Source organism: Gymnoscopelus microlampas (genome assembly GCF_963454915.1).
Source record: "Gymnoscopelus microlampas genome assembly, chromosome: 15".
NCBI lineage: Eukaryota > Metazoa > Chordata > Actinopteri > Myctophiformes > Myctophidae > Gymnoscopelus > Gymnoscopelus microlampas.
In genome coordinates, this window is record NC_139952.1 from 38,918,424 (window position 1) to 38,990,512 (window position 72,089).

At 42.2% G+C, this 72,089-nt stretch overlaps 4 protein-coding genes and 1 pseudogene across 5 annotated transcripts in view; 2 read left to right on the top strand and 3 right to left on the bottom strand.

Annotated features, from left to right (window-relative positions):
- LOC311062131 (class I histocompatibility antigen, F10 alpha chain-like) overlaps window positions 1–2,042 on the top strand; it is a 5,444-nt pseudogene extending 3,402 nt beyond the window's left edge. Inside the window, exons 4-5 of the transcript XR_014602921.1 lie at window positions 1–290; window positions 862–2,042. The exon at window positions 1–290 is cut by the window's left edge and continues 10 nt beyond it. The product of XR_014602921.1 is annotated as a class I histocompatibility antigen, F10 alpha chain-like (transcript). The remainder of the gene's footprint in view (window positions 291–861) is intronic.
- A 4,373-nt stretch (window positions 2,043–6,415) lies between these two features.
- Window positions 6,416–12,802, bottom strand: LOC311061784 (germ cell-specific gene 1-like protein; the record flags this gene model as incomplete). Its single annotated transcript, XM_084080481.1, has 6 exons — window positions 6,416–7,061; window positions 7,474–7,585; window positions 8,351–8,509; window positions 8,904–8,963; window positions 10,095–10,289; window positions 12,607–12,802. 6 exons carry the CDS (start codon window positions 12,800–12,802, stop codon window positions 6,416–6,418), a joined length of 1,368 nt encoding a protein of 455 aa, XP_083936607.1.
- Window positions 12,803–19,473: 6,671 nt separating this feature from the next.
- On the bottom strand, window positions 19,474–35,330 carry LOC311062148 (uncharacterized protein). The gene is made up of 10 exons (XM_084080981.1): window positions 35,302–35,330; window positions 33,682–33,790; window positions 32,434–32,589; window positions 32,059–32,187; window positions 31,018–31,138; window positions 27,705–27,880; window positions 25,985–27,335; window positions 24,696–24,845; window positions 23,612–23,779; window positions 19,474–22,828 (listed from the first exon to the last, which is right to left on the bottom strand). The coding sequence occupies exons 2-10, from the start codon at window positions 33,748–33,750 to the stop codon at window positions 22,224–22,226; spliced, it is 2,925 nt and encodes a 974-aa protein (XP_083937107.1). The 5' UTR covers window positions 33,751–33,790; window positions 35,302–35,330; the 3' UTR covers window positions 19,474–22,223.
- A 2,212-nt stretch (window positions 35,331–37,542) lies between these two features.
- Window positions 37,543–49,760, top strand: necap1 (NECAP endocytosis associated 1). The gene is made up of 8 exons (XM_084079698.1): window positions 37,543–37,655; window positions 38,770–38,870; window positions 41,358–41,462; window positions 42,475–42,556; window positions 43,420–43,528; window positions 46,415–46,562; window positions 46,869–46,965; window positions 47,514–49,760. Exons 1-8 carry the CDS (start codon window positions 37,561–37,563, stop codon window positions 47,566–47,568), a joined length of 792 nt encoding a protein of 263 aa, XP_083935824.1. The 5' UTR covers window positions 37,543–37,560; the 3' UTR covers window positions 47,569–49,760.
- Window positions 49,761–68,699: 18,939 nt separating this feature from the next.
- Window positions 68,700–72,089, bottom strand: part of LOC311061940 (serine/threonine-protein kinase SBK1-like) — a 10,971-nt gene continuing 7,581 nt past the window's right edge. Inside the window, exons 3-5 of the mRNA XM_084080654.1 lie at window positions 71,842–72,044; window positions 71,384–71,545; window positions 68,700–71,106 (exon numbers count right to left, since the gene is read on the bottom strand). Of these exons, the coding sequence (XP_083936780.1) occupies window positions 70,468–71,106; window positions 71,384–71,545; window positions 71,842–72,044 (1,004 nt within the window). The 3' untranslated portion in view covers window positions 68,700–70,467. The remainder of the gene's footprint in view (window positions 71,107–71,383; window positions 71,546–71,841; window positions 72,045–72,089) is intronic.

Sequence of the window (72,089 nt, forward strand, 5' to 3'; positions counted from 1 at the left end):
TGTATCTTTCCTCCAGAAGACTCCATCCTCTCCAGTGAGGTGTCACGCTACAGGTTTCTACCCAGGCAGAGTCATAATGTTCTGGGCTAAAGATGGAGAGGAGCTCCAGGATAACGGTGACCATGGAGAGCTCCCCAACCATGATGGAACCTTCCAGATGAGCGTTGACCTGAACCTGACCTCAGTCAAACATGAAGACTGGAAGCAGTACGACTGTGTGTTTGAGCTCTATGGGGTCAAAGAGGTCTTCAAGTACACACTGGACCGAGAGCTGATCAAGACCAACTGGGGTAAGACTTAGGGGTTATTATAGGACTAAAGGAGGAATAGATGTGCTGCCAAAGAAGTTAGATCAAATTAATTCACTAGGAATTCATTATTAACCTGAGACTGACTTAGATGATCATATTATGCACTCTGAATTGTGGGTAAAACAAGACGATGGTTGGCTGGCTCACATGATCATAGTATTAAAACTAAATACATTTATGTAATCGTAATGTCCAGTATCAGAAAAAAAAAACTGAACTGAATATAGACTACATTAGAGTGAGTTCACTGTACTGAACACAGTGATCTGGTCCATAATAACTAGGGATGGGTATCGTTACCGATGCTGCTTATCCATACCGGTACTTATCAATACTCGTCGCCATAATAATGGTGGTGGGTTACTTTATTATTATTTAGATGAGTAGAGGACAATTGTCCGGTAGTGTTGCTGCTTCAATATTACACATAAAATGTACATTAAGAAGTTCAGATACCTGTTTTGAGATAATTCCTCACTACGGTATTTAATCTCTGCTCTTTGCATCACTACGGTATTTAATCTCTGCTCTTTGCATTTCATTGCTGCAGTTGAACCCAAAGACAACCTGACCATCCCCAACATCCCCATCGCTGTGGGGGTTCTCGCTGTCATCATCATCTTCCTCGTTGCCATGGGATTCTACCACCGTCAAGTTCTCCTACGACACTGTGGTGGTAGGCTTGATGACCAACAACAACAACAACCAGAAGAACTACCCATGCGCGTGCACACATAGACATGAAAGGGGCCTTGAGCCCTCTCCAGACTGGAAAAAGAAAAATTCAACTGCCCCTATAGCGGCCTTACGGTAAGGCCGACGGAAATGGCCAAAACTCAATCGAAAATCGGCGATCGGAAATTGTCGAAAGTGGCCGTTTTCAAGATGTTTTGACCATTATCTCTGGAACAGAAGTTCCAATCTGCTCAGTTCAAAGCGTGTTGGGTGCGTGACTTTGAGGACATTAAACACGCAATGATTCCTTTTCGGATTTTCGGGCCTAAAAGTATGGTAGTTCGTAAAAAAAAGAAATCCAATAGGTGCCCTTTTGAAATTCCAGCCCCTGCCTCTCCAAATCCTTCTGCAGATCCGGAAGGAGAAGGTTATGGATCTGAGTACACAATGCCAAAGGACCTACATCCCCCTCATGATGATGACAAAACCTGAACAATATTCACACAAAAAAATATATTTACAAAATATGTGTGGATTGAGTTCCTTGGCCTGCTGCCAGCATGGAAAACAGTGTTAAGTGGTTTGCGAGATTAGCTGTGGACACGCACGCACGCACGCACCCACCCATGCACACACGCATGCGCGCGCGCGCACGCACACACACACACACACACACACACACACACACACACACACACACACACACACACACACACACACACACACACACACACACACACACACACACACACACACACACACACACACTCTGTGCCAGGACCATGACTCATAATACAGTCGTGCAGACATTCTATTGCTTTATACTTGCATACTCTTTCTTCCACTTAATGTCTGGAGGGGTGATTCCTAGCTTCACCTACAGTATACAGTTTCATAACTGGGAGTATTTGTCAACACACTTATTAGTGAGTTTCTGGTAGTAGAATAGAATATCACCTTTTGTTAAGTTTAACTTAGGTACAGGCATTAAGGACATTCCATGTTTTATTTTTTATAAAATGTCTGCTAAGTTTAAGTGTGGATGTTATACCAAGTATGCAGGGATAATCAGAAGATAATCTGAAGCTGTTCAGTACAGTATGTAGGATTTTACTCATTCATTTAAAGTCATTGTGGAGAATGCTTGTAGCATTTGTCCACCATTGTTAAGAATAATGTGGGTGAATTACATGGAATGTTCTAACAGCCCAAATTGTTCTGTTGGTTGACATTTCATACTGAAAGGAGGATAAAGAGTTTTGTAAAAAATATCATAACATTTAGTTAAATTAACACAGAGCATTTTTATACTCTGAATTAAACAACCAATCCAGATTTTGTTTATTGCGGTTTTCCAAGAGACAAAATGATTGACATTTTGATACGTCCTAACCAAACTTAAACTAACTAGGCTGCCGGGCCGCTGTTCAGCTTACCGGACTGAACAAAGTTTTAGCTCAAGGCTGTCTCCCCACAAACAGCTCTTCTTTCTCCAGCTGCCACACACACACACACACACACACACACACACACACACACACACACACACACACACACACACACACACACACACACACACACACACACACACACACACACACACACACACACACACACACACACACACACACACACACACACACACACACACACACACACACACACACTGAGGGTAGCTCTGAGATCTTGAGAAGATGGCCTAATGAGATGAATGGAAGGCAGCTGAGTAGATGTGGAGCTGTCCATGGAGCCAACGAGCTGGAATGGAGCAGCCTTCAATCACCATCCTCCTCAGACCCTCACACCTCAACCCTTCACAATACAAGGACTTGGACTGTTTTCATACTTTAGTAAAAGTTGGTTGTTTTTTAGATGAACAGGGGAAATAAAGCCTTTTTCTCCCATGTGGTTTTGTGGTCTCTGTTTTCACGCCTGATACAGCACCCTTGTAGACCTGGTGAAATTACTTTTTTTTTGCACATTTTAATCACTCAGGTGGATGAAATCAAGATTCATATTTATTCATACGGGTCTGTCTATGTCATCACGCAGTACGTTTGCGTTTGACAGGAAGTAATTAAAATTAGCCTTTTAGGGACTTTTGATTTAAGAATACACAAAAAAATGGCATCTACTGTTAGGTATGTCTATATTCGGTTCTTAAGTCTGACGTAATTTTGTAGTCCGATGTCACGTCCGGGTCCAAAAGGCACCAGCGCCGTCCACTCTTCATTGTAAACAACATGTTGGAACCCGTAAATCTTTTTACAATAACCTCCTTTTTCAGAAATGAACCATTGAGGGTTAATAAGGGTCTTAATGCTAATATCATAGAAGTACAAAGTATTTATTTATTATTATGATTTAACATTATTATTATTAACATTAAAACACTTGGACCCGGAAGTTATTCTAGCGGGGCGCAACGTCACGTCTTAACAATCGAATTATGACCACCAAAAATAGACACGCTGTGCTTGTAGATAGTTTTTGGCACAATATACCATCATATTACTTTTCAAGCAGGGAGAAAATGTGTCTCCCTTTCCCTCACTTTCTCTTGCTCCCCTCCCCCTATGTCTTTTACTCTGTCTCTCTGTTGTTCCCTGGTTGTAGAGACAGATTATTGACATAATATTCTGTCCAACACTTGAAGCATCTGTCCTCATGTTCTTATACCATAACGTACTTCTAAGATGTAGGGAAACTAAACTATAGGATACCATATAGCAAACCAGGTAAACAATGAACCCAGCATGTCTAAATAACAGTGTCACCCGCCATCATACAGTACCTACAGTATGTCTGGTGTTATACAGTATACTCTATATATATATCTACCTATCTATCTATCAAACTATAGTTTTAGGTTAACAAGTGACGTTGAAGAAAGGTCTAAATGCAGCTCTGGTTTTGTTCATTATTCCACCCTAGCCCCATCTATAAACACAGTGGTAGCAATGACACTTTATATGGTACAAACAAAATAAGTACACATTAAGTTCATATTATAGTTCATAGCAATTCAGTCATTTTACATTAATAGATTTATCCAACCAGCTTCAGTATAAATAGAACAATTATTGGCTATTCTCATACAGTTGATTTGATTGTCACACAATTTCATACATTTCTAAATCGGCATGATGGCAATATTCATTTGAAACATATGGTTAGTTTTGGTGTAGATATTTAGAAACACCATAACATTGATGGTTGATAGGATAAGGATATTGGAATACATGTGTTCACCAAGAACAGGAGATGCACAGGAATGTGTCTTTGTAACATTGTTGTTAAAAAAATCACACCCAGTGTGAAGTGGGCGGTGTGTGGTCATCACACCATGACTCACTTAAAAAAAAGGATAAATTACTTATTTTTAAGTCCATACTGCTATTCATAGGGCTGCACATGTGTCATGTGTTTCGCTAGCCAATCACAGTCCTGAATTTGCAAAGTCAGCCAATCACATTACAGTTAGTGGTGATGACACTAGCTGTAATGTGATTGGCTGACTTTACAAAAGTATAGATTTGCATTAACAATGGAAGGGTTAGGGGTGTAGACTGCGTTGTAGACTATTGGCCAATCACGGTGCAGGATTGGTCAGTGTCCAAAACTCACCTATAGGGGGCGGTTACACCGCCCCAAAAACGTATCAAAATCGCAGTGACAAAACCATCCATACACTGAAGCAACCAGTTGCACAGGAAAAACGTATCAAATCTATCTTAACCACTGCATTTTACACCGCATTTTATGAGTCTCTGTCAACCTCAGGATCTTCAATCTTCCAGAACTTACTGGATGTCTCCATCCAGTGTCTCCAAAGCAGTATGTGGTAGATACTACTTACAGTGTATCTCCATAGTATCTCTCATGGTCTTTCTAGTAATCTAGTAGTACAGTACAGTAGTTATACTTACGGTGTAGCTCCAGCTCCATGGTATCTCTCATGGTCTTTCTAGTAGTACAGTACAGTATTTATACTTATAGTGTAGCTCCATGGTATCTCTCATGGTGTTTCTAGTAGTAGAGTACAGTATTTATACTTACAGTGTAGCTCCATAGTATCTCTCATGGTGTTTCTAGTAGTACAGTACAGTATTTTGTTCTGGTGTTGATTAGTGAGGTCAGCTCAGGTCACCGACTAGTGGATTAATCCTTCCCTGTTTTTTAACCCCATGCCATCAGGATTTGATTATGGGACTGCCGGCTAAACATGGAAAAACAACCGATCGTCTTCACATACAGATGTTTCTTTTTTTTTCTCTCTTTTTTTTTTATTATCCTAGAGCCAGATTAGCATCCCTGGGGGCCCCTGGGCACTGAAGTTCCAGAGGGCCCCCCGTGCGCGCTCCCACACACATGCACGCACCACATCCATGCCATAATTAAAACCAAACTTAATAATTTTAAGCTTGCACACCAGTGTATCAAATCCTGTCCATCATACACCTATTGCTCAAAGGCTGCAGTCCACCTGAGCAGATATGCCTATACAACACAGTCTATACAGTCCTATACAGTTTCATAGACCAACAACTGCAATTCACTCGCAATATAAACAATGGCTTAAATCACAAGCAATTATATGACTGCAAATATAATTATGTAACACAGTAAAGGGGCTTACAACTAAAGTTACAGTAATACCGTATGTATCCACTGGCTGGCGTTCATTAGAAATTGAGTTTTAATCATTTGACTGACCTTCATGAAAGTGATTTTTGTGTCAGTGCAATGGTGTACAGTACACTTTATGGGTGGTTTAAGCGATGCAAAACACATATGGATATTGATTGGAGTAGGTCAGAAAACTTTTACTTTTCCTTCCTCACTCATTAATTGTATTTAGAACATTAAAGTCTTCCTGCTTGTTGATTTTTACCGCTCTGATAACACGGAACCCTACCTGCTCTCTCTCTCCACCTCCTATGCTCCATTGATTGATTGATTGAATATTTTATTAGGCAAAAAAATGTAAAACAGCACAGTTACATTTAAAATACTTTGTCTAAAAGGTCAGTTCAAAAAAGTCTTTGTGGTCTTGTTTCCATTGAGGTCCTTGGTATTCAATTCATAGTCATATATGGTCGCACCAACAGTTCACAGACACAGAACAGCCAAGCTAGCACATTGGGTACATCCACACATGAGCGCACGCTAGAGTGCAATTGTACGCCCGGAAGTCGGAAGTCCCGTCCACTCCCATGTTATAGGAAAAAAACGCTAGCGTGTGGATGTACCCATTGTCACTCGCTCATAACCAGTCATCACTTCCCCAGCCTTCACAATAAAACAATCAATCATGAGACTATTATTTGTTTTTCTGGAAACATTTATTTAATTCCGAATGGATAATTATATCATGATCAAGAGAATGGGCACATTTTGTTTTCTTCCCAAACACGGAGGGCCCTCCCTCAGCACATGGAGCCCTCCCTCTCCTCCTCCTGCAGGTGGTATTCTACCTCGTCCATCTCTCTCTCACAGTCCTCACATCCCTCCAGCCCGCAGCCCTCCACCACCACCACCCCGTTGTGAGGCTGCTCCACCAGCCTCCCTCCTCCTCCTATTATCATTCCTCCTGGTCCTGCTAATCCTACGCCCATTACTCCTGCTCCTGCAACGGCACTTCCTATCCTCACTCCTGTCATCCCTGGCCCTCCTACCACCATTCCTCCCCCCGTTCCCACCCCGATCCCTCCCCCGCCGACCATCAGGGCCCCCCCGGCTCCGTACGCCAGAGGCCCCACGGCGGGGCCCATTCCTCGGGGCCACAGCGGGTCCAGGAGCGCCCCCTGTTGGGCCAGTTGCATCAGCTGGCTGACCGAGTAGATTCCGACTCCTCCGACTCCAGGTCCCAACACCATGCCTCCTCCTGCTCCTCCTCCTCCTCCTCCTGCTCCTCCCATCACCACCTCGTCGTAGGAGGGGGCGTGGGAGGCGGCCTGCGCCTCCTCCAACCGCATGCGGGCGCGGGTCCGCATCTCGATGAGGGTCTTGGTGTAGGAGTTGAGCGTGGCGACGGCCGCCGCCATGCAGCAGCTGAACGACAGCCACGCCATGCTGGGAGGGGGTGGGGGGGGGGGGGGTAAGAGGGAGGGGGGGGGTAAGGGAGACACAGAGGTTGTTTGTTTTAAACAGCTCATCATGGCTCGTTTTGACTACAAGAACTATGCGGACCAACCTTACCGTGATGTGAAACGTATTTCACAGGTGGATTTGTTTCTATATTGTCCATGCCTAACAGAAACAAACTTTTCAGTATTACCCGTATAACTCTGAAAATGTGACCAAATTACAGCCAACTAGTTCAATTTGATCTATTTTTTTTAAAGGAAATAACTGGAGACATTATTGATTAATTTTATTATAATTTGGTATTACTCTCTAGAACGTTCAATGAAGAATGGTCTCCAGTCGTGTCTTTCGCAATGACCCCATCACTGTGTGAATGTGGTCAGATGAGGTGACTTACGCAAAGGACCAGCCATAGTCCCAGGTCTGTGGCCTCCAGTCTTTAGGGCCTATGGTGACGGTCATCTGGAACACTGTGGAGTACATCATATGAGCCACCATCCCCATCAGCCCTGAGGAGAGATAATGCATGTCCCTATACTTTATTTATTCTATTTTTATTTGTATTCCTGGTTTAGGTGCTGGGTTAGAAAGTAACATGAAGAAAAAGAATAAACCGGCACACTCATCTGCTCCAATGTAATTATTGACAACGTTTTAAGCAAAGGCTCTTCATTGGGTCAAACTCTATTTACATTTTTTCTATAACCTTTATATTTTTATATAACTTTGAATGTTCCAAGTACATGCCATTCGTTTGTCAGAACCTTCCCTAAAACATCCAGGACAACGCTCCACACGTCCCAGACACTTCTCCCTTCTGGCTCCCAAACTGTGGAACAAACTCCCCATTGCAGTTAAACACACTCCCAATTTTTCGTCGTAATCTGAAGACTTCAGACTTCGCAGCACTTGCCCTAGCCTTGACGACCATGCAGTCGTATGCAAAGATTAAATGTATTTATAGCATATTATTTAGACAGATGCCAGGTTCATTTGTTGACCTGGCATCCTATAATATTATAATGTTTAGACTGATGGTTCTTGGTTTACCTATCCTAGATTACTACACTGTCTCTATGCATTTGATGAATTACCTATTAATATTTAATGTTTACCTTGCAAATTGTCTCCTTCGACTAAATTCAGCAACTTAAAAACTGTCTAGGGTGCTCACAAAAGCCTGAGTAGACGTTAAAATGACCCCAAACATGTTTGAAAGTGAAAGGTCCCTTTGACTTATCGATTAGTTGAGATTACTCATCTCATCTTCTGACCTGAGAGGACGGTGCACATGGCGGCGAAGGCGTTGATCTTGAGGGCGTTCATCTCCCTCTTGGCACAGAGACACAGCACCTCCACCCACATCAGCAGGAAGCCCATGGCCAGCAGACCAATGTACGTGCATTCACTATACACTGAGAGCCACAGCACCCCTGCAGGACAGAGCACAGAGAAGAGGTGGAGAGACATTACACACACGCACGCACGCACGCACGCACGCACGCACGCACGCACGCACGCACACACACACACACACACACACACACACACACACACACACACACACACACACACACACACACACACACACACACACACACACACACACACACACACACACACACACACACACACAGACAGAGAGAGAGAGCGAGAGAGAGAGAGAGAGAGTCTAAAATCGGTCTAAAAAACATGCTTTCTAAATAACATACTATACATTGAAACTATAGAACACCAGGTAAACAGTGAACCTAGCATCTGTCCCCCGCCATCATACCTACGCGTTCTGTATGTCTGGTGTCATACAGTACAGTAAACAGTACAAACCTTGGGTCTCTCCTGGTGTCAGCTCAAGGAAGCTTCGACATTTCTCCACCTGGTCATTACCTGAAAAAATCAATAAACCAGACAGATAGTCACTGTTTTGTTTTTGTTCCTTTTGTACGGTATGTACAGTATCTTGTGCGTAGTTCATTCATGTATAAGCTCAATCACCTAATGTAACTTTACTAAATGAACAAGGGCTCCGATTAAAACACACACACACACACACACACACACACACACACACACACACACACACACACACACACACACACACACACACACACACACACACACACACACACACACACACACACACACACAAAGTTTCCTTGTCCACACAATAAAGCAGCAGCTTTCTCCGGAGTAAATAAAAAAAGCCAATGGTGATCAGTTCTTTAGAACCAAAAAGGGCTAGCAGTTACAGTCCATGCAGCATAATTCAGGTTTTCAGAAGCTAAATGACATTAGACAAGAACACAGAGGTCTATGATACAGACATTCATAGCGTTCTTGTGTAGACGCCAACTGGGGCCTTTTCCTGCTGCGATGTGAGTGTCCATGTCTCAGGCCCGTAAAGCAGTACGGACTCCGCAGTAGCCATTAACAGCCGCCTCTTGAGGTCATCCCCCATCTCAGATTTACACTCTTTCCTCATCCCATTCAAGAGATTCCAGGCAAGTGCCCCCCAGACCTTCAGATCCTGTTCCGTCGAGGCAATAGACGGCAGTCGAAGACAGTGTGCTTCAGAAGACTTGGATTAAAGGCCTGGTCACTGGTTGACTTCAACTGTTCTTTAGAAAGCTGGGAACTCCTTGTGTGTTGTGTGGGCAAAGAAACTTACGTGTTTCAACTGACATGAGGGCAAGTAGATTTCACATTTCTGGTTGAACTGTTCCTTTATAATGAATGCCATGTGGCCCATAGAGAAGGAGCCTGTTTCTCTCCCGTTTCTGTAGCGTGAGGCGGCTTGATGTAGTACATCTCCCAGCCATGATGTACAGCACAAGTACACCCCCCTGGACTTGATGCAACTAAGCGATAATGATTTATTATCATAAACATGCTCTGAAAATGCACGCGGCGCACCCATCTGACCACTTAACATCAAGTGGGCCCTGGCTCTAATTCTACCTTTATGGTACGATACATGTACATGTTGTCATGAATCCTCAAACGTGAACACCAACTAACCTTCGTTGTGTTTCTCACAGGACTGCCAGAAGCCGGTGTGGAAGTATCGCAGCATGTATTTGTCCTCTCCAGTCTCCCAGATGTACTGGACGGCGTTGGCCATCTGTCTCCTTCTGATCCTGGCCAGCTCCTCCCTCTGCTGTGGGGACATGGTGATGTTGGACGGCGGGCTCTTAGGGTCCGGGGTCGGGGCCTCTGGAGGGGGGGGGGGGTCGGACAGAAGGAAGGGTGAGAAAGACAGACATTGAAGGAGAGATAAGATAAGATGAAAAGATGTTGTCACTGTATGGAACATACCTACAACAAATGTTTGTTTAGTGCGTCCACATAAACAAATAGCAACATCAACAAAGAAAGAAATACTGATGGAGCAACATTATGCCATTATTTCATCACATACTGTACCCCTACTACAGTCTTACAGTACAGTATGTAGTCGCAAAAACAACGAGAACATAGTATTTGATCAGTACTGCAGCAACCATGGTGGCCATGTTTGATGTGCTGAGCCTGAGTTCCTAGTCCTAGGATAGGGATTAAGTGGTTATTGAGACTAATCAATTTAGCTGATTTAAAAAAACTCAATTTGAATGTTTTCGAGTCGATTCATGGATAAAATAAAATCTTGCAAATGATTTAAAAAAATAATGTCTTGATTTTTTGATTAATAGAAAAAGTAATCAATAGAATAATCGATAACAAAATAATTGATAGTTGCAGCCGTCCTACATTAAATCATTCCCCTGCCTGCGGGTCACAGCGGACATGTCCCACAGTCACAGAAATCCTCCATAAAACCGCTGTTCAGTATGTAATCTGCCAGTTTTATGTGTAGTGAGGAAATTGAATATGACACGAGGACTAAAATGGGCTTAACCTCTGCAGAGGATAAGATGGGGCATGGAAGTTGTTGTTGGAATCCAGATAACATGCAGTCACAGTCAGATACAAATAGATAGGGAAGAGATTAGAAACAAAGCTTGGATTACACAGCCACTGTATAACGACTTGTGAAATGCTTAAATGCAGGTCTGGGAAGAAAACACTTTGGAGAAAAAAAAAAAAAAATGAGGTTGCTATACGATTATACTGTGTAAATGTACAGCATTAACAAAAACGAAAACGGCTAAAGTGGGCACTCTTGCTCCATTAGCATCTTTACTAATAGATGAGATGTTTCAGTCCAGTTGGCCTCCATCATAACTTACATGATAAGAGTATTCTGTCTGTCTATCTATCTATCTATCTATCTATCTATCTATATCTATCTATCTATCTATCTATCTATCTCTCTCCACCTACATGAAAATAGTATTCTATCTATCTATCTCTATCCAACCATCTATCTATCCATCTGTCTGTCTATACAGTATACTATATTTGTTGCCAGACCCAGGGGGTCGGCCTACATGAGGCTTTGTCGGTCGGTCGGTCGGTCTGTCCCTCTTTTCCTCTGCACACATGTCATGCGAAGTCCGGCCATTCAGATTTCAACCACTAGGGGTCTGGCAGTGCTCCGAGGAGCACTTTTTCTAGTTTATATATCACAGGAGATATGTGGCCGGTACGACATACAGTACTGTATATGGGAACCAAAAAAACACTTCCAATGTGCTCTTGAGCAAGGTACTGAACCATAATTTGCTCTGTTGCAGCCTGGCCTTGTTTCTCAGACATGAAACCCCTTCCCCATCAACACTTGGGCAAAGTGTTTACTGACATTCGGGACCCTCAGATTGTATCCACAAGTTTCCAGAGGAGAGTGGGCGTCAGTTCCGGTTGTAGGCTATACATATATGCGGTACCTCCGCCGGATATGTCCCCCTCCAGGCCTGTGCATAGGGCCTGTGGATACATATACACAATGGAACAGTGCAGGGCTACACAGCACAGCTCAACTCTAATACACTGTCAGGCAATAACCTTGTATCTCCATATTTCAACTTTTTATGTTTCTTTCATAAATGTGTTGTACAGGAGTGTCGTGCAAAAGTAGCAAAAATGATCTACATCTGCTATTTTCGTTAATTTGAAAGTGGTTCAGTGTATCTGTGGGTTTTAAATAAATACAAGAGCTTAAATAAATACAGGTTCTTTTTTCCATTTCCTGAAAAGTAACAGTTTTGGACATACAAGGTTACCATCTGACAGCGACGATAAACACTATCGTCTCTGTCGGGTGGAAACCTCATACTATACTGTATGTCCAAAACTGTTACTTTTCACGATTCAAATTCAAAACTATCAAAAATAGCAGATCTAAGCTCAAAGCGCATCGCTTCATGCTGCGTTTCGAGCTTGTACATCTGCTACTTTTGATGCTTTTGTGTGACACTGTAGCATGATCATAGGGCATTCATTTACGAAAAAAACACAAATAGTTAGAATATGGAGATAAGAGGTTTCTACCCGACAACGATATACAATACGTGTGTCAAGTACTGGTGTTGAGCACTTTGTCCACTACTGTTTATAAAGTATACAATAGAATAATGTGGCTTCCCTCCCTTACCTGTAGTGAAGGCCTGACTGTTGTTCTGTCCACAGTTCTTCATCTTGACCGGAGACAGACAGAGAGGCTTGACCACCTTGTGGGTGCCCTCGATCCAGTAGGAGGTGCAGAAGGCCAGGACAGACAGGGTGAGGGCCAGCGAGGTCAGGGACAGGGACAGCAGGGAGCGGTTGCTTCTGGACATATTCTCCAACATCTTGGCAGCTGGTTGAACCTTGGAGGGTGATGAACTAACGTGAACAGGAAGATAGAGAACAGAAGATACAATTGATAGTTGCAGCCCTCCTTGGACAGAAAGATTAGTGAGAGAGAGAGAGGGAGAAAGGACTAGAAGAGATATATAGATGCAATGGTTCACAAATAGGGAAATAATAAACCTTAATCTTGCCCTAATTGTGAACCATTGCATCCATGTCTCAAAATCTAAATTGTCCCGATGCGCCTCCCTCTCCTCTCCTTCACCTCTCTAACCATTAAGGAGTTAAAGGAGAGGAGAAGGAGGCGTATCGGGCCAATTTTGATCGATCCCGATTGGAAAACAAGGATGGGAGATCACTGACACATTGTGCTGGCCAGGCGAGAGTAGACACAGAAAAGAGAAAAAACAGAGAGACAGGGAGATGCGGGGGATTAAGTGTGTTTGAGTGGGTGGAGAGGTCAGGGAAGAAGATGAGATGGGACAGGTCAAGAGGTGGTGCATTAGATGGACTGATGAATGAATAGATGGATGGATGGAAAGAAGTATAGGACACTGAGGGGGGGTGACAAAGGGCAACAGAGTCATGGATGATGAGGCTATGGCATTTAATCACCACCAGAGCTTGAGAGACAGAGATGAGAGAGAGACAGATGGGTAAAACTCAAGATATATGTGAGGAGGAGGAGGGCTTGTCTCTCTTCATGTCCACTACTGAGAGAGAGTGACAACGCAGTAACAGAGACAGAGAGAGAGGGAGAGGCAAAAGACAGTAAGAGATGGATAGGGTTTGCCTTCACTCTTATTGGCTCACTTTCAGTGTGATCCTGCTTCAGAAGCAGCAGCAAACCCTTGGGTTCCGAGAAGAATATAACAGATTTGGATACACAATCTATACTTATAATAAAAAATAACTAAATGGAAATGGAGTTGGTCTCCCGGAATACTTTATCAAAATACAATCCAAGAATGTGTATCAAGGTACATTCCAAGAGTGGTCGGTCAGGGTAAGACCTCATCATGTCTGGCAAAAGATTGGTATTGCGAGCCACAAGGAGCTAAACATGAGCGAAAGACACTGTATGACACGCAGAAGGCACAAGAAACGTGGATGAATCGATTCCACATTATATTATGGCGTTTACGGTTTGCGGTCAACAGAAAACGCTCACCCCCCTCTCTCTGCCCAGATGCCCCACTCATGTGAACAGGTGAATGTCATCACTAATTATTAGCGGCCCCAGCTCCGGTGATCAAGCCCACCACCTAATGCCAGTGCAGTACCCAATCTGCCAATTAATGTGAATACCTTTACGTCAATAAAAACACAAGACTTTATATTTAAAGTCACATAATGGCTCCTACAATTGGCATCTGTCTATTGTGTTGATGTCATGAAGTAACACATCTATGTTTTAACATGGACAGTCAGTGAACAAACAAATCTTACTGCTAGAATCCAGGGATTTCTGATCAGCCCCAAGGTGCCTCCATTATATTCTTAGGATGCATCTTTAGATGTCCGCCTTTATTATTCTTCCCCCCACTCTCTGTTCCTTCAATCCTCTGAGAGGGGGGAGCGGGGGAGGAGGAGGTTGTAACAGAGTGATTAGTCCAATATCTCAGTCCACCCCTGGATTTGGCGATCCGTGTTAATCTGACAGAGTTAGGTGCGTGTAGTTAATCCCCCTTAATCTCAGTCTCTCTGTGTTTGCTGGGTCCGGCCTGTGGTCACCTGAGGGGGGAAGAACACAAGAGGAAAACATATCAAATCTGGATTAAGTCTCTAAGGAACTTGCTTTCATTATTATTACGAGGAAAAAATACTTCAAATTCCACAACTCAGTATCATCAGGGAACCTTGATTAGACCTTGTTTGTGGGGGGGAAATGACAACTATTGTCAGTGTGGGAGAGCGAGTGTAGTTATTGTGATGATGATGATCATCATCATCATCATCATCATAGCAGCAACTAAACAGATGCTGCATTTTTTATTTTACTAATAAAGTATTCAGACATCTGAATTGGGGTAGTTGCAGGGAAGACTTAGACATTAGTTCTGTCATCAAGCATTTGCACTATGGGAGCAACAGTTAATGGAACTAATCAATTTAATTGATTATAAAGATATACAGTATATATATTTTTTTTTAAATCCCTATTTTGGGCATATCTGCTCACTTATTTGTGTCATCACTTCCTATTTCACCTCTTTATCGTGTATCCTGAGTTCTCTCTCCTGATTGGATAAAATTGGTATCCCAACCTGAAAATGCATTTTCTGTTTAAGAGCTGGAGAGACAGGGAGACCCTAGCCTGGAATCTGCCAGTGCAAAATAGCAATCAGGGCTCAGTATGCAAATATTGGGCGGGTTTATCACCAGAGGCATTTGATCTTATTTTTAACTCTATGCATTTTATACAGCCCTTGGAAATGCAGGTTCCACACTGAGATTCCAGACTAATATCTACTCAGTGATATTAGTCTGGAAGCCATGCCAGGCTAGGGAGACCCCTGTTACTGAACAAACACTCTATGCAATGATTGCTATAAAAAACACCCACTGCACCTTTAATCCTGTGCAACAAAACAGAATTACAATGAATGAATGAGTCCTAATTCGAGTGCTGAATTCTAATTCTATTCTGATCACTAAAGCCAGTTCAATTGAGCTGTAATCCATGTATGTGTGGTGGTAATAATCAATGCTGTTCCACTGATAGAGCAAGGGTCCTGATCCACTTTTGCATGGAGATAACGCCGGTCTGTGTTACGGACAGATGAAGCTTAGCATTTAAATAATCTCAGTCAAAGAGATTTTTTGAATAACGAAAAAACTCTTTTGCTATAACATAAATTATGCTATAGTAAAAGCCAAGCATGTGTTTACAGAAGTGCCCTGTGAAAATCTATACAGCGTTTTGATTTGTGGGACCAAGAATATGAGTCAGATATAGTATGTTACCGAGTAAACATTTGGGGTTGTTTACTACAGGACAGTGATTCATAACTTTCCAATGATACCTACAGTATATTCACTTTTTTGTTTTGATAATGCTAATTTAGCTGCTCAAAGGGAGCAGTTAGGTGTTCAGTCAGTCTTGCTCATGGACACTTTGACGCTAAGCCTCCTGGCTTAGCGTCAAAGTGTGGGGAGCCGGGGATCGAGCCAGGGATTGAACCGAGAACCTACCGATTCCCAAGCAGCCACTCGACCTCCCCATTGATGGAGAGCTTCGTTGGTCTCAAAAAAAAGTTGGACAGACACAGACACCTCTAAGAAACATTTCTGAGGAAACGTCCCCCTTGCCATAATCTTGGCCATTGTAAAGGAAAACCTGTGGCAAATTAAAATGGGAACCATTAAACAGGACAGGTATACTGTTTACATGTAACTTTAAATGAACACTCAGGATGAGCAGGTTGATGCCTTGTACAGGTTTCTTCCGCCATCCGTGTGTGAATTAGTGAATGTGAAACACACTGTAAAATGCTTTTGAAAGGTGCTATATAAATGTAGTCCATTTAGCATTTACAATTGATAGTTGTAAAAGTAAATCCTTCTCATCAGGACATTGTAATGATCATTAGACTCAGATCAATAACCAATCTATCTCCCAGACTCCCTACCCATTCAAGAGTTCAGAGTTTGAATAAATGTTGATCAATTTGCATACAGATGTGAGGGGACTTAATTTAATTGACTACATTTAAAACACATTGATGCCAGTGTGCCAGTGAGGACCCTACTCTGTGCCAATGTTGGCAGTGCACCCGTGCCTATAAGGTTGCCTACCCCTGCCCTACACTCAGTTTAAAATTGTGGGGGGGGGGGGGGGAGATGATATATGAAAATGATATAAACTCACCATATTTGGCCCCTGGGGACACTGGCTTCTGTGTTCACATCTCCTTTGTCTTCCTGTCACCACGGCTCTTCTGTCATTCCTCCGCCTCCATTTCAGCTTTCGTTCTTGGGCGACTTTCGACCACAAACCCACCCAGATTTCCCCTCTTAATCCGTACAAGTCCATCTGCTCCTCTTGCCCTCCTCTTATACTCCATATAGGCTACAGTACTGTGGCTGTTCATCCGTCCAGCCGTGTAGCTCTCACCATCGGCCACATGCTTCCACGGCTCTCTGCATTGGTGGAAGAAATACTGAGATCTTTTTTATATTATTACTTAAGTAAAAGTTGAAATATCACAATATAGAATTACTCTGTTACAAGTAAAAGTCCTGTATATTTTTTTAATTACTTGTAACACAGTATTTACTTGAGTAAAACTACAAAAGCATTGGCATCAAAATATACAGTAACAAAGTAAAAGTACTAAAACCTTTCAAAATGTGTCAAAACTGTCAGTTAAGATCTACTATTTTCAAATAGCCAAAATAGTACAAAATAGGTCTTAAGTGGTTAATGTCCGTTTTGTAATAATAAATCTAAATCTACAAAGTAACTGGAAAGTAGTAACTAAGTAAATGTAACTAGTACCAAGTAAGCACAAAGGGCCTACTTGAGTAAATGTACTTACTGTAGTTACTTTCCACCCAGTAAATCCATGAGCGTGTCTTCTGGTGTTCATACAGTAATTAATTTCTCTGTGGAACAGCTTGTCAACAGACTGTCTGTTGCTGTGGTCGCCATGGCGACATGACTCGTGTTTTGTCCTGCAAAGAATTGTATTAATGTTTTTTTAAAGGGGGTTCCAGTGGGTCCCCAGCAAAAGGTTTTGGAAAGAATTTGAAAAATGATGATTTTTTTCTAATCTTCTCTTCCCTGGCACAAAACATTTTCAGATGCGGGTCCGCGCCAAATACATATTCATTTGGGGGTCCTTGACATGAAAAAGTTTGCGAACCAATGGTTTAGATACATGAAATTTGGGGACGTGCCAGTATTATGACCAGATAGTGGTCATAATGTTCCCTGGAGATGTCCTTCCCCTTCTCTGCCCTGTTTCGGTCTCCTAGTAAAATAAAAAGTCTAAAAACTGATTAATAATACAATTTTTAGGATATAACTGTGTTCATAATTGGGTTATGGACATCAGTTTTTCAAGGCAAATTGTAAATTTAAAACTAACAGATCACAGCATTTATGGTGGGTCAATGTACCTTTGTGTGCACATGGCCCTCTTGTGGTAATGCTAAACAAATACAGATTAAGAACCTCATACTTTGCCCAACACAGCAGCACTGTGAAACATGACCAGAAAGCAGAACTACTATGCACATTTTTTTAAATAAAATAACCCACCAAAAGCAACATTAAAATGCATGCCTAGTAACACAAACAGCTAAAATGAACACAGCTTGGTCCTGGGGACCAAGCTGTGTTCATTCTAGTCTAATTGAGACCCCCACTAAATGCAATTCATTCACTTATGGAATATAGAACTGCAATTACTGATTATTTTAGTATTCCTTCAATTACCTTTTCAATTAATCTAACATAGGACGTTCTTTTATACTTTGTTTAGTGTTTTAAACAAATTCTATTTTTTTTTTTGATTAATTTTTGCACCCCTAGTATCAGGTGTCTTACTTGTTTGTAGTTTACCAAAGAGCGATTCTCAGGTCCAGTCCTGGATACTTTTCTACAAGTTTTCTACTCTATTAGGGCTGCAACAAGTTAATAGTGCAAATAGTTAAAATAAATAGCCGATCTACAAGCACGATGCGTTTTTACTTTTGAGGATGTAAATCTGATATTTTCTATATTTTTGAGGACATTGTGCTGCGAAGTCGTAATACATTTTTTTTTATAATTGTAAATTATTCGATATATCTAAAATGTTTGATAGCATAATCCTTAAGAACATAATAGATATATAGTTGCAGCCTGCTGACATCCACGGCTGATCCTCAAAATGACACTTGAATAGCAGAACACAAAGCTTGATGACTGAGGAAAGGGAACACAGAAATCTAAATCAGTCACCAGTATTGAATCATTTTATTTCTCACACATGTACCACCACAGTTGACAACACAGCCTCAACTTTGAATGCACAATAAAATATATATTTTTTAAATCTCATATAAAAATTATAGTGATACTAGCTATGATTGGAACAAAACAAAAAGAGCCATCGATCTGTACTGTAATTGGTCACTTTGATAACAAAGTGGCTGAAAACACAATGATTTGTTAAAGACGTTTCTCTGAACTGCTTTGAACGGACCGAGCAAAAGAACACAAGCCATCGACAACTCAAACACTATGCACCCCATGGAGAGGTGACCTTGTGTTTGGAGAGGTAAACATTGATTACTAAGACTGCAGCTACCATAATGGAGAGAATCAAAAGTAGAGAAAATGCCTTGCTTCTGTTGCACGGCAGGATGTTCAAATTACAACGTTAACCACTTAAGCCCTAATTTATCCTGTACTTTGTCGTATGACTGTGTCACCCGGACACAATAATATTATGAACAGGATTTCAAGTGGAAATGGTGTCACACAATCAGTGACACGGTCATACGATTAATAATAAGATTGCAGACCCTTATCCCAAAATGGTTTCTCTGGGAAAAAAGGTCAAGTCAAGGGTTTCACAGAACATGGGGCCAAGAGAAACCCAAACTTTGGAATGAGTTTTTATCTTCACTACAGTCATAAATGTACATTGTGCATTACCTTGTCAAAATAATTTTATTAAACCAATTTATGTCTCTTGTTCAGATTATGTCAACACACACACACACACACACACACTCACGTTTGTATTACTAACGTTTGCATTACTATAGTTGTGAGGATATCAACATTTCAGGATGGCAATTATAATATAGTCGCCGATGTACAAGCTCACAGTGCTTTGTTCTGCGGCGCGTTGTGAGCTTGTAGATCTATTTTTGGTGTGCAACACCGGCGTGCAACTAAATAGGAATCGGGCAGAAGTCTAAACTAAATACCTAATCCTAAACCTTTTTTAAACCATGAAACAACCGTTCCTCCTGTGAGGACGCTGGAAAATGTTCCTCACGATGTCCATTTCTCAAACTCTACTTTATTTGTGGGGACATTTGGCCCTCATATAAGTATAGTAATACAATAATGTGTGCGCACACACACACACACACACACACACACACACACACACACACACACACGCACACAATTATCATCTCTGACAGCATGCACATTGAAGAAAATGATATGTTTTAATTCGGTTTTCATTCAGCTAACAGCTACAGTACGTCATAGTACTTCATCTCTAACGACACTGGATACAGATGTAATAAATAGGAGGAGAATGAATACAAAAAGACTTACGAACCAAACAAGGAAGATAAAAAGCCACGATTGGTTATCGAGTTGATGGACGATGCCATATTGGGAGAAACAGGTATTTTGCCCCCCATGTGGATCTAGTCCAATCAGATCTCAAGGAGAGGGGCCTGTCACATGGTGACAAGCGCTTGCTACTGTCAGATTGGTTGTGTAAAGCAGTGGTTCTCAACCTGTGGGCCGGGACACCCCCAGGGGTAAGAAAGAGGCAAACATTGTGAAAATATCCGATCTACATGCTCGCAACACAAGCCGTTGTGATCTTGTAGATCAGCTGTTTTCACAATTTTCCTGTAATTTTCCTCTGTGGAACCGAGTCAAACAAAATGTAATGCCTCAACTCCTACAATTCCAAATGCTTGTCAGGGTGGGGGGTCCCCAGTTCACACATATGATTATTTTGGGGGGTCGCGGGACTCGCGGCCTGAAAAGGTTGAGAACCACTGCTATAATGGAGGTTCTCAAACCTTTTAATTTCAAGGAGCCCTTAACTGTGAGAGTGTACAAATGGAACCTCATACTCTCTCACACACACACCTGTAAGCGTCCATTTGGTTCCAAACTATCAATTATTTAGCTGGGGACCCCCTGGAAACCCCTCAAGGACCCCCGGACCCCACTTTGAGAACCACTGTTGTGAAGCAAACAAATTCCACGACGAGGAATGTACTGTGAAGATTTCTGGTTTCAAACTGATTTCCCCCAAATATTGCCCAAATATTCCATACAAAAAATTATAAATAAATCAAGTAATCAATCAATAAATAGATCAATAAATAGTTACTCATGATTGTAACACTCTCATATATAGTTCTCAAGGTTTAACTGTGATAATACTCCCACTATTTACACAAAACACAACATATACACGCATGTGCACGTACAGTCACACCCTCGCACATACTGTACAACACAGCCGCGAAAACACACGTAATGCAATCTCGCAAACTGTGCACTTATTTGTAATGTAGTTTCTAGATCAATTCTGGAATCGCTGTAGAGAGAGATACAATAATTGTGTATACTGTAAAGGACCATGCGGTCTCAGTTATAGACGCTGTAACCAAAATGTACGACTTTAGTGTTTTATATTATGTTTTTACAGGTAGCCTTGGAGAACCAGACAAAGTAGTTTTCATTCTAGCCGCCTAAAAACAAATCAGGGACTAAGTTTAACCAGGGAAAACCCATATGGAAACGGTAAACCCCAGCATCCGCGGAAAATAGCCGATTGGCAAGCTCACAACGAGTCACGCTGCGACACGTTGAGAGCTTGTCTGGTGGCTATTTTCAGCGAAGATGTTTAATGTCTAGCGAAAACAGAAAAGTAACCAGTATAGAGCCCTGAGGGATTCCGATGAACAACTTATGGGGTTTAAGTGGTCAACTATTAGAATAGAGAACTAGGTCCAGTCTGGGTCCCCCAAGGCCTGCCGATGAGAATCATTGCTTTTGTATTAAGGGCAGTTACTGCCAAACACAAATATGCTTTCTTTGCTTTGTGAAAAGGGGAACCGGTTGTTCATGCCAACTGCCATCACAGATAGTAGCAAGGCCCCTCATTTATAACAAGCATGAATATGCTGAAGCCCATGGCGCAGTGGTGTTGCCATTCAGGCTTTGCGCATGCCATGCGCCGTTGAAGTTTGTCCATGACTGTCCATTATTGTCATGTCCACGGCGCCTTGCAGGCCGGTGCAGTGGTACAAACAACAGTGGTTGCAAATAACCGCCCGCAGCCTTTTCGTGTGTATGTACAATATTGATCGAAGCATACAAAATGGTCTTTAATACGGTCTGGCTCTGGACAGTGACAATATGATTTCTTTTTCTTTCTTTCACTTGGGGAACCAAATCAAACTGAGATAAATTTAGGTTCAGTTGAATGGCTTTTTAGTTCCCAACAGAAGTGAAGGAAGTGAAGTCATTTTGTTACTGCGATTAATTCTTTACTATATTGGCTGTATACATTTTAACCATATGCATTAACGGGTGGACGGGTCTTGATATAATTTGAAGCAAGCAGTGGAGCTGGCTTGTTTCGTGTGCAATTGGAAAAAACAAAACAAAAACACTTCATTTGTTAGATTGAAAGGAGAGGTTTACACGTCAAGTTGTCAGAGGAGGAACGGATTGGTGTCCTTTATGGGCGTGGTCTCACCTAATCCACTGCCCAGGAACACCTGGGGCTGCAAGGGGACCCCCCCTCGCATCTGTGGAATGGAACCTCCCGCGGCAGTGAATCCTGCCCGAGGACCTCCTCCAGTGGCACCGGGATGTACCACTCCAGCCGCCATGAAGGGGGTGGCCCCCCGGGATGCCATCAGAGGATTTCCCCCCGCGAAGTTGGCCTGTACCATTCCAGCCCCCATGTAGCTGGACGGGACAATATTAACTTCCATCGAAGGAATTCCCCCCATGGCAGCGGGCTGTACCATACTGCCTCCAAAGAAGGGGGGATACATACTACTATGAGGTCCCAATGTAGGCATAACATGGCCGGAGGGAGACGTTCCCATGGAACGGGAAGGTAGCTGAAATGGGGAAGTCCCCAAAGTGGCAGGGGGAAACCCAAAGGAGGAGGAGGAGGACGCGGGAACATAACCAAAAGGACTCGAGTGTAGGGCTGATGGCGCCCCAGTAAAGGACACCCCTGAAGTGGGCATGGTTCGACCCAAGAAGGGGCCACCAGCACCAGCCGCAGCTGTGCCCTTTAAAACACCTGGGAAAAGGTACAAATTGGAACAGCGACAGAATCGGAAGTGGAGAGGATGGGGAGGAGGGGGGATTGAGGGAGGGGCATACAGTACAAAGCATTCCAATAAGAGAGAAATGAAGCGGAGCAGAGTAGAGACAGAGGGAGGAGAAGAGTTACAACTTGAAGCTCATTAAATGTACACTAGCTTATCTATCTATACAGGGCCATTACAATAGCTCACTGAAGCTAACAGTTACCGTACATATACATATATAACCACCACAGCTATGCACTACAGTAGGGACACACAGGGAAAGGCATGGCTAAGCGAAAACACTTGTCACTGCTAGCTTGTCATACAAACCTTTTGCTGAATATATATATAATATTATATTTGTACTCTCTCTTCCCCCTCTCTCTTTCTCTCGTATCTGGAATTCAGACCCACCAGGGCTGACTAGGTTGAATACTACGCATTTAAACCCATTAGAATCGCCTGGGTTTCAGGGATCTCCCCAAGAGATTCTTCCATTGTCGAGTCAGTTCAAACAAAGCCCAGCTCAAACTGCTAAAAAATACTTGGGTTTATAGTTTAAATACATACATTTTTCCCCTCTGTTCTACTTGGATGTTGTGGCTGATGTCACACACCACATGCAAAAATAAAAGTGCACCTAAATTTGTCCCAACGAACTAAAACTATGATCAAAAACACAAATGGCGCTCAAATGCTCGTCCCCTGGGCCTTCTCGATGTGAAGATACGGGGCTTACAGTAGCGTTATCCTCCTGCTCTACCTCTCCTTACCGGGGCTTGGTGTCTGTGGGAGGGTGAGTGTGCTGGTGAGGGGGGGTTGTTTGGGCTGAGGGTCAAAGGAGAGGAGAGAGTCCAAGTTGACGAGTGACGCTCCGGCCGAGCCCAGGAACGCCGCCGTCTTTCGGGCCAACTCCCCCTCCTGTGCTGCTTGCTTATTATCTGCAATGACATAAAGGTCCAATTCTCTGCTCTAAAAGGTGTTTTCTAGCGGTTGCAGGTGGCGGTGGGACGGTGGGCAGGTTTCAGGGGGACACACAGGGTCAGGGGGGGTAAAGAGAAGAGAGCAGAGCGGAAGACAAGAGTTAATTGATTAAAGTCGTTAAGCGAGAGGCGATTGATGGATGGAAGATGGGAGTGAAACCAAGGTGGTGGATGGGAGAGGTGACATGTGAGGTGGTAAGCTGTAGCAGAAGCGTGCCCTCTCTCACTCACACACACACACACACACACACACACACACACACACACACGAGAGTGCACCTGAAAACTCGCATGTGCACCCAGCATTCACCCTAGTGTCCAGCCAACTGGCTTTACAAAGAAATGTGCCTGCAATGTATTAATCACAAGCAGCATGCACTCAGTCAGAATAAAGGTCCTTACACACCAGGATCCGAAAATGTGTCTGTGAATATTTCACATCAAACTATTCATCTGGTAACGCCTCATTCATACAGGTTGATGCCATCATTCGTGGTGAAAAATCAACGTAGTTTCGAAAAAACAATTATTGTCCCCTTATAGTCACGTTGTGTGTGGATGTACTCAAGATACAAACAGCAGCTTGAATGTGAATTAATCGCACTAAAAGAACAACGCTCCCGATGTGTAAGGACCGTAAAAGTTACAATCAGTAGCTCTATTGTTATTGGCTCTAGATTATTGGATTAATGGGTGGTTTTGCAAGTGCATATGAATTACACAGAAACATCCAAAACAAGTGAATAAATAACTGATTTAAAGCAGAGTACAGCAGATCAGTAGAGCATAAGATGGGAAGATGAATGGAAGGGTGGGTGGATGGATAGATGAACAGACTGAAATGCCCAGACAGAATTATGCAGAGGAGACTCACCTGTGCCGTTGCTCGGTGCGTCGCTTGGCGTGCCCCAGGGGTCACCGCTAGTGGTTTTAGAGGCCCCGTCTCCAAAGGGGTCATCGGCGGCGGCGCCAGTAGGCGGGGCAGGAGAACCCCATGCATCGTCGCTGTTGGCTGCCGTGGGAGCTAAAGCACATGAGATGTAAGTGTTAACGTGTTCTGGCTCAAAGAAGGTACACAAATACTAGGGTTAGACAGAAGTCCCGAGCTGAGCGTGCTCCACTGTCAATAGTTTCAGAGAAGGACAGATGTGAACAGATATAGAAACAATCCGCATTCTTTTTAATGTCATTATTTACCGCAGCAGCAGTCTCTCAATATAAAACTACCATAACAAAAAAAACTGAAAAAAAGATTTAGAGCAGGGGTCGGCAAGTACGTTTGGCCTGGGGCCAATTATTTTCTGAGCCATTAGATGGCAGGTTAGAACACATCTGTAGACAGTAGTGATGCGCGGGTCGGGTTTTTTCATTACCCGCCCCGCCACGGAACCCAACCCGCCTCAACCCGCACGCGAACCCATATATAAATCTATGGCTCAACCCGCCTCTTATTAGGAATAAAGACAAAACAAGAGCATGTGATTTTGTATTTATTTTTTGCGTGTGAGAGCGGCTGACCCGCTCACCCGCAGCCCGCATAATTGCCACTGAAATTCTGACTCGACCCAGCCGCGCCGCGGGTTGACCCGCGGGTTACGGGTCAACCCGCGCATCACTAGTAGACAGTCACGCTTCTGTTCAAACAAGAGCTGCTTGCTTCATACTTCAAGGTCTCTGCTTAGAACAGAGAGAAACAATGTATCGTTTAAGGCACGTGAAACAGTTTTCTATTCCTTTTTTAACATGAGAAGTTTTTCATCCAAATATCTTAAGAGTAACGTTGACAGTGAAAACAGAACATTCAAAGAAGAATGCAAAGAGAACTGCAGTATGCGTTCATCCTAACCGGTTTCATCGATGTAGAACCATTGCTGTACATATCCTACTGTCCGTCAGCTAATATTCATTATTTACTAAATAATTTTCCGGGCCAGATATTAATCGTTGACGGGGCCAGTTCTGGCCCGCCTGTTGCCTACCACTGATCTTGAGACATAACATAATGATAGATGCATGCACATTACACAAAAAGACAATGAAATACCTTGCATTAAACTGCAGGGAAAGCTGGTTATTTCTGTAGCCAAACTATATGATTTTCTTCCAACTCTTTCATTATGTTCTCCTCAAACACCTCTGTTGCTATGACTTCATCACTCTTACCTGCTGTACCCCACGGGTCACCGTCTGGTTTGGATGTGGCCCCAAACGGGTCGCCGCCGGCGTTGGTAGGGGAGGCGGCTGTGGCCCCGACTCCCCAAGGATCTCCCTGTGCTTTCGTCCCGGACGGCGGCCCCCAGGGGTCGGCGCTAGCGGTAGGCGAGCTGGCCGGGTCCCCCCACGCGCCTAAATTGTCTTTTGACGAAGAGACGGCCATGGAAGCGCCGAATGGGTCAGAGTCTTTGGGCGGACTGGACGGCGATGCGAAGGGAGCTTCCTTAGGCGGTGTAGTCGTCAGTGGTGCACCGAAGGGGTCATCTTGAGGGGCGTTTGACGGTGAGGAGAAAGGGTCTTCTTTAGGTGGTGTTGTGGGTGCCATGAACGGGTCTTCTTTAGGTGGCGTTGTGGGTGCCATGAATGGGTCTCCTTTAGGTGGTGTTGTGGGTGCTGCAAATGGATCTTCTTTAGGTGGTGTTGTAGTAGGTGCGGCGAATGGGTCTTCTTTAGGTGGTGTAGTAGGTGCAGTGAATGGTGGTGTCGTAGGTGCAGCGAATGGATCTTCTTTGGGTGGTGTTGATGCTGGGGCAGTAAAAATATCAGCATTGTCTGCTGGTGCGGTGAACGGGTCATCTTTTGTTGCATTGAATGGGTCGTTCTTTGGAGTACTGAATGGATCATCTTTAGCCGTGTTGAATGGATCATTTTTAGGTGTGTTAAATGGATCATTTTTAGGTGTGTTGAATGGATCATTTTTAGGTGTATTGAATGGATCATCTTTAGGTGTGTTAAATGGATCATCTTTAGGGGTGCTAAATGGATCATCTTTAGGTGTATTGAATGGATCATCCTTTGGCGTATTAAACGGGTCAACTTTTGGTGCATTGAAGGGGTCATCTTTGTCTTTTGGGGCAGCAAACGGATCCCCCTTGTCTGGTGCAGCAAACGGGTCAGCACCATCTGTGGATGCATCGAACCGGTCAGCCTTAGGTGCGCCGAAAGGATCCGAGTCATTTTTCCGTGTGAACGGGTCACCTCCGTCCTTTGGCGCACGAAATGGATCAGGTTCATCCCTTGGTGCAGCGAAGGGATCTTCTCCATTTTTCGACGCCGTGAATGGATCTTCGTCTTTCGCCGCTGTAAAAGGATCCTCCTCCGGTTTGGCCGCAGCACCCCAGGGATCGCTGCTGACTTTCGCTGCTGCGGCTGTGGGTTTGGCTGGCGCCCCCCAGGCGTCGCTGGCCTCCTGTTCTTCGGCCTCTTCCTCTTCTTTTGACGATCCTGCCCAGGCTGCTGGTTTGGGCCCATCACCTTTCCCAGCATCCTCCCACTTCAGCTCGTCCTCACTCAGCTTGCCCTATAGAGACAAGGACACAAGGAGTGAAAATATATTGAGGCCTTTATATTCATAAAACATGTTCCTGAATCCTAATTTAGTTGATTATTAAACTAATTCGTGGCGCGCTACAAGCTTGTACATCTGCTATTTTTTAACATTTTTGAAAGATCTTGAAAGTTTGAAAAGATTGCATTTTTTAAACACAACTCTTTTCTTCTGGGGGTCCCTGGCCAAATATATATCAATTTGGGGGTCCTTGGCACTAAACAGTTTGAGAACTACTGAATTAGAAAGCATTTGTAGAATCTGCCTCAGGTTTTAATGGGTTTTAACAAAACTCTTGTAAAACAATTAAAAAGGTCTTTCAATAGCGCTCAGTCTGCTCACCCTTCTCTCGGTCTCTTTCTTCTCATGCTCCACTCTGACACGCTCTTGTTTGCGAGCCTCAAAGGAAGCCGTTATTTCAGCCACTGAGGGGATGTTGTCCAGAGAGGGGAGACCACTGGCCCCAGGGGTGTAGACAGGCTTGTAGTTGGGGTCTTTCTGGGGGTCGGTGGATGAAGCTGATTGAAAGAAAAGAGGACGATGGGTAGAGAGAGGACAGTGTGATTTTAAATATGTCACAGACGAAAGTACCAACAAGGAGGACACACTGGTACAGGTATTTTTGGTAGGCTTATAAATAGCAGTTCACTCAGACAACTATTGGGACTGAATTCAACACATTTACTGAGCATAAATATTATATTTTAACATAGATATCTATAAGCATAAGTTTTGTATCAAGCCTCTGTCACTCTCTCAACTTATTCATTCCCTGTAAGCATTCAAATAGATATAATGGATAACAATCTGCCAAATAATGTTACAGGAAATGAAATGGCAAGTCCCCAAAGGGGTTTAATAGAAACGGTGGGATTGTAAACCTTCATGAGGCAGCACTGCAATGGTAAAGCACAGTGAGCAGCAAGAATCCACTATCACCGTCACTACAATCCCCCCCCCCACTTCCTATCTTTTATTGAATGTTCTACAAATATTTTTCACTCGAGTTTGTGACATTGTTTTAAGTTTCTGTGTATTGTGGCTGGGGCAGCAATTTAATGGACGCCATGAATGCCATGGCTGCAGCACGACTCTTGTGAAATAAAAGGCTCTTTTCATTTTTTATTTCAGACTATGCATTAAAAATATCATCCTTAACCTCTAAGTTCAATTCATTATTTGTGTGGATTTATCCGATAGTCTGCCCTGGCATTTGGCCTTTGTGCCCTTAAAAACTCCAAAAGACAGACGTGTCTCGTATTGTCAAATACTTAGTTCATCAAACCATTTTGATTTAAAAACAAATTAATTTTATCATACCATTATATACTACTCTCTTAGTGGTGTTGAGGGGGTCTTAAACGGTATAACACAGGCTTATAGTTTCAAGGGAGTGATTGCAATAGAGATTCACCAAGAGATCATGGCTGGATAATGCTGAGAACTGATGCCAAGCGATAAGAATTACAAGAATTAAAATAACACTTACATCAATCAGTTTGACAATAGCAATTAGACATAATTCAGACTTAAAAATAAATAAATATAAGTATATATTAATTTAATACTAATCTCCGCACCAAACTTTGTACGCACGATGCCAGTAGGCCATTTATTTCCTGTTTTATACATTTCAAAAAAGTTTTAACTAAAATGTTATAATGGAAGTTAAAGGGGCTGCGATCACGTTCAACCTTGCCAAAATCTATAGTCATACGTCATAGATACATCCAGACAACTGACGTCATAGAGGACTGATGACACAGCCTCAGGCTGGTCACATTAAAGGAGTAGTTCACCCAAAAATGTATTATTTTCTATCAATTACGCAGCCCATGAAGCGTTGAGTTCATGGAGACTTATTTTTTCGCATTCCTAAGTCTCCTGACCAGCCATTCATCATGGTCATCGAATTATTGGCTTGGGAATGCGACAAAAACAAAAGAATCTCCATGAATTCAAGGCTTCATGAGGTGTGTAACTGACAGAAAATAAGTAATTTTGCGGGTGAACTACTCCTTTACATGTAAGTCCTCCCTTTGTGGATCTACCATGCAGATTTGACCTGTGGCAGTTTGAAAACTACGAATGATGGAGTTTGCACAAAAACAAATTTCACACACTTCTTTACACCTGTAAACCTGTGATGTGACAATCAAATTGATTCCGATTCTGTCCGAGATCCATATTGGAGCCAAGTCTGAGATCCTCCACACTGGGGCCGCGCCATTTCTATCTCGAGATCCACATAATGTATCATCTGCCATGTTTTCTACCAGTGTGTCGGGAGCTAAACTCTCAAACCACTGGACTGACCGAGACTGTCCAAAGGTTGAATATGATGTGGCTGTTAGCTTTGTCCAGATATTAAGCCTCTCCTGCAGACCGTGTCAGAATATGAGTCGTGTTTATTCATTCAGTCATCTTAGATGACCTTATTAGCTTTGTCTAGAGGTTGCGACAAGATTGAAAACGTATCTGCATTTGTTTCTGGAATATATGACCGTACAAGAATTATGAGACAAAAAAATTAAATACCAATAAAATGTACAAGTAAAAAAGATTTCAAATCTAAAATTAAATAAAGTGTTTCCAAGCTAGTAATCTAAAACAAACGTCTGCAAATGTGAGGGCTGAAATAACAGTCAAGCAATAGGGGTTGAGACACTGAGGTCAAGACGGTGTTAGTTTCCTAACTTCAGAAACTCCCATTCCCTGTTGTCTAGAGGGCACACGTGTCTGGTCTTCAACCAGCGAGAGATACAGTGGAAGTGGAAAGCGTGATTGCAGACGCCCCAGGCAACTTTACACTCCTCAGTCGGGTTACTACTAGTGCCTTGCATGGCCTGGCACTCTATACAGGGATCCATGATGTGATTGCGGCAGATGGCACAGTTGTCCACTACAATGTCCCAGGACCACAATGCCACAGCCCTCCACTTCTTCACTTCAAAGTGTTTCTTGCTAGCTCTGCTGCTGATGCTGTTCTTGGCATTTGTTGTGCTAACATCCATAGCTGTGTTGCAGTCCTGAAAATAACTTCTCCCACTATAGTAGTTTTACACAACAAACCTGATGATGTGATAACGATGATAATAATAATTCTTCTTCACCTCGGTCCCTTTTAAACAAACCTCTCACGTCATCAACTAAAACGTCAGCCCCCCCGCCAAAAAAAAAGGGTTTCACATGTCTCCAGGCTGGCAATCGGAAATATCAGGTAACAATGGCAACTGGGGCAGGGGTACAACGGTTAATCCAACTAATCGATTAAAAAAGATTTATACTGATAATAATAATTTAATACAAGAATCGATAAATAATCAATTATTATCTATTATGGGCATGTTATTATATGCCATTTTGTACTATTCTTTTACAACTCTGGTGGTTATTCGAGTCATCGATATATGAATTTGCTTTTATGACGTCAGGGATCTCCGTATATGGCCATAAAAGGAACTAGGACAGAGAGAGAGACACAGAGATCTCCATACAGAATGAGCATATAAAGGGACACAGACAGACAGATACAGATCTCCATACATGGGCATGAAAGGGACACGGGTATCGCATAACTGGGTGGGGCATGTAATCCAAACTTGCATCGTTCCCGATGCGAGGCCTTAATGGGCTAGATGCTTTCATTTCTCACCAGCCGCATTCTTTGAGGTCTTCTCTCTGGTCTTGACGGCAAAGTCTCTCTCCTGCTTCAGCTTCTCATCGTCCTCCATGAGAACTAGGACAACCTTGGCCTTTTCTCTGACATTTCCACCCTGTGGATTGAAGATGCAGCAGTTCATTAGATGTGTCAGAATCAAATGTAGCACTGTAACATTTGCACCCTGTGGATTGAAGATGCATCAGTTTATTAGATGTATCTGAATCAAATGTAGCACTGTAATCCATTACTATGAAAATCCCCAATTACATAAACCAGAGCCTGCAGGAGACAGGCTTGCATTATAGCTCCTCACATCAGAACATTTAAGTCCTAGTGGCTAAAGCACTGATCATATAATCAAAACATCCAGGGTTTGAGTCCTGCTTGAAATCTGTGTTGCATGTCACCTCAACCCCAACTTCCTATCGCACTCCAAAAGCCCTAAAATATCAAATTAATTCACAATATCTTGTCTGACTGTATGGCGCGTGTCCGCTATGACCCAGGGGGTGTGAACGGTTTCCGAGAACCGAAAAAACAGGAATGTCGGGGCGCCTATGGCTTAGTGATTAAGGTGCATACCACATATAGGCTCTAAGCCTGACAGCGAGCCGTGGGTTTAATTCCCGAACCCAACTGCTGCTTGTCACTCCCTCCGTTTCCCGTCATTCTCAACAATACAATCCAATAAAGGCATAAAATCACAAAAGATCTCTCGACCTCCCCCCCAGTAATTCATCTGTTTGTCCACGGGAAGATGCACCAATTAAAACCTCTGTGTGTTTTGGAGGGGTGTGGGCACCGGCTTCCCTGATTGGCCAACCCGACCCGTCGGCTTCACTGATTGGCTGAGCTTTGCGTCACGCTTGTAGTTCTACCTCTTCACCAATACAAATGGCGGCGTGTGAGAAAATGTGAGATAAGCCTGAGACTCTCCAACATGGCAGACGACATACATATTATCAGCAGTGTGCTGCTGTAACGGTAGTGGTTGCTAGGCAACAGCATCACCAGGAAGTCAGCAATCGTCACCTGATCTTTGCCATCCTTCTCGACATAGCGGAACTCTGTGAGAGCTTTGACGATGTAGACGTTGTCCGTCATCTTCAGGAGCACCCGGTCATCACCCGTCTTTAACAGGTACTCCAGCAGGGTCAGTGACTGAAGCAAAAATACAAAAAAAACACCAACAATAATGAACAGAAAATATGTATATTAGGTATATTTATATATATACACTTTAATTATACACTGAACAAGTAAATACAAAATACATAAACAGAACTTTATTTTATTTAACCACTTAAGCCCTATTCCAAATGTTCAAAAATAAGACACGGACCGCCCATTTATTTTTTACATCTGTGGGAACCCATTCTACACCGAAAACCTGAGTGTGCCACTGACCTTGTGGATGTGTCTCCAGTTCTTGTCGTCTTTCAGACGCTTCCAGAGCATGGTCATGATCTCGTTACAGGCCACCACGTTGTAGGTCAGGTCTGAGATGTCGGCCATCTGAGAGCTGGACGGACCCCAGGGGTCATTGGACGTGGCCTCCCTCACCTGAAAGAAACAGAAACAGTCGAGTGAAATGGATTAGCAAGTGTAACCTAAAAGCAACCTGGACTAATAACAAAAAATGGGGAAGTTAGGGTGATAATACAGTTGAAACAAAAAGGGGAAATGTTACAGTCTGACATATCCATTAGATTATATTGCTGAGACCTGGTAGAGATTAAGTCCAAAACATAAAACAAAAGTAGCAGTTCTCTTGTTTCGAGCTTGTGGATCTGCTACTTTTGTGTGGCACTGTAGTATGATCAATTCAAGTAGGGCATTCATTTACGAAAAAAGTTTAAAAAAACACCAAAACGTAGAATATGGAGATAAGAGCGATATATAGCAACAACTAAAATGACACAGAGGCATTCCCAGCTTGAAAGGTTTAACAATGTATAGGTGTAACAGGTCTAAATGTTTTAATGGAAGATTGAAAGGGTACTCAAATCGAGTTGCGACACAGCCAGGTTATGCCCTCTGTCTTTATTTTCTTCACTGGCAGTAAGCTGAGCAGCAGACAGTGAAGGAGAGGCAAATATGGACACGGGAATAAGTCTGAGCCAGCTAAACTGAGTATAGGCCTCTACTGTACGTCCTTGGAGCTGTAAACTTTACACTGCATTTTCATATTCCGCAGCAATAAATGTATTTGAATGAACAATATTAATAGAAATTTAGGCTCCCATTATAAACAATTAAAAACATGCGCTGCGCATCTTGGTGGACACAAGAGGTCCATCATGTAGTTCTGGAGGCGAGTGTCATAACTGCTGTGCCATCTATAGGCACAAGCGAAAGCACTGCAAAGCAGAACGCCCGCAACACTCGAGATTGCACAAAAGTCTCAAGGTGCACGGCTCAACAATATCATGAAACTGAGAAAACAGCCAGCACACAATAAATGTCATTTTCACAGTTTTATTTACCTCTCCACGGACAGGTCTTCCTCAGCGTTGAGCTGTTCAGTTGAAACACGTCCGTTGTGAAAAAGGACATTTATTGTGTGTTGGCCGTTTTCTCAGTTTCTATCTATAAGCAAACACCATTAAGATATTTTATGGGTAAAATGGCCCTTGTGAGTCGGGCTATCCTTACCTTGACCTCTGCCTCAGAGTAGTTCTGGACCAGGTTCTTCAGCTGTCTGCGTAGCATGGAGGACGTCATGGTGTCTGTTGGGAGGACGCGGGGATCAAACCACCGGGATCTAAATGGACAGTACCAACAGAGGACAGAGGAGAAGTGCTTTTCGTACAGCTCCCTTGATTCAATGAATCAAACACGATATATTTAATACGGTGCTACCGTTTTTAATGGTCAAAAAACCCTAACCCAAATATAACTCTCTCCCTTATGCTCTCACTTTACCTCTATCCTGATCTCTTCTCACGGAATACTACAAAATTATGGCACGAACAAAAAAAACAAAAAAAATCACTACTTTCTTTACACCTTTGCAATATTGTCGTTAGTCACCTCTGCATACATTACAATATATACAGTAGTGTATTTGCCAATATTAACTTGACACCCTGAAATTCCTCTATATGCTGTATAGCCTTTTTAGAGTGCCACCCCTAGATTTTCACTGGCGACAGCAGGCCCCTCTGACTAAACACGTCCAGCAGGTAGCACTGCAATGAAACACATTCTACTAATAATGTGTAAGTAAGTAAAATGAACACACACACACACACACACACACACACACACACACACCCCTTCTACATGGATCCTTACAGGTCTGTAACTCTGAGAATTATGGGGGTCCTTGACATTTAAAGGTGTGAGAACCACCGGCGTAGCTGAATTATTACACCCTCATTCTGTTCTCTCTTCCCCCTGACTGACTGCATCAACCCCCCCAGCACAGCAGGAACCAGATCCTACAACTACAAGGATCAATCTGACGCACATCACTGGCTGCTATTGAGTGACACAAACAATCGGCAAAAACAGGGAGGCAGCTCGGAGAACGAGGTTGTGTGATTACAAAGACACCAAACATCTGATAAGGCAAGCATGTCCAAACATACAGTACGTTGCAGAAACGACAGTCTGTGACAGTGGGTCAGGCTTGCGACAGAACAAGTCAACACAGTACACAGTTCTTCTACACAGTAAAATCCTCAATGTTAATCTAACTCCGTGTTAATACATTTAACCAAATGGACCCTTACCCATGTGTAACTCTTAAAATTAGACACGGGCTGGTCTACTTGGTTTCATTTGTAGGCTAGTACCCAGTCACAGAGACAGGATTTTACAGTGTTATTGCGTGCACTATCTGCCTGGTTTTACACTGGACCTATAGTGGCGAGCATCCAGTCAGGGTCACATACATGCTAGCTACGGTGCGACAGAGAATGAATGATCCTCCTTTGAGACACAAACTTAGCATTGCCCATTGGCCGTCAAAAGCATCGTTATCTTACACACACAGTGGGGTTTATCATTAGTGTCACGACTCCTTTTTCAGCACCTTGGACAGCGAACTGAAGATAGCTAGCGGTTAGCATCATCGACCAATAACGGCTAGTATAGTAAGTGATTGTTTTCAAGCCGAGCTGCCACCAAAAAACGACCTTTAACAACTACGTAAATGGATGTAATCATTTAAGGGGGAACCATGCGGGCTTTGCTTCAACGTTACGTGCAAAACACAGCCGCGGATTAATGCAAATAATGCAATTTTGAAGCAAAAATAACAGCACTAACCCCTTGACGCTGCCTTCAGGAACCGTCGAGGAGGATGAAGCGATGATGACTTCCGCTTCCGCAGTATACGACACCTGCCAGGCCACGCCCCCAAACTTTAGATGGCATTTAGAAACATAGTGTTTCCCTATTTAAACATTTAGACAGTGGTGGAAGAAATACTCCGATATTTTACTTAAGTAAAAGTAGCAATAGGCCTACTACAATATAAAAAATACTCTGTTACAACTAAAAGGCCTGTGTTCAAAATGTTACTTGAGTAAAAGTACAAAAGTATTGGCTTCAAAATATACTTAAAGTACCTAAAGTAAAAGTACTAATATGTTTATTTTGTGAACATAGCAGACCATACAGGCTCACAAACTCACAAATTGGAAATACTCCAGTAAGTAAAACATACCTCAAAATTGTACTTAAGTACAGTACCTGAGAAATGTATTTAGTTACTTTACACCACTGCATTTAGACCAGGGGTGACCAAACCTTTTTCAAAGGGGGACGTATTTGAAAATAATTCTTAGTGGCTACACTGCAATATCACTAGTCTTTTGTTGGCAGTGTGTATCCAAATGTACCTCATTCATCTGTGTTGAGAACAAAACACAGTTCTGCCTTTTTCGGCCTTTTTTCACATTGCACTGCATTGCTATTGTCTCAATCAATCTAAATACAGTCTAGCTAGCCAAATGTAACCAGGTGTGTCACTGTAAAAATATCTGCAAAAAATAAATAAATAATCACATCTTGAGAATGAAACAACACAAGGAACAAGCAATTAGGAATCCTTACACATTCTACTGAGATATCTGACCTGGTTAAATTCATAACACTCCACATGACTATACTGGCGGGCCATAAATAATACATTTTAGGAAGCAGGCCATATCAAATCTGACCTTGTGCCACGATTGGCCCCATGCAGGTCAGACTTTGGACATGTATGACTTAAACCCTATTGACCTGAGTCCCCCAGAGGTCTATACTAGGCCCCTCCTTGTTTCCCTCTACCCCAAATCTCTTTGCCAAAACTGGCAAGCTCACAATATTGTGTGACGTGTTGTGAGCTTGTAGATCTTCGTTTTCACCGAATGTTCGCCCCCCAGAATAGGGATTTGATTGATTGAATACTTTATTAGTCAGAAATGTATAACAGCACGAGGTACAGTCAGACATTAAGACATTAAGACACAAAAAATCCTGGGGACTTGTTTCCGTTGTGGTCCTATGTTTTCAATTCATCAACATAGCATAACAAACTAACAAACACAATACATGTCATCCACAAATATAAACCACGCTCCTGTATTGGTGAGCAAACTTTTTCATGTCAATGACCCCCCAAAATCATATGTGTTCGGCTGCTGATCCCCATCTCAAAATATTTAGTTAATTAATATTTTGGGGGGAACATATCTCCACACTGGCCTTGGAACGCCTCAGTATTCAGTCAGAAACTAGAAAATACACTATAGAGCCCTGAGAGACTCTGCTCAACCATATGGGGTTCAAGCAGATGAAGATGGATGGCTGGAATGGATGGATGGATGGATGGATGGAAGGATAGGACATCTTTCCTATCCATCCTTTCCATATGGGGTGGGTTTCAATCTTTTAAATGGCATTATGAAAAATTGTCGCTAGTTGGTGGGTTTCAATATTACATTTAAATGGCATTAGGAAACATTGTAGTTACAGACTCAGTAGCCTAGTAGTTGGTAGCCTATAGATTTCAATGTTCATCATTTAAATGCCAATGGTATGGAAACTGTTATATTGTTTAATTGTTTTGATGAATTAGCTTCCTGTTTGAAACTATTCAATATGAATGAATGAATGAATGAATGGATCAATATATGAATGAATTATATATATTTATTTTATTTGGCATCGTGGTTATAGGACATATCTATCCACATTTTCAGTAGGCCTACATAAAAACTATGCACTTGGATTTTATAGCGGGGGCAAGGTCTGTGTCCAAAACATAACATAAACGCTACAATCATTCTGTTTTTAATTTAAAAAGTGGGTAAATCCTAAACGTGGTGGTGGGCTTGTCTTGTCTGCACGTCCACGCCGTCTTGCGGTTGGAGCAGCACCAGCCCCACACACACACATTGAGTCTGACACACTCACTCACACACACTGATACACACACACACACACACACACAAGCCCCCCGAAAGGAGCGAATAAATGAGTCTCCACCACCGCCACCACCACAACTGAACTCCCCACATCAATAATAGTTGAATCAAGATGGCGACGGAGGGTGAATACGAGTCAATCCTGTGCGTTAAACCCGACGTCAATGTTTACCGCATCCCGCCTCGGGCTACGAACCGCGGGTTCAGGTAACAATGTGCGCTGTGTTGTGTGTTTATACCCCGGGGCAGAGAACCACAGTACGGGTGGCTGTATAACGGTTATATGGACGTAACGTATGGTAACCGTTAAACACGCTGCTGACTACTGTCATCGCTTTTGGAACCTATATTACCACAGCCGTCGAAATGTTCCAAAACGCTGTATGTAATGATCATAATATCGGGGAGGTGGTTGTTTTTGCTGTGCTGCCGTTGACTGCTGTTATAGAGCTGATGGTCGGTCGATTGACTGTCTGCCAGTATAGCGGTGAGATCATAATGATATCACTGGCAGATCGATATATGATGATGGGGCGATGTGTTGTGAAAACGTAGCCAGCTGACTTTATTGGTCCAGATGTCCTCCTCTCTCCTCCTGCACAGTAAAAGTACTGAGGTGAGGTAGGCTAATACACTATACAGTGTGGACACGACAGTTTTATATCAATACATACAAAACTGATTTAAGCATCTCTCCACTGCATAGTAGGCAGACACATTGGAATAGTGGATAGAGTGAGATTTATTAGGTTAACATAACGCAGCCGGGGTGGGCATATGCACTGTCTGTCTGGGGATGATGGTCCTGGAGTGATTATTACTTTTGGCCCAGATACATTTTTATATAGTGAGATGGCCCCATTATGTAGTTAATGGATTATGTGGAATGTATGTCACCAGTGTGTCATGGAATTAATTTGATTTTTTTCTCATTAGCCTGCTGTAGCCTACACATGTAGATGTCAGAACCAAGGCATAATTGTTTGTCAACTCAAAAGGGCTGCAGTCTTTTTATACAAGGAAAAAAAAAACTGTTTCAGAAGATTCCTAAATTAAGTACAGGATCTCTCCCCTTCAAATAGTTGTAGGCTACATTATAGAAAAAGGGTCCATTTTATTTAAAATAAATACATACATACATACCAAGCTACTGGCTGGTTTGAATCACTTCCTATCATAATCTTTTAAAATTTGAGATATTTTTGTATTTTTGATATCTATTATTTACTTTCATTGTAGTTTATCTTTATCCTGCTACTAACATGAGCCAAATTCCCTCGTGACATGATGAATGTCTGTTGTTTCTGTGATTCACACACAGGGCTGCAGACTGGAAGCTAGATGCTCCTGACTGGTCGGGTCGCATGAGGATCACAGCCAAGGGGAACGTAGCCTACATCAAACTAGAGGACAAAGTCTCAGGTGAGGCCATGGCAGTACTTTTCTTACAGTACATTATATCCCACTGCTGAATCATTAGACCAGGGGTCTTCAACAGGGGGTCCGGGACCCCTAGGGGGTCCTCAGAGGAAATACAGGGGGTCCGCCAAATCTCGGATCGGCTAGATCGGCTATTTTTTATTTTTGCCAATGAGTTATAGAGGGGAAAAAAGAGCAGCAAAAGTGTATCTGAAACACAAATTTATACAATATAGAAGGGGTCCCTGCTTCATCTCTCTCTCAGCTAGGGGGTCCTTGGCCTGAAAATGTTGAAGACCCCTGCATTAGACACTGTACACTGTACATATCGTTGCCGTCGGGGGAGAAACCTCTTATCTCCATATTCTAACTTTTCGTGTATTTTCGTTAATTAATGCCCTACTTGATCCCACTACAGCGTCACACAAAAGCAGCAGATCCACAAGCTCGAAAGGCGGCGCGAAGCCACCTGTTTTGAGCTTGTAGATCTGCCACTTTTGCAATATTTGAATTTGAATCCTGAAAAGTAACAGTTTTACAGACATATGAGGTTTCCACTCGAGTCAGAGATGTTATACACTGTACACTCAGTCATTTTAATATGGAGCAGGTGCAATTCTTATGTTTGCCTCTGAGGCCCTGGCTGCTCAGCAGCTACAAACGGCACTATACAAAAAACAACACAAAAACGTGAGAATAGCGGGAATCCAAAAATGTACAAATGGAGCCAAATGGACCGTACGCGACGGGTCCATTAATTTAGTCTCATTTGTACACTCTTAGAGTTAAACGAACACTCAGGATGTTACCGAGTGTTGTTTACAGTACAGTTTTTTTAAATGGTTAAAAAGCTGACCAAGTTCTGTTAGAAAACATTTAATTGAATGGATACGTTAAAGCTGCTGTGCTGCTGTGCTGCTGAGCTGAGCCATTAAAATCCAACCACTCTCCCTGTTGAATCAGATCCAGCCTCTATCTTCTTTCACAACCTCAATACAAAGCAGGTGTTACATAAACTCCAGCTTGTTCACAATGCTGCAGCCAGAGTACTAACTGAAACCAAAACATTTGAAAACATCACTCCGATTGTAGCTTCTCTTTGCTGGATCCCAGTGAAACAAAGAATTGACTTCTTTGGCTGGTGCAAGAGTTAATAGAACTAATTGACTTAAATTGATTATAAAAAATAATCAATCATTGATCAATAATAAAATAATCGATGAATGATCTATCGATCACTATTTTGGGCATGTCATTATAGGACACATAGGCTGGCGGACCACAGCCATGTCACTCTGGCTCAGACATAACCATAAACAAACCTGATACGTCCATATACAGTAAAGTATAGGCAGGACCACGGCCATGTCGCTATGACTCAGACATAACCATAAACAAACCCGATACGCCCATATATAGGCATGTCACTATGACTCAGGCATAACCATAAACAAACTCGACTCATATGTAGGCATATATGGAGATGCGGTTGTCCAGAGCCACAGATCCGACCACTATGCCCATACATGTATATGGTCATGTGCATATTATATGGCGCATCGGCAAGGACTCAAGGGAGTGCAGTGCCCGCCGTCCAGTAGTTTGGATATGTGGTTGTTCAGAAGCGCTGATCTGACCGATATGTCCATCCATAGGCATAGATATCCAGTTGTCCAGAACAGCGATCCAACCGATATGCCAATATATGGGCATATACTGATGACATCAGGGATCTCCATATATGGGCATAAAAGGGACAAGCACGTACAGATGCAGAGATTTCCATATATGGGCATTAACTTACACAGGTAGACAGACAGATACAGAGATCTCCATATATGCGCACAAAAGGGAGACAGACAGACGGGTGCAATGGGTACTCAAAGTCAAAGCCCCCGACACTATGACTCAGACATATCGGTCAGATTGGTGGTGTGACATAGGTGTGAGGGCCGCTCTAGTATTTAAAAAAACACGGTTCAAGATTGTTCGATTAATTGAAAAACAAACTAATAGAATACTACATTGTTACAGCCCTAAACTAATTCTGTTTGTTTTGTTTTTAATATATGGCGTAGCTCCTACTCACTCTGTTGACATGCTCATTCAATACACCCTAAAAAAGAACAGATCCCTTCGATCTTCAGATAAATGTCTCTTAATTAAACATAGAATGAATTCTAAATGAGGTTATGGTGCCTTCAGGTATTACGGTCCTACTCTCTGAAATTCTCTAGCTTGAATTAAGGGCTGCTACAAAAGTGTGTTTTAAAAGCCGACTAAAAACATTGAGTCTACGCAAGTCATGAAATGTGCCATATACTGTAAATACATTTTACTTGACTTGACTAGGACTTCAACGTTTATCTAGAGATGAAATGGGGGATGACTTCAGCAAGTGAGCAAATGAGTCAGGGGATTCAAGCTGTACCCACTTTAACATTCATATTTTTCTCTCTTTCCCATGTCATTTGGCGTCCTGTCCTTCAGGAGAGCTGTTTGCCCAAGCACCAGTCCAGGATTATCCCGGTATTGCTATCGAAACAGTGAGTGACTCCAGCCGGTACTTTGTGCTGCGAATACAGGATGACAACGGTGAGGATGTGAACTTGGAACAAGCAAGAAACAACATCTACCGATGTATTTTAAACACTCACACATTATTTTGAACACTGAACCATTCACAGGAATTTGTCTCAGTGACACTGTGTGACATGCCCTGCAGAGTTTAGCCTGATTTATACTATTATGCCAAAAATAGAAATCTACAAGCTCACAACGCATTAAATTGCAATGCGTTTTGGCGATCAACACGATCGTAGGAGAGAGTATAAAATTAAGCATTATTTAGTACAGGCGTAAGGTGTAAAGACATAGGCATTCAAAACAAAAATTGTCAACATCCTGTACTGTATTTCCAAGTATGAGGTTCACATTTTCACTGTATCTAGTGCAGTGACAACTGAACTTCAAACAGTTAATGTGTAAATGGACATACTGTATACAGTGGTTGTATGTAGTTGAACAGGATTTCAGAGAACATGCATTCAGATTGTAGAAAATACATTAGGCTGTAGACAAAGGCAAACACCATTAACTAAAGCCTGTACAGTACATATCTCTCTACTTACACCTTACACGCTGAATTTGACCACTCTGCAAAATAAAATGAGAAACTACTTTTTCCTTTACTTAAAAAGCCACAATTCGTAAGTTTCATGTCTGTTGCCTCTACCGATGGAAAGAGGTAATGGCAATGTTGTCTGAAGTACAATAAAGATGGCAGCACCTCTAGGTCCAATACAGTGTTCCAGTGGAAGAGTAGGAAAACCCCGTCCAAACACTGCAGATGTGCTAGTTATATTGTGTTACTAACACACTGTACCATACAATATTAGTAAAATTATATTTTATTCATGAAAATAAGTCACAGTAGCCTTTGGTGGAACAGGAGAAGTCACAAGGTACCATCCATAGGGCAACTGAGAAATATTATCTCTCAGTTTCCCTATGGATGCAGCTCCAACTCTTCTGCTTTGTACTGCAGTTTAATCTTGACTATGTAATATGAAACATGCAGTGGTTTTGTGCCCTGACACTCCTCCAGGACGCAGTGCCTTCATAGGAGTCGGCTTCGGGGACCGAGGAGATGCCTTTGACTTCAACGTGTCCCTGCAGGACCACTTCAAGTAAGGGATGGATGGACGAACACAGATTGTGTCGATGCTGCCTTGAAACGTCGGGACTTAACTCTGGTCCCAGGGACTCAGAATACTGGTAGCTAATTGGTTAGAGATGCAGTAGCAGCATTCTAGCTTCCCAGGATATGAGTTATTGTGTCGTAAAAACAACACATGCATGCATTTCCCCCTCTACGTCTTTGATTAACCACTTACCACTTGATTAACCATATACCGTATACTTCATTGACCGGGGTCCCCCAGGGCTCTGTACTACAGTAGGTCAGCTCCCCATCTAATCTCTTCACCCCAGAATAGGGACTCTAGGAGTCAAGTGGGTAAAACATAAAATATATATATACAAACTAATGGCAAAAAACAGTAATCATGTGTTTCAATAATGGTCAGGCAGAGTTCAATGTTGCATTTTGTCCCCGGAAAGTAACCAAAATAGTAACCAAAGTAGTTCAAGTAACCAACATAATTCCCAACTGGCTAATTATGACCTTTTTACTTTTTTACCAAATTGTCAAGAATGTTATCGGACCACCCAATATGTTTTTATACAGTAGGTCAGGGACTTCTCTCTTATCACAGTGTGCAGCTTAAAGCAGTCCCAGCCAAGACTTGCTGTCAGTGATATGTGCTTTTGTGCAAAGTCACTCACTGCAGGCTTTCTGCTGGAAGGTGATGTTTATTTCTGTATAGGTGCTGATGAGGTGTGTGTGTGTGTGTGTGTGTGTGTGTGTGTGTGTGTGTGTGTGTGTGTGTGTGTGTGTGTGTGTGTGTGTGTGTGTGTGTGTGTGTGTGTGTGTGTGTGTGTGTGTGTGTGTGTGTGTGTGTGTGTGTGTGTGTGTGTGTTCTTTCTACAGATGGGTGAAACAAGAGAATGAGAGAAGCAAAAACGCCCAGTCAGGCGACTCTGGGCCAAAACTGGACCTGGGTTTCAAAGAGGGACAGACCATCACACTCAACATTGGGGTAAGAAGAACCTCAAGACAGTTTTAGAGTAGTACTCTGCTGTTTTTACACCTTATGTCTGTATTGTTTGGAGTGAGGATCAATACATGGTGCTGAGTCTGTGAAAGCTCCCTGTATTAAAGAGGCAGAAAGCGCCACATCAAATTCTGCAGCTATTCTACCCTCTGACACTAGAGGTCACTAGGGGGCCTGCCCTTGAAGAGAGAACCAAGCAGTAGCAGAGGATTCTGGGCCTGGGGATTGTAGGATCATGTTCAGAATGGGACTGAAAATGTTGTTTTTTCAGCCGGTATTGCATGTAATCAAAGCTATTTTGTATTGATCGGCATGGTTAATGTCATGAATATCGACTGAACCAATAGCTCTCAAAGTGGGTTCCAGGGGGACCCCCAGGGGCCCTTGAAGGGGTTACAGGGGGTCAAAATAGGTTAATATGGCATTCAAATCTGTTTAACCACTTAAACTTAGACTCTAAACCTATTGGCTATTTGAAAAATGCCTTGTAGATCTGCTATTTTCAAAAAAATCTGGAAAATATTGAAACATTTGGAGTATTTTTTAATCAAATTCCCTGGCCCAAAATGTTTCCAGATATGGGTCCGTGGTCAAATACATATTCATTTGGGCGGGGATCCTTGACGTTTGAGAACCACAGCCTTATCCTGTTCGCACATACTTGGGCGTGACGTCACTGTAGCTAAAGGAAAAGGAAAAGGAGCCAAAGGGTAACCGAAACAGTGGGCCCCTTAGAAGAACACATTACAAAACCATATATATATTTTAATATCTTATATTTTATATTAGATTTTATATCTATATTTATTCGACAAATGATGGGCCAAATACATATAATATTTTTTTAATTACATTTATGGCCCAATATTTCTACAAATGCTACACAACCTGTCAACATTTTCCAAAGCATAGATTCATTCTTAATTCTTTTTACATTTTGGAAAGAAACAGCCAATAAACATTGAGGTACCCAATGGACCTGTATCCGAGCCAAAGCAGTAGCTGTCCAGCTACTGGATGCATAACATAATATAACTTGACTGAAGTGGATCCAGGGCGCTGCCAATCTGCTACGCCTCGTAAAAAACAAACTCATACTACAGAGTTGCACATGTGCAATCTGAGATTCATAGTAAGGGAAATCCATTAGCATTTACTTTTACAGACCATGCTCATAAAGTCTAATTCGGGAGCACGTGTGATCCTCATTTGTGGAGGGAGGGAGGGGGGGTGGGTTATAGTGGGATAGTATACTCTGTATTTATGGTTCTTTATTGCCTGATTTAACAGGGTGAAATGGAGAAGATAGAACTGTCAGAAGTTCCGCTCAAAACTAGGGCAGCAATTTATAGAGTGTAAAGGTCCTTACAGGTCCACACCGGGAGTGTTTATTTGGTGCGATTGATTCGCAATAATTCAAACAGTTGTTCGTCATGAGTACATCCAAACAGAACGCAAATATTAGTGTAAGTATTTGTTTCTCCACAACAAGGTTAAGTATTCAGCATGAATAAAAGCATCAACCTATTGAAGGAGGCATCAACTATATGAATAATCTGATGTGAAATACTCCCAGACACATTTTCAGATCCTGTCCTTCACCCAGTGTGTACAGACCTTAAGGCTTGATTTGTTGTGCAGCTGTGTCGCCTGTCGCCGATCTACAAGCTAAAAATGCATCGCAGCACAATGCGTTTTGAGCTTGTAGATCGGCTATTTTTGATCGATATTTTCAAAATATAAATCAGATCAGCGATTTTTGTAGATTGGCTATTTAAGATTGGCTATTTTAAGTATGAATCAGACTTGAAGCCACGCAAGCAACAGCGCAACACTTCGCCTATGTAAAATAATACAAAAATGCACTTTTTTTTGTACATGCAAAGGCTCTAATCTTGATTGCTTGCAAAGACACCATCGCTTCTTTGGTCTCTTCTATTTATAGCTGATGTACAAATAATGTTAATGTGTTAGGAGGAGCTGTTATGACCTCATCTGCGATACTGCTGTCTGTGTGTGGTTCTCATCTTACAAAATACTGCTCGTTTTCATTCCTGCCATCTAGTCCAGGACTCATTTAGACCTAATGGCAGCGACAAAAAGATACAAAACCACAAAGCAATGCAGCATATTCGTCGCCGATGCGCTGTGTAAGTGTTGCACAACATGCTCATTAACGTCATCAAGCTTGCGTCCGACAAGCGAGAACAAATATAAATGGAAATATAAAGGCTTGGGTTAAAAAGAACAGGGAACTGGCTGATGGACATAATTATTTCTTTCCTCCATTACAAGAAGGAATTGTGCGGAGAGAGAAGGTGAGTGGAAATGGTTCAACAACACTTGCTCGTTTTGTAGCTGCTAGTGTGAAGTTGGCGCCAGCTCAAATGTATCGTGTAGCTTTGTAGAGAGGATCAAAAGCTACAAGTGTCGGGCGTCAGTTTGGATCTTTTTGTCGCTGAAAATTAATGATAGACTGTAGCTTTGTAGCTGCCGCATGTTGATTGTTGAATGCAATTATTTCCCTGGTAGAACTCGCAGGTAGGGAATGAGACTTTCCCCAAGAGAAGGAGTTCAAGTATCTCAGGGTCTTGTACATGAGTGAGCAAGACCTCCCACTGGGAGGAGACCCCCTGGCAGACCAAGGACCAGATGGGGGTAATTATATCTCCACACTGGCCTTGGAACGCCTCGGGATCCCCCAAGATGTAGAGGCTAATGTTGCCTGGGAAAGGGAAGTCTGGAGCTCTCTGCTGGGACTATTGCTCCCGTGACCCGACTCCGGATAAGCGGTTTAAGCGGAATTGGAATAGAAAGTTGCTCTGCTGTCATCTCTCAATCATCCTTTCTATTTTCCCTCTCTTCCTCTAGCAAGGTAAAAAGAGGGACAAGACCCGCTCACAGGGGTCAGGTGGGTTTGGACTCCTCCCACCCCCGCCGGGAGGCAAGATAGCCACGCCCCCATCATCAGGGCAATCCAATCACAACACACTCCCCCAGACCGGTGGCATGGTGACAGGTCAGTAAAGCGTTTTATCTAGTTGCTTCAAATGTGTGCCGTTGTATACTTTTCTTGGTTTAACTTTCTAGTTTCTATATCAGTAATTCTGAGTGGGGTTCAGGGACCCCCAGGGGTCCTTCAGGGGGATCCAGGGGTTCCGCAGCTAAATAAGTTCAAATCAGTTTAACCAATTTAACCCTTTTATACTATTTTTTAAGATTTGGAATAATTTTGAATGGGGGTCCGCGACCAAATAAAGGAAATGAGAGGAATGAATTTGAGAACCACTGTTTTTTAAATGTGTAATTTTCTGTGTCTCTCCAGGCTGTCTGCTGGAGTTGGACAGCAGTAACTCTAACACAGTGATCCAGACTAATCAGTCCACTTCAGACATGTGGGGGGATTTCTCCTCTCCAGCAAGGTAACACATGGATTAAAGTTCTCAGTCATTACGACTTATTTCAGTCATTTGAATTCCATACAAGCCAGCATGTCTTGTCGCTATGGAAGCGCACCGAAAATAACTGATCTACAAGCTGGGACAGTGAGAGTGTGTGAGCTGTAGATCAGCTATTTTCAGTTGTTTATTATTTTAAGATTGAAGTAGTCATACTACAGTAGCAATGCAATATATTAAAGACAATTGGTCACACTAGCATCGAATACCTGAGTCAGAGGCATCTTAAATAAAACCCTTATGGTCTCATATATTTCATAAAAGCAAAGGTTAAAGCCTCGCTCTGCAATTTCCTGGTTGGCTGTATGTAGAACAGCAAGAACATACTGTAGGTTTAAAATGATGATACCTAAACATCATAATTCTCTATTGTCCTACTTGTTTATGAAACTCTAGTGTGGGAGGGCTCCTTTCACGCTGTTTCACAAACCAGAGATTGGGACTTGGCAAAAATAATGTTTCAGTCGTGAGATATTATTTTGCTTTTGTTTTTGTTTTTGTTGTATATACAGCTCTGTTCCACAATCACCACCACCACAGAACGCGTCAAACTGGATCCAGTTCTGAAGGCCAGTCGGCAGTCAGCTGCGTCTCCTCAGCGCCACGCCATCGACTGTGCTTGTTGTCGTCCCTTCATCCTGCATCATCGCTTAAAACATCGACTCCCAACCGGCGGGCCTTGAGGATATTGCAAGTGGGCCCACACATAATTGAAAAAAACACTAAGATGTTAATGATAATAATATAACATTAATACATACAAAAAATTATGTAAAAATGAAAAGCCATGGTATTTTTTTCCATTGTGATACCGATAAATAAGAACTTAAAAGTATCGGTTCCATTGATTAAAGCCGGAACACAATCACTGGATTGATCATTAAAATAAACATGTTCTGAAAATGCACCACCCATCTGACCAATCACCGCGTTAAGTGGTCGGATTGGGTGGGCCACGAACGATTTCAAGATTTTTCAAGTGGGCCCTGCATCAAGAAAAGGTTGGGAACCGCTGGCACAAAAAAAAAAGACCAGTGTCCCTCGGTCCCTGAGTATCACCGAAACAACGGACTTCACTCACACTCACATTCCTGCTGCAACACAGTCAGCCACACAACACCTTCACCGTTCTAGAATGTTCAAAAAACAATGCCTGTTCTAAATGAAACAAAAGCGACCTTTGTTTATTTTAAAGTTTTCTTATATAGGAGGAGGGAAAAAAAGAGAAGTTAAGGAAAAGAAAGTGGCACATTTAACCCATTCGATCCGGGAACGCATCTCTGTCATTTTAGATGTCTTTGACTATTCAAAAATAGCAGATATACAAGCTCATAGCACGGCACATGAGTGCCGCGAAGCAAAGATTTGAGTTAAAAATGTCGTTTCAAAAAAATATATGTATTCAAAGATTTGCACAAATGTTCACGATTTTTCTAAAATAGCAGATCTACAAGCTCGTAGTGTACATGAGCTTGTAGATCTGCTATTTTTGAATAGCCAAAGTATAAAATAATGGTTCTAGCTCAAATCTAAAATGACACAGATGCGTTCCCGGATTGAATGGGTTAATCTGTAAAAGTTAGTAGAGTATAATGATATTTATAAGCCAAGGGGTGTTTGCAGTAATATCTTAATTGAGGCGGTTCTCAACTCCCATCCTGGGGACCCACCCATTTTACTGGTAGTTTTCAGTTTCACTAGTAGTTAATTAAATTCACCTGGTGTCCCAGGGCTCAATTAATCCCAAGGATGGTAGGATGAAAAAAAAAACAGCAACTGCAATGAGGGTTCCTAAGAGGGGAGTTGAGGACCACTGCTTTAAGGGCTATGTAATGTCCTGAGTAGCTGGTGTTTTTACCTTTTCCACTTTTGTCAATTGCGCCCCCACCTGGCAGTTAAATGAACTGCACTTCATGTGTGATCTGGATTTGTTTTGTCACTCCCTTGAAGAAGCACTGCGTGCCACAGTTATCATAACATAGACGCTACTAGGTACTGATGCTTTAACTGACCCACTGTGAATACTGTAAACACATACAACTTGAAAGCTTGTGGGTCACATAATGTCTTATAAAATCAGGGGTCTTCAATAGGGGGTCCGGGACCCCTAGGGGATTACTATAGGGGGATGGCAATTTTTTATGAGATGGGAACATCCTTTTTTGTTGTTTACAAAAAAAATGAAATATCTGAAATTACACGTGAACATAAATCCAACAAAGATTAGGTGTAAGAAAATAAACGATCAAAAAACATTCGATTTACACTGATTGAAGCCATCTAAGCTGCAGCATCATGCACTTGGCTGCAACACATAGCCATTTAAAAGAACAACCTGTGGAATACTCACTTCCAATCTAGTCTCAAATCTCTCAACGGTGAACAGACAATCAGCTACACATGGTGAGCTAGCTTTCAAAGCCTCTTATCAAGTTGCATGGAAGTCTAAAAAAATATATATGCAATACAATTTTGTACAATACATGAAGTGGGTGTCCTGCTTCATCTCTTTCTCTCTCTCAGCTAAGGGGTCCCTGGCCTGAAAAATGTTGAAGACTCCTTCTTATGTAAAGTCTATCGAGAGGCGATTTTAATGGGAAAACAAGACTTTAGAGACCTCCCTTGAATGATCAGTTTGTTCCGGTTTTGCAAAGGGAATATGGTTGGATTGTTTTGTTTTTTTTCCCTAATATGGAGGAAAATCTGACTGAACATGGGTGCTCTTTAGCAGTGCCCTGTAGTTGCAAGCAACTGTGAAATGTGGCTGTATAACTCAATTAGGGCTGCAACAAGGAACTATTGATTTATTTGAATTGAATTGATTTAATCGATTATACAAAAATAAATTGAGAATCAATAATTTAGTAATATGATTTTGGGAATGTCATAGGCAAAAGGTTCTAAAGAAATTTGCAAACACTTAAGAATTTATGGTTAATCAAATTGTTTCATTGATTCATTGATATATTATTAAACAATACATTTTTGTAAAACTTCTCGATTATTCGATTAATCAAAAAAAGTGTAATCCACAGAATAATCGCTAAGAAAATAATCAATAGTTGCAGCCCTGAACTCAATGGTTATAAAATGGGAAGTGATCTTATTATACAGAAAAGCAGGTGTTGTTGACCAGTAGTCAAATTCAAGCAGTTCATCCTGCATGTGTTTGTTTTAACCTCCTGAGATCATCATCAGGTGGGGGGTCTTTCCACTTCGAGACAACTACAGTAGCCTACTACATAGCATAAGGTACAGCTAAATTATGAATTACAGAAGTTTACACTGTATGTAATTCATACAAAGTTTACACTAATTTGACTTTCAATTACCATCCTGTGACAACACAACTGTGACAGTTGTGTTGTCCTGCACTGCAGAAGAGCTCCACCTGTTTAGCACTAAAGGCAGCTGGAAACAAACGCTAAGAATGATTTGGTGCCTCAGTGAAACCCAGGTGCAATTTAGGTTAATCTGTGTAAATGTTGAAATCCAATGAGAAAATAAAAACGGTAAAGGGTTGGAAAAGGGTTCCACAAGAGAAAATCCTTGCTAAAATGTGCATCTTTTCCCACATCCCCTGCACTTTTCATGTAATCCCAGGAAAAAAACACAATGATTGTCTTAATTTGCTCTGATGAATGTCCATCACAGATATTGCCATGTCAAATGTAATGTTGTAAAATGCAGAAGTTCGATTTTTTTTTTACTGTGCTTTTTAAATCATGTTTACAGGATTTTGAATTATGAGCCGACATAAGTTGATGTTATTCCTAAATTATAAATTAAGAGCTGCTGTTCTTTTGCCATTGGAGTTGTGGTGTGATAAAACTGCTTTGACGGACTTTGGGAGGGTTGATTAATGTGCTTAAGCGGACCTATTAGGGCAATGAATTGATATGTTGACCCGAGTGTCTGTTACGGTTGATTTATACTCTGTTGCATGGCGATATCACGTGCCAAAAATAGCAGGTCTACAAGCTCACAACGTGACGCGATGCATTGTGAGCTTGTAGATCTGCTATTTTAGGCACGTGACAGGGTCATACGATGAAGTTTAAATCAGGCTTTATGTTTACATTGAACTTAGAACTGGAATCAGTAAAAAATGAAATGCTTGTTTTACATTCCTGTCTCATTCCACAGCGGGCTGTAGAAGCACTGCACTAACACTTTTGATTTATGACCAATTTCAATAGAAAGAGGCAATAAATCCCTTGAAATGATGCTTGACGTCTTGTCTGAATGAATGAGTTCTACATTTGTATAACTCCTATTTTAAGTTACTATTTTGTTACAGATTTGGTGAAATACAGTGTTTATTTTGTCGACTGACAAAAACTTTTCATCGACTACCTTTTTTCACTGATGAAAACTATGACTAAATATTGGCAATTTTGTCAACAAATAAAGTCAACTAGACTAAAATGTTAGGGGGGGACTAGTCCAAAGACAAGTCGTTCCAAATTTCATTCAAAGGTATAGCACACAAGTGAAAAGTTATTTCATCAGGTAAGCTGGAGTTTAAATGCTCTGCTCAACTTGAAATGCAATGCAAGCAAAATAAATTACCACTGACCTGTGCTGATTAGACTGAATGACTGAATGACCCAGTTGCTTATTTTGGTTTGTAAATTAAAAGAATAATTGACATTCTGAACAAGTGTAAAGTTTCACTGTCCTCAAATTGAAACAAATATTATGCTAAAAAGAAGAGTACAATCATTTAAAACAATGCATTACACTTTACCATATACTTGTGTCAAGAGGGAAATGTTGGATACCATTGATATATTTTTTCCACTGGAAGAAGAGTAATAGAACCCAAACACTCACATGTGCCAACAAATACATATAATTGTATCATTTTATTATTATTTTGTAACAGCACATATCTCCTGTTGAAACAAAGTTACAGAGCTCAGAGCTATCTAACATAATAAAAAGTATAGCACACCTACCGTTCCATTGCCTATAGTGTGATTTTAATAGGGTTATCTTTTATTTTGGCTCATTTACTTTGACTGAATTCTCTTCATTGTTCAATTAAAACAAAAGTATGTCTTGGTAGTTATGTGTTTCTCAACAAGGAAAAAGAAGAAGGAAAATATTGTAGGCTACTTTCACTTTAGTTACTTGTTACTTTGCAGATTATTAAATTATTATAGTATAAAACAAATATTTACCACTTTAGCCCTTTGAGTATATTTTGATGCCAATGCTTTTGTACTTTTATTCAAGTAACATTTTGAACACAGGCCTTTTACTTGTAACAGAGTATTTTTATATTGTGGTATTGCTACTTTTACTTAAGTGAAATATCAGAGAGAGTACTTCTTCCACCACTGCTGCCTAGAAGCAGGCTTCAGTCGGGCTCCAAATGTTCGCGCCCCTCTCCCCCGACGCACCTGCATGAGACAGCAGTTCAATTGACAACAAACTCCTTTTGTTTGGAAGTAAAATAAACAGTGAAATAAACAACTTATAATGTAAGTTTATGCCACATGGACATTGAGTATACTGGAGACAATTGTCAGTGTTATCAGGGGGTGAATAGCCTACTGCCAGAAGACATGTGTAGCTAGTAGCTATTAGGTGAAAGAGAAGTTGTCATAACAACCTGCATTTTCTTTCCAGTTGAGTGGGTTATCCAGGTGAGTTAGTTAGCTGTTAGCTTCCTACTGTTAGCTGCTTTCATGCTAATGCCATAAACATTGCCATGAAATAGAGCTGAATTGTGTGTGTAATTATTTCCAGTTCATTATTTGACCTAAATCAAAAACGTCAATACTGGTATGTTGGTGTGTGTGTGTGTGTGTGTGTGTGTGTGTGTGTGTGTGTGTGTGTGTGTGTGTGTGTTTCAGTTGTTGTGGTTGTTGTGTCAGTGGTTCTCAAAGTGGGGTCCCTGGAACCCCCAGGGGTCCTTGAGGGGGTTCCAGGGGGTCCCTACTTTAATTTACCTATTGTATAAGGCAAGCTATTCAAAATTGGCCAATCTATAAGCCCACAACGCTTTGCAAGCATTGTGGGCTTGTAGATCGGCTATTTTTGAAAGATTTTTAATAGGCCTAATATGGCATAAATTATTTTCAAATGGGGTTCCAAAGGGGGTCCTTGGCATGAAAGCATTTGAGAACCACTGGGCTATGTGTTATATACAGTAGGCCAGCTGTATTATTTTGAAATGAACAGACCATAATGTGCTTGACATTGCTGGTGCATTGGTCATTATACTCTTGAATGAAAACATGACAACCTTTTCAATGCTGCAAATGATGAAAATATATTTTGATAAATCTAAAAGGAATGCACATTGTACACTCCCCTGCACAATGTAGAGTTGTTTGAGTGTACAGTCAGTATCTCATTTGGTTTAGAAGCAATTGAAAATACTAATGACTACATACTAATACAACACATAATGTTGAGTACTTTGCTGAAGGTTCCTAAGTAGCTCTGTTGAATATCTGTTAACTATTCAATATAAAACGAACTTAACAGCGGCCCCATTGACTGGGTGGCAATGAATCATTCTTTCTTTCTACTCTACTTTCTACTCAAGGCTTATGGTGTCCCTCCTATCCTACTCTGGGCCATAGTAGGAGCCATGAACACGGGTACACGAGCCATACTGATGACCCCAGACGGCAACAGTGAGGAGTTTGACATCCTGGTGGCGGTGTTGCAGAGGGACAGCTTCGGACAGCTCCTTCCTCTTCATTATAGCCCTGGACTATGCAGTCCCATAGACCAGTGGTTCTCAACCTTTTCAGGCCGCGACCCCCACAAATAGTCGTATTTGAACTGCGGACCCCCCACCCTGACAAGCACTTGGAATGTAGGAGTTGAGGCATTACATTTAGTTTGACTCGGTTCAACAGATAAATATTGTGAAAATAGCAGATCGGTTATTTTTAAAATCATGACACTGCCATAGACAACAGGAGGCAATGCACTGAAATATTGACTTCAAATACCTGGGTTCATGGGTCCCTTAAAGTGAGAAAATGGCATGGCCAGCGTGTGGAAATCCTTCCTCCCGCACCATATCAAGCTCAGCTTCCTCTCAGTGACTGTAGAGTTCGTTCTGCTATACAGCTGTGAATGCTGGATCCCAAAGCCTGCCCTACAGAGGTCCCTGGCCACTGTGCTACACAATAATTCAGCATGCAGTACTTTAACATCAAGCAGGATGAACATGTTACCAACAAGCATATTGTATGGGGAGCTACCAGTCCAAGCGTGAGTGAAAAGATGGCAGCCAGGAGAATTATGAGGCTGGTCGCTGCATGCCATTGATGCCGGGAGCTCCCAGCCGGTGAGGAAAGTACTGGTGAGCTAGTCAGATGTATGGAGGATGGAGATGACCCGAGACGCCGCTGGAGGGCTCATCCAAGGATGAGCTAGAGACCTCTATCTCTCTATGCATGGGTTCCAAAGTTACAGTCGGGCCGTCACTTACACAACTGATGAAGTCAAGTAGAAGACGGCTAAAGGTAGGAAAGTGATTTTTTTCCCCATTTGCTGCTTGGGTTGTGTGCTGTGTATGTGCTAATGTGATTCAAGCTGTTTTTGGGACCCAATGACTGATTGGCAATGAAACATGTTCATTGACTGTTTCTGGCTCTGGAACTGAATGATGATGCCTGATGTGGATCTGCAGTGTGTCTGTTGTGTTGTGGCTGATGTTGAAAGTTGTGAGTTAACTGTGACTGGGTGGCTGTATTGTTTTATGACAGGCTTGGTTAATGTCTATGTAGGCCTATTCCTCATGGGCCACTTTCTCTCTCTCTCTCTCTCTCTCTCTCTCTCTCTCTCTCTCTCTCTCTGTCTCTCTCTGTCTCTCTCTCTCTCTCTCTCTCTCTCTCTCTCTCTCTCTCTCTGCTGTGGATACAAATGTAATTCAAGCTGTTGCTCTATTGCTGTCATATTGTGTTGTATGCTGTGCACTGATGTGATTCAGGTTGTTTCTCTATTGCTGTTGTACAGTGTTGCACTAATGGGGTGACCAAAAACAGCATGGTTCAACTCCCAAAATAGTTCAAAGCACGTGTCGACACACTGGTGATCCACATGGAACCCCTTATCTACTGCAGGCATCTTTAATCTTTGCTGTAACTTGACCACTTAAACCCTGTATACTCTACTTAGTTGGCCAGAGTCCCGCAGGGGTAGCCCCCCTCCCCTTTCCCCCTCTACCAAACATATCTTTTGCGGAAATGGCCAATCTACAAGTTCACAGCCTGCCCTGAGCTTGTAGAATGCCTATTTTTTACCAAATGTTGGCCTATTATGACATGATAAGAAGCCCACAATAGGGATGCTGTAAGGTTCTTGTGGTTAATTGTCCATTCTCACGATTCTGCTCTTACGTAATGCTCGGGGGTGCTGTCCAGCCTGTCCTTGACCGCATTCCGCATTACACATAGATACTGGACACATTCCAGGCAGGCAAGACATACATTAAACGCTACACATGGGAATACATTAAATTCCCAGCGGCAGCGCTGGGAATTTGGTAATTCCCGATGCTTTAAAAAACACAAACCCACATACTGTAAAAGTGTCTGCCGTCATCTGAAGTGAGCCGAGGTCAAGAGGGAGAGAGATTAGTCACATATACCGGGGGCTGATTGCACAGGAGGGCCACACAGGAGAGACATGGAAAATGTGGCCCTGCCCTGAACATACACAGGAGAGGAAGGAGAGGAAAAGGGGGTCAAAGGGGCAAAAGAGAGCAAAATGACTAGACAGACAGACAGCCAGCCTGTGCAGACAGACAGACAGACAGAGGGAGGGGGAGTGGGTCAAAAATAAACCACAATGTTTACTGGGAGAGAGAGAAAGAGGGGGTAGAGAGAGAGAGAGAGAGAGAGGGTGAGCGTGAGACAGAGGCATAAAGAGAGAGAGAGAGAGAGAGAGAGGGGAGGGGGAGATAGAGAGAGACATCAGCAGACATTGTCGTTTGTTTTTGACCTTCTTGGTCATGTCTAGACATGTCTTCACTCTCCCCCTTACTCTCTCCTCCACTGACACCAGAAAGTGACCTGGTTGGGTACGACCGCCCTAGATAGAAAGAATTACGTTTAGACAGATAGTGGATCCATCATAAATGCATTAATGAGATATGTCATGTGCAGCGTGCAAGCTTTTCTTTTGTATATATATTTTTCTTTTCACTTGGCACACCTGGTGACCACACCTTTCAACAGAGCAGAACACGATAAACATCTATGTACGCATTCAAAATAAGTGTGATTATTTGAATTTAATTTAGTTTTAGAGATATTTGTGGGAACTCGGGACCAGTTTGAAAGTGGGACAATCCCAGCTAACCCGTGATCAACCCGTGGTCACCGTAGTGAAAGGGCAACAGAGAGACCGAAGGGAATGGAGTGTGCCATCCGAGGAAGTCTCTCTCTCAGAACACCTGCTCAGCTTAAATAAAGAAAACATGCCAAGTGGTTAGTGGTGAGAAATATTAAAGGACCATACATGTTTAGCCTATAGAGTACCGAAGTCCTGACATCGCTCCCCTGGGTCACGGAAGTATTTTCTTCTATTGAAATTCCCATAGGGAAATCTTAGCTCGCATCATATAAGAACTGCATTCCCAAACATATCAGCCTGGCGATTTTGTCAGCTATGTGACTCAGTGTTGTTTATTTATTTTCTCACTCTTTGGATAAATAAGTAGTTGATGCTTCATATCCATATGAGTAAAATCGCCCGGCTGATTTGTTTATTTTTGGAACACAGTTCTTATTTGACACAATCTAAGATTCCCCTTTGGGATTTCCAATGTAAAAAATTACCATGTGACCCAGGGGGATAGCGTCAGCGACCTCTAGTGGCAGTGATGTCAGACTTCAGTGCTCTAGACTAGTGAATATCATGGCTTGGTGGCATGAATCACTTACTATCTTACGGCCAGACTATGTGCCTATCTGATGTGTTAGTATAGTGAGTAGTACAGGTTCTCCCCGTCCCCAGGGCACTGTGCTGCCTGTCACCATTCCAGTTCACCATCCACACCCCTGACTTACACTTCAACTCTGAGACAATTGTCCCCAGACAAGTCACCTCCAGAAGTTCAGAAGCATTGTTGACCTTTAGTTATTGGGATTTCTTTCCTTTTCCTACAGTACTTGATAGAGCTGTTATTTTTCCTTATCAACCATATGTATAGATACTTATGCATGGCAGAAACATCACATCAGTATGTATATAAGTACCGGTAACTTTCATCAAAGGCGACAAGAAAAAACCAGACTCAGGACACAGGCAGCCATTGGATGTAATGAAAGTCTATTATTCAGAGAGAGAGAGTAATGGAAGGTTACAGTATCAGCAGGTTCACGCATCATCGGTCGTCGCCTCTCTCTGCCGTTAAACAGAGAAAGCCCTGGACTTTAACAGCGTCCAGTAACATAAACATATGACATCATTGAAGATACATCGAGCGTCCAGCCGTCAGAGGTGTTATCCTGCTATTGGTGGATAGTGATGATTACGTCGTCGTCAGATGAGGATGATGATGGTAGATGATGAAGATGATGAAGATGGTGTGACAGTTTATCTTTGAATAAACAGCGTCCACATGTCTCGAATAACACGTTGACCCCGGGTCTGACCTGTCACTGGTCAGTGATGACTTCAGTGGCGCTGAAGGAATTGTTAGCGCAGAGGAGAACATCGAGATACAGTGTTCTTAAAACAAAGATAACCACAGAGAGGCCTGTAACTGTTTGACCTCGCATAGACAGAGACAGGAGAAAAAAGGAGACATGACAGAATTAGGCCAATATGAGCAGCTATTATATTAATTTGACATTTAAAGCAGGTATATGACACTAGACAAATTATGATCAATCAAAATGACTCTATCAGTACTTTTCTTTCCTCTGTATTTGTACTCCAACTGCTGTGCTGCCAATGGCGACTGAATATGCCCCGTGGGATCACAAAGGTCTGTCTGTCTGTCTGTCTTATACAATTGTGCTGTTATTTTATGTATCGTTGTGTTTTAATGCACGTTAAAGCATGATGCTAAAGGTCTAGCTGAAATAGTCCCCTGAGAAAACATTCAAATGTCTGTGACTTTTAACCGTGAAGGATTTTTAAACCAACTGGACAAAAATGTAAACAAATTCAAAGAGGGGTGTGTGTGTGTGTGTGTGTGTGTGTGTGTGTGTGTGTGTGTGTGTGTGTGTGTGTGTGTGTGTGTGTGTGTGTGTGTGTGTGTGTGTGTGTGTGTGTGTGTGTGTGTGTGTGTGTGTGTGTGTGTGTGTGTGTGTGTGTGTGTGTGTGTGTGTGTGTGTGTGTGTGTGTGTGCGTGCGTGTCTTTCACTCATACTGTAGGTCATCAACATCTGATTGTAAATCATTGTGTGAGCATGCAGAAGCTGTAAAGTGAACTGGCCTTGGCGTTGTTCATCACACACTAGTGGCGACCGGCTCTTGAACGTTTAGGCAGACAGACAGATGAGCCCGAAAGACAGACAGACAGACAGACAGACAGGCTTATATAGCTGTGTGGCCACAGCTAAAAATAAAGCCTTTCATATGTACTGTATAGTTTATATGGCAGAAGCTGTGAATATGATGCTCTATTCATGTGAGGTCAGGGGATGTCCTCAGTGGTGCGGGGGAGGGGGAGAGGAGAGAAGAGGAGGGGAGGGTGAAGGAATGGTCTGAGGCAGAGGGAAACTAGAGCCATGTTAACTTGTCCATGGCATCTGATCAATTTAATCGTACACCATTTATCTTTCTGTGCTTCCCTCCTGTGCTGTCCTGGCCTTTGCCCTTTTTAGAACATTGGAACTCACTCAACTCTGACTGCCGTGTGCTGTGATAGACAGCCAACAAAGTATGTGACATCATCACAGGTTCGCATGCCAAAATAGACTACTAGACCTTATCGGTTTATACTGTACATTTACAGTCTAAATATTGCAGGTGTCTAAATGTATTCCTTTGTGTGTGTGTACGCGTGTGCATGTGCATAAATGTTCAGCATGTATGTATACTGTATAAGTGTGTGATTTTTGTTTGCTTGTGTGTGCAAAACACTAACCCGCCCTTATTTGTACATGTGCTGAATGAGCTGTGTGTGTGTATATGTGTATGTGTGTGTGTGTGTGTGTGTGTGTGTGTGTGTGTGTGTGTGTGTGTGTGTGTGTGTGTGTGTGTGTGTGTGTGTGTGTGTGTGTGTGTGTGTGTGTGTGTGTGTGTGTGTGTGTGTGTGTGTGTATATGTATATGTGTGTATATGTATATGTGTATGTGTGTGCGCGCGCGCGTGTGCAAGCATTTGTGGGCATGCTGTGTGTCACATGCGAACATGTACTATGTACTCTGTCTGTGTGTGTAAAGTGTGCACGTCTCTATATTTGCATATAATACGTATATGCTCATTTGAATAGATGTTGTATGCATACTTATGTCTGTGTGTGTGTGTGTGTGTGTGTGTGTGTGTGTGTGTGTGTGTGTGTGTGTGTGTGTGTGTGTGTGTGTGTGTGTGTGTGTGTGTGTGTGTGTGTGTGTGTGTGTGTGTGTGTGTGTGTGTGTGTGTGTGTGTGTGTGTGTGTGTGAATGCGTGTTGTACTGTAACCCAAACTGAGCATCCTGATCATCACTAGGCCTGTCATTTTGATGGATTCATCTGGATCACAGTGGCCGAGCATAAGCATAAATCGCAAAATCGTTAAATCGTGAAATACGACACACTTCTGGTGTATGCGACACTCAAGCTGAGCTTGCGGGTAATTTCGTAGTGTGATCCAAAAAGCGTTGTGAGCTCATCCGTCTGTTCTGCGATGAGATGTCCAACACCTTTCTAACCAGTGCTAAGGTGTCACACTTTAAAGATTCATTCCACAAGTCAAAACTCAACTAACGTGGTAGCCTCACTATGGACATCAACTGAGTTTAATCTGCTTAGAAATCATTGAAGCAATCTTACATTTTAGAAATTGGTTTATCCACAGCATAGAATACAGAATGTATGTTTGAGTAATTTATGCATTTTGAATGATGAGAAATGTTCAGAATTGAAACGTTTTGCATCAACAAAACCAGGTTTTCACAAATACCTGCAGATACAGTACGTCTCTCATCTCACTTCCTGATTATACACATTTCTGATAGTTTGTATTCTACCAGGAAATGCATTCACATGATTTATAGGTCTAAATTACAAAATAATCTACAGTATTACAGAAACCTTCACACAAACGCACCTGACTAAACTGGAACTGAAATGCAAACTTAACATCAACATCAACATGCACGCACACACGCACCTATACGTCTTCGCAAAAATTCAGGATTGAGGCTTTATCACGTAGGCCTAATCCCACTGGACGCAAACAGGTCGGACAGAGAGACTTGCTGCCTGGCTGTGGCTGTTCAGTCAGAAGACTTTGGTAAACAACTCTAATCTTAGTTCAACATGATACAAACCACATCAACACCTACTGTTATGAAAATTAATTGAGTTCTAAAAGGAATTCCTGGTTTGCTCCGGACACCAGATCTATTACATCTCTGTGTCCAGTGATGCACGTAGCAGTCATTCATTACCATTGGAACTGCCTGTACCACGGAAACTGTTCTTGCACTTATATTCACAGTTAGGCCCTGTCACAATTACTACACAGTCGCCTAATCGCAGTTATTTGAGATGTTCGCAATTATTTCCCATAATCGTCATTTTTTCCATGCTGAGAGAGGTTCATACATTTTGAAACATTTTCAGAAATAGTGGAAATGGCCGATCTACAAGCTCACAACTTCAGCTTTTAGGTCTGCTATTTTCAAACAGACTAAGTATAGAATAGACCTTAATTGGTTAATATGTGTTTTAAAATAATAATCAATACATCTACAAAGTAACTTGTAACTAATGTTTTCAAATATTTGTAGTGGAGTAAAAAGTGAAATATTTTCCTCTGAGATATAGCCGAGTAGAAGTATAAAGTATTGGGAATTGGCAATGACACACTGAAGTAAAGTAAATTAAGTACCTCAAAATTATATTTAAAGCTGCACCATCGAACCCGGTTTTCTGCGCAAGTGCTGAAATTACCATTGAGCTAATAGAGCCTGCCCGCTTGCTCAGTAGATAAATTGAATCTTAACCACAAGGTCAAAATTCGTGTCAGATCCTGTGTCTAGGTGAGACATGACCTTTGACACGATCTAAATGTCTCAATAGAAGAGCAGGGAGACAAAATACAACCACCCCAATTGTACAAGTTATATTGTATTAACATACTCTACCATACAGATTGGACAACATTGCATTTTATTCATAAATAAAGTTACATAGTGCCGCTTTAAGTACACAGTACTTAAATATACAAAATATAGTTACTTTCCACCACTGCCACAGAGAGACAGTTATTGCAGTTCTTCAAATTGTGCCTCTCTACTGGCTTGCTCGCCGCTGCCTTTGCATGTGTTTGTAAGAATGTGGAATGCCTTGGTGCCACACGTTATTGTAAGTGCTCCACGTGTTGTTTCGGCTCCTACTGTTGCAGTAAAAATGCCTGCGTGACTAACTGAGAGCCGACTACAAAAGTTACTAACATCAGTAAACCTTCAGGGACTGAATGGTGCTGGGAGGTTTGCCAGACATGTCCAATAAAACTGTACACCCACGATGCTCATAATACTGACCTCTCAATGAAGACGAGGCACATTATTGGCCCTATCTTACACCTGCTGCGAAACGGCACAAAGTGCAGTGTAATTGTGTCAGTTGTCATTGTGTGCAGTAAGTTACAAATGCACTTAAGCCAATGGACACTTTCGAACTTGTGCCACCTTGTGCCATACAGTGGATAGTCTAAAAATAGTGCCCTTGGTGTCTTTTAATCCAGCCTCCCTCAACCAGCGGGGGGTTTAGACCCAAACGCGGCTTTGACATTCTCTTCTTTTGCTTGGAACCCTGAAGAGGTTTTTAACGTGCCTGCATGAAAAAACTGCAGTTACCACCTATAGTGTACATAATGACACTTACTATTTGAGCTATGCACACAGTAAAATCCTCAGTGTTCATTTATCCCAGAGAGACATTTGTGCGGTCTCAGAGTTGCATTAACGAGATTTAACTGTTCATTTGGAGGGAAATGTGCTACTTCAAAGCCGGTTATAGTCGGTTACACCTCTGGATCCATGCTGGCTTGTGACTGACTGATGTGTCTCCCATAGCGTCTCTGTCCGGTGGAAACCTCATATGTCAAAAACTATTGCTTTTCAGGATTCAAAAGTATCAAAAGTAGCAGATTTTCAAGCTTGTGGATCTGCTACTTTCGATGCTTTTGTGTGACGCTGTAGTATGCAGCGTCACACAAGTAAAGCGTTAATTTAGGAAAACACAAAAAGATAGATCTTCCTTACATTTGTTGGTCCCCATGAAGTTAAAAACAAACAAACAAATGAAAAATATATAGTTGTATAAACACACACGCACACACACACACACACACACACACACACACACACACACACACACACACACACACACACACACACACACACACACACACACACACACACACACACACACACACACGTCTGTATAGGTCTAAAATGCACATTGCAGTGTAACTTACAACATGGCAGGATCTGTCTAGACCTACCGTATGAGCAGCACACGCCTGCACACACACACGCACATGAGCACACGCGTGTACGTACGTGCACACACAGGCATGCACACATGCTTACATAACCCTTACATGCTTTGGGGCACATTATCATTGGCCGCATATATCGGGTGAAATGTCAGAAGTGGAGGAGCTGGGATTGTGATACGGCTCTCCATAGACCCCCTGGACACTTTCAGCCACATCCGTGCCGTGGCTGTGAATACATGATACCACAATCAAACTGTCCACCCGTAACGAGCCCGTTAATTGACGGGTTCTGGCTCACGAGTTTAGACCGGGGACGCATCTGTGCCATTTAAGATTTTTTTGGACATTTAAAAAATAGCATTGAAGAGTTCTCTGTCATTGTTTATCCTCCTGTAAAACTGACTTCTTCAATAAAAATTATGTGAAAATAAATTTAAAAAATAGCAGATATACGCGCTATGAGCAAATCTTTGAATATATATATATGTATACCATTTTTTGTGATTTAAAAAAAAACTCAGATCTTTGCTTCTGGGGGGGGTCCCTGGAACAACATATTTTGAGATGGGGGTCCGCAGCCAAATATCATTTTGGGGGTCCTTGACATACAGTAGCAACAAACGTTTTTTTCAAAAAAAAAAAAGGATTTAGAAGACATTTGTAGAATCCCCAGAAGCATAGATTTGAGTTACAAATGTTTGCTTAAAAAAAAAATATATATATATATATATATATATATAGATATTCAATCTAGATTTTTCAAAAAAATTGACAAGCTCGTGAGCTTGTATATCTGCGATTTCTTTCTCCTGGTATTAACGGGTTAATGAGCCGAGTTCCTTCTGGCAGGAAGAATTCCTGACCTCTCATCTTTTTATCACCAGTACTGCATTGCTATCACCTACCTACCCTAAGAACATTGGGCCTTACTAAACTTAACTTCGATCAATTATTTCTCCCCTTCAATAATACCAATTGGTATTTTATTTTATATCGTTGTTGTCGTTGATTAGTGACCTTTACAACATGGTTTAACTTATAAGGATCGTGCAGTCGTGGAATGAGCAACACAGTTAAACGTGTGGGCTAGCGCCCCCCAAACGTTTGCCAAAATCCCCCATAATATGCTTCTGTTGGTATTCACTCTCGTTTTGAGCGACCTGCCAGCATACACCTGCTGGCAGGCTCGTCACTTTGCAAGTTTATACGTATGTACTACTTTAAACATAAATGTGTTAACATCTACACAATTAACCCCTGCTCACTTTGCTAGGGTGGGATGGCTCAGGGTAGAGGACAGAGTACAGCAACTTGCAATGGGCCTGGTCAACAAGATACACTACACCACAAAAACCATGCAGTGCTGATTTTGTCGACTAAAACTATGACAAAAAATGTTGGTCAACTACCTTTTTTCACTGACGAAAAACTAAATAAAAACGAAATAAAAACTAAGCTATGATGACTAAAACTAAGACTAAATATATTGTCAATTTCATCAACAAATAAAAACTAGACTAAAATATTATTGAGGGACTAGTGGAAAAGAGATCCAGTAGAACTAAGACAAGGCATTTTATGTTTGGTTGCAGCATATCGGGTGTTGAGCTCTGAAAATAGCAGATCTATACAAGCTCACGACGCGTTGTGAGCTTGTAGATCGGCTATTTTCAGCATGCAGCTAAGTTATAATCAGCCATTTCAATGGCATCATGGCACCGCCAAAAATGTATTTTAGTCAACTAAATCAACTGCAGATTTAGTCAACTAAATCAACTGCAGATTTAGTCAACTAAAATCTTATGGTATTTAGTCAACTAAAACTATACTGAAAGTAAAACATTTCAGGTGACTAAAATATGACTAAAACTAAATAAAGATTTGCTGTCAAAATCAACCCTGCACCCATGTACCTGTCAAACTACTTCAAAGACGTCCACAATCACAACACCAGAGGGAGCTCCACAAATCATGTTCAACCCAGATTTGGCTCTAACAAGGGATTAATTTTGTTTTACTGCTATGCCACAAAAATGTGGAATGCCCTACCAACAGTCATAAAAACATGTGAATCCTAAAGGTCCTTACACACCGGCGAAAATAGCGAATATACGCAAAATTCGGACTCGTTCCGAATAATTAAAAGACGCTTTTTCGCTTCGCTTTTTCGCTTTTTCGCTCCATGTACGGAGCCATTGACTTTATAAGGTTTTAAAAAAAAACGCATTATTCGCACGAAAAAATCGCCCCGGTGTGTAACAACCTTTACTCTCCTTCAAAACCGCTCTAAAAGAGCACTTACAGGTGGCTGCAATTCGGAACTGGCCCCTGTAAAAAGTCAACGCCTATTTCCGATTTCTACTCGTTTCTATGATGTTTTTGCATAGTAGAGTGTATCTGTCATTAAATATTTCGATAAATTGAGTACAAAGGACCCCAAAGGTAACAAGCCATCGTGCTTTCTTGGGTTTAAAATCCTCTTAGCAGACCTTTTATTGAACTGTACTTCCCTGTGCTTGTCTTTGCAAACTGTCAAAAAAAAACTTTAACCTTGGAAGAAAAAAAAAAACGTTCTGAAATGTGTTGATTTTCTTCTTGAATATGTTTGAGTAATTTCACATAATGACATGCCCAAAATAGGGACGCCAGCCAGGCTGGCTGGGTTTAAAATCCTTAGAATTGAAAGAGACCATGCTGCTCATTACATAAATCCTGAAGGTGCTGACAGGAAATATGACCCAGCAGCATGTTTAACTGACCTACAGCAGGTGGAGTGTCCAAGGTCAGCTGTGTTGTGGCATTAAGCCGCAACCCATATCCTTCATGTCTTACCCCGGGGTTTGAACCCCGGGCTTCTACCGCTCCAATCTAGAGGGAATCCCTGCATGCTTGTTCTGGGGTATATATTGCACTTATAAGCTTCAGGGAGTAGTACCTGCCCACAAGTTGTCCTACCCAACACAGGGTCTCCATTCTTAACAAATTAATAGGGAGTTGTCACACTTTACTTGAGCATGCAATTCATACACGTAATAAACGCTTAATTAATGATGAATTCATGGTAAACATTAATTCATGAATTTATCATGAATTCATCGTTCATTTCTGGCCCTCACCATTAACTAATGGTGAAGTCACTATGACTTAGCCAAGTGTAATATATCATTAGTTAACCACTTAAACCCCATATGGGTAACCGGAGTCCCTCAGGGCTCAATACTAGTGTATTTTCTGTTTTCTGTTATTGTGGGGAAAGCTTTCGCTGAAAATAGGCGATCAACAAGCTCACAATACGACGCAGCGCGCCGCATTGTGAGCTTGACGATCTGAGCCCAGGATGGCTGCAGGTGGGTAGGAGTAGCGAGGAGGGTCGGTCTCTGGTGGTCGTTCAGATATATATACGCACGCACGCACGCACGCGGCCGCGCCGCACGCGGCCGCAGTCTGAAGGGGACTTGAGCCACGAGGCACCGCCGATAGGGACAGAATCGAGGTGAACTCGAAGAAAACAAGCACTCATTTTTCAATCTGACTGGTTTTCCAATATTCAATATTTCAATATTTATAAAACCCACAGACAAACAACAACTTTCACTTTCACAAAAATACACACACACACACACACACACACACACACACACACACACACACACACACACACACACACACACACACACACACACACACACACACACACACACACACACACACACACACACACACACACACACAAACACGCAGGTCTGTACAGGTCTAAGTGCACATTGCAGTTGGACTTGGGCATGAGAGGATTAGTCTAGAGTCTAGACAGTGTAAGCCTAGATACCACCATGTATACCAGCCACAGAAAAGTCCCAGAGGGAGAGGGGCTCACAGGGCACACACTAGAGCCATTAGCACGATTTATTTGTCTCCCCATTAATGAGTGATTTACATCTTGCTTTATTTAGGCCGAGCGGTAGCTGAACATTCTTGGACCGCACGCTCTCGCGCTCATCTTTCTTCAGTCTCACTCTTCTATTGGCAGTGGTTGGACAAAGTACTCAACCCCAACACTTGAGTCCAAGTCTAGAATACTCCTGGTGCACATATTGCACAACTGCAAGTGAAAGTTGCTCAGTTGCTTTTCTTCTTTCTTAAGATTTCTTAAGAGTAGGCTATAGGTAGACAGGAAATGGGGAGAGAGAGATGGGGAGTGACACGTAGCAAAGGCCGTCGCAATCGGGACTTGAACCCGCAACTGGAGCCTAGGTGCCCGGACCACTAGGCCGGCGGTCAGGGCCACTCAGTTGCTTTTTCAATATCAATGCATTGCTGTTTAAACATTTTGATATTTAAACAGAATAGTAGATCTACAAGTTCACAATGCATCTGCTATTTTCAGAGTATAACGTTTTTTTTCCTATAGTATAAGGGGTTAAGAACAGTACTCAGGAAAATGTTCTTTGTTACTGTCCACCACTGCTTATTCCCCTCTATCTTTTTCTTCCATGTCCTCTCGCCCCTCTTTCTTAGCCACCCCCCCCCCCCTTCTCTCCACCCCGCACCCCCCCACCCATGCTGCCACCCCAACACCCTGACCTAATTCCCCTCTCAGTTACAGAATGACATGCTGACTTCCCCTTTCCACATCATGAGGAGCGTGACAGATCAGATGTGTTCTGGTCTGGCGGACAGCGTGAACAGTTGCTTAAAACAAACAGACACGGAAAGGCAACTAAATGAGCACACGTTGTACTACAGTAGGGATGCCCGATTAAATCGGTCATCATATCGACAATATATCGGCCTTAAAAATGCAACATCGGTATACTATCGACACGATAACGAAATATTATATCAGTTTCTGCCGATTATTTATGTTTGAGTGTGAAGCTTGAAGGCAGCAGATGATTGAAGGCAGCAGATTCAACCAATGTTTTCTTGAGAAGCTTTTGAAAGTGTAAGTTGGAAAAACTTTAAATAAAATTCTACATTTATATTGACAATATGTGTCAGGATTTTCCAAGCTTAACCCAAGATTCAGGAAAGTCACCGACTGGCGCAGTCTGTAGCGCTATTGCCTCACAGCTAGAGGGTCCTGGGTTCGATTCCCGCCGGGGACGCTGTGGGCGCTGGAGACGTGTTCTCTCCTCTGCGTCATCAGTGCCTGCCCATACCTTAGGTGGGGTTGGCGAAAGGGCCTTTCTGTGTGGAGTTTGCATGTTCTCCCCGTGTCCCCTAGGGTATAGGTACTCTCACAAAAAAACATGCTGTAATCCTGGTCTTTATACTGCCTCCTCCTGGTCATCCGGGGCGCCTGATGGAGGGGCAATAAAAAGTTTGGAATAATATGTTCCTTCCACACGCTATGTCGTACCGGAGAAACTCCCCCTTGTCGGGTGATAAGAAGCAGCCTGCTCACTCGTCATGCATTGAAGGAAACATCAGCTCAGTTCGGTGCTCTCCACAGGCTGGCAGAGGGAGAGTAGCGCCCAGGATTACAGCTTAGGCAATTGGCACTGGGTGAAAAAATGGGTTACAAAAATCGAGATAAAATTTGAAGAGAAAAAATGTTTTATTCTCCAGTCCTGTGGCAAAACTGACACCAAACACAGGTGAAAGGGCCTATATGTGAAGTTGTGTCGTGATCTGGAATCCACAGAAAAAAACATATTTTGTATGGTATGAGTATGTTAATACTCATGTAGATCATGTTGTCAAAGGTCATGTCTCACCTAGACACATGATCTGACACGATTCAAGATTCAATTTCCCTGAGCAAGCAGGCAGGCTCTATTAGCTCAACATTTCAGCTCTTGCGCAGGAAACGAGGTTCAAATCCGTGTTAGAATTTCTTTATTACAAAATTGCAAAAATAGCAGATGTACAAGTTCACAACACAATACTGTGGTGCTTGTACGACAAAGTAAATTGAGCTTAAGTGTTTAAGAAAATGTCCCCCGTGTGTGTGTGTGTGTGTGTGTTTGTGTGTGGCCCAAGCATTATGTCCTTCAAAATGCAATAAAAGTCACATTTTCACGACCATACAGTAAAAAAGGACCCCATCAAAGTGTTTAAAAAAATCTTAACTGCATTTTATTGATTTGATCTCACAGCTTGAGTTTACATTTCACTGTGCATTACACATTCTTTGAAACAGCTTATTATCAGCAATATCAACTATTACTATATATTTCACTTTAAAATATATTAATTCTACATGAAGACATTTTTACACGAACAGAAATTTTCAAAACTGCAATTTAAAACATACACATAACATACAAAATAAAAGAGTAACAACGTGACTGAATAATGGTTAATAGCTTAGTTATGTAAGTGCTGGAGGAGGACTGTGAAAATAATCTATCAGCTTATGCCTAATTTATGCGCCGTCGCACAACGGTGTGCGGAAAAAAAGACAATCTACCTCATAACTCGCCGCATCCACGGCGCCATATGAGCTTGTAGGTCTGCTATTTTCAACATGCAACACCGCTGTGCGCCCGAAGAATGAATCGGGATTTAACCACTTAAACCCCAGCATCCGTGTTGTGGGGAAAGCTTTTGCTGAAAATAGCAGATCGACAAGCTTGTCGATCGACACAGCCTCCTGTTGTGATAGCTGCCAACAAAGTGCTATGAAACTGAACATTTTGTGCTAAAAAATACTTAACATGATTTAATAATTCTCCAAAGACCTTATAATCCTCCTTTTTTAATAGAGTTAACGTGCGTAAGCATAAAAAAAACTGTCAAACTGTGTAACATAGTTTAGTAGTACTGTATGTTTTATAGCAACACCCCTTGCAGCTTCCGTTCTAATTACAGCGTTTGTCTATACGGAAGGAACGCTGAAAAAAGGAATGCTGCAGGATCCCCCTAGCACCCGAGGATATTTTGTACACGCATCATCAGAAAGTGTATTTATTAACTGTAAAATACATGAATATAGTATACTTTTCCCCGATATATATCCGGTGCCTATGTCTCTATGGCTCCGAATGAAAATAATGTTTAATAGTGTTTTAGAGAAGACAAACCCCATTATGAAAAGAATACATTCACGTGGAATGGTTATTGTGAAAAAAAAATCCAATAAGAATATAACTTTTCTTTATTGAAAATGTTACACTGTATGACATTAACCACTTAACCCTAATTTGGGGCATGTCATAGGTGAAAAACTAAAGTTTTAACATTATCTAATATTTTTCAAAATCAGCAAGCTCTCCCTGCATCGCGTTGTAAGCATGGGTAAAATAGGTATATTCTATATGTCACTGCATGGAACGCATTCTATATACAGTATATGATGCTATATTTATAGTCAAGTCATAGTATATGCTTGCTGATGTAATAGCACAGTAAGCCAGTAGGTCACTTGAATATCGCTTCAACCGAGGACAAATGTCTCCTCAGTTGAGAATTCTACTACGCTATCCTCAGCAGCCGGTTGACAGCCCAGTTTTGGGCTGTCGTTAGGTGTTTTTTTTTTTATATAAAATATTTGTTTTGCTTTTTTTAAAACATCCAAACTTTTAGTGCTTCTCATGGTAACCAACCAACCAAGTCCTTTTTCATACCTTTATCCTACATTAGTGCTGTGGTGCTTTGTTGCAGTTGGGCCATTGTAGAAGTCTACAAGGATTTATTTCGCATTGATGCTGCAGGCAGTTTTCTTCGTCTTATTATTATTATTAAAATTGTTACTGAACTAGTTTGTTTCCCCCAACAGGAATTATTAAGGATATACATTAATGATCCCCAAAGTGACATTATTGATGATCAAACAGAGAGGATTAAACATTGACAAGGAGAAGATGTCGTTGATAGATATCTTATCTCTCTCCTCTCCCCTCCATCTCTTTCACGTTACAAATCGCCCCTCCTCCCCCTCGGCTCTCCCTCCTCTCCTCCTCCTCCAGGCGTGCTCTCTCGTTCTCCCTCATCCATTCCCCTCCCAGATAGGCCAACGTGTCCTCGGCCCGCCCCCGATGCCTGCGCCGGGGGTCCAGGAGCAGCTGGAACAGGGAGCAGGCCAGAGGGGTGAAGCAGGCAAACTGTGGGGCTACGGGAGGCGCCTGGGAGGAGTCCTTGCTCAGCTCCTCTCTGTTCAAATTGTCTTTATTGTTGTCCACGTTCCCCTCTCCCCACACGTCCAAGGCGTCGTCCGGGCCCTTGGCGCTGTCGAACCACTCGCGGTACTTCTGGTACGAGCGGTTTCCGGACGCGGTCTCGGCCCACGGCAGACCGCCGGTGAGCATTGCATAGGTGAGGATGCCCAGCGCCCAGCAGTCCGTGCTGGGGTCCACCGTCGCCCAGACTCTCTTCTTCTTCTCTTCCGCCTTCTCGTCTTTGTTCTGCTCCTCGTCTGTGCCGCTCCAGCTGTCCGCGTTGCCCTTGGCCACCTCCGCCTCCGGGGTGCAGTAAGGGGAGCTATACCAAACCTCAGGGACCCGTGTTCCCGTGGCTTTGACCTGGAGTTGGACAACAGTAGAAGGAAGAACATTTTCTTCATCGGCTCTTGCCATATTTTGACTTATAGATCTTCGGTTTTATTGTAATATTTAGAGACACTAACCCATAAAAAGGGATTGATCAAGTTAAAAAAAAAAAAAAAAAAAAAAAGTATCTAGGAAAGGACCATGCCCCTTACTCTAGTCTATTGTGTTCCCCTGCTCTTTTGTGCCATCATAATTTTGGCATTCATGACACTCCTTTAATGAAACTATTAATAATCAGTGTAGTGCCCACCATGCCAAAGTCTCCCAGTTTGACCCAGCGGCAGGCTGCGTCGCAGAGGAAAACATTCTCCGGTTTGAGGTCTCTGTGGACAAATCCCAGGGAATGGAGGTGGGAGAGAGCTCCACAGAGCTGGGACACCACCCTTTGACAGCAGCCCTCCTCTATACCCACCTAGGGGGAGAACAGAGACAGAGGAAAATCCATTTAAAAGCCAACAGAAGATGTACATATCAACTTTGAGAAACAATTAAAATATTGGTGGCTGTCTTCCACTAGGATTGTGTCATTATTGAGACAGACAGTATAGGAGAACTAAGAAGGAGACAGGACAGTCAAAATTTTTGTGGCTAAGGCACACCAATGGGCAAGTCAAAATCTCACGTATTCATAGTGAAAATTGGTCGCAATACGTTATGGGGGTCTCTGGGGGGTTTGAAAACCACTGCCCTAGTCTATGTATGTTTTACCTCGGGCTCAATGACTTCAAAGAGGTCTCCAAAGAGGCCGGCTTGCTGAGCAAAGACGTAGTGTGAAGGGGTGTAGTAGACAATCCCCACGGCTCGGGTCAGGGACGGGTGGGTACAGAAGGACAGGGACAAGTTGTACTCTCTCAGGAAGGAGCAGAGAGACGTAGAGTGACGGGGAAAGAACTTCAGGGCCATGGGAGTGCCTGGAGAATCAAGAATCATGAAGCGTTTGATTTGTCACTTACTTA

Coding starts and splice junctions, on each gene's coding strand:
- necap1 (XM_084079698.1), top strand. CDS start 37,561: ATGGCGACGGAGGGTGAATACGAGTCAATCCTGTGCGTTAAACCCGAC. Junction 38,871..41,357: donor ACTAGAGGACAAAGTCTCAG/GTGAGGCCATGG, acceptor CCTGTCCTTCAG/GAGAGCTGTTTGCCCAAGCA. Junction 46,563..46,868: donor GACCGGTGGCATGGTGACAG/GTCAGTAAAGCG, acceptor GTGTCTCTCCAG/GCTGTCTGCTGGAGTTGGAC.
- LOC311062148 (XM_084080981.1), bottom strand. CDS start 33,750: ATGACGTCCTCCATGCTACGCAGACAGCTGAAGAACCTGGTCCAGAAC. Junction 32,590..33,681: donor ACTCTGAGGCAGAGGTCAAG/GTAAGGATAGCC, acceptor TGTTTCTTTCAG/GTGAGGGAGGCCACGTCCAA. Junction 24,846..25,984: donor TGACCCGTGGGGTACAGCAG/GTAAGAGTGATG, acceptor CATGTGCTTTAG/CTCCCACGGCAGCCAACAGC.